This window comes from Centrocercus urophasianus, unplaced genomic scaffold (genome assembly GCF_019232065.1).
Source record: "Centrocercus urophasianus isolate 14NV4802_14NV808 unplaced genomic scaffold, USGS_Curo_1.0 seq_12, whole genome shotgun sequence".
Classification (NCBI taxonomy): Eukaryota; Metazoa; Chordata; class Aves; order Galliformes; family Phasianidae; genus Centrocercus; species Centrocercus urophasianus.
In genome coordinates, this window is record NW_024884364.1 from 46,034,780 (window position 1) to 46,106,443 (window position 71,664).

The 71,664-nt window shown below is 42.1% G+C and overlaps 2 protein-coding genes across 6 annotated transcripts in view; both read left to right on the top strand.

Annotated features, from left to right (window-relative positions):
• Nucleotides 1-28,966: 28,966 nt before the first annotated feature.
• Nucleotides 28,967-55,579, top strand: GEMIN8 (gem nuclear organelle associated protein 8). Of its 5 annotated transcripts, none has more exons than XM_042810180.1 (4): nt 28,967-29,039; nt 33,184-33,219; nt 35,950-36,373; nt 53,867-55,579. In XM_042810180.1, the coding sequence occupies exons 2-4, from the start codon at nt 33,196-33,198 to the stop codon at nt 54,121-54,123; spliced, it is 705 nt and encodes a 234-aa protein (XP_042666114.1). In that variant the 5' UTR covers nt 28,967-29,039; nt 33,184-33,195; the 3' UTR covers nt 54,124-55,579. The 5 variants fall into 5 exon arrangements, with proteins under 5 accessions (XP_042666114.1, XP_042666118.1, XP_042666119.1 ...); XM_042810184.1 differs by having other exon boundaries at nt 33,184-33,216; XM_042810185.1 differs by lacking the exon at nt 28,967-29,039 and adding an exon at nt 30,242-30,261 and having other exon boundaries at nt 33,184-33,216.
• Nucleotides 55,580-68,705: 13,126 nt separating this feature from the next.
• GPM6B (glycoprotein M6B) overlaps nt 68,706-71,664 on the top strand; it is a 109,910-nt gene continuing 106,951 nt past the window's right edge. The window contains exon 1 of the mRNA XM_042810931.1: nt 68,706-68,767. Coding sequence (XP_042666865.1) covers nt 68,764-68,767 — 4 coding nt within the window. The 5' untranslated portion in view covers nt 68,706-68,763. The remainder of the gene's footprint in view (nt 68,768-71,664) is intronic.

Genomic DNA, 71,664 nt, shown 5'->3' on the forward strand with positions numbered 1-71,664 from the left:
TAATCTATCAGTCTAACTTTCTTTATCATTTTCTCATTTCCAATAAACTTCAGTTATAATTTTTTTTTCACTATATTTTTCCTATGAGATAATTTAACGCCATGGATTTATATTTGTTATCAAGTAAAAGGAGGCTATGCTCTTGATTACAAAGAAAGATAACATTCTGAAATATCATACATTAGGTAGAAAAAGATTTCTCTTTCCCATTGCTAAAAGGTTGAATTAGATTTTTACTGTGAACTTTAATTTTCACTGTGCTCAAATGAAGCTAATTGATTGCAGCTAAACTAAAAAGGTTCTATGGGCCATGGAATCAAAACTTTGTTAAATTATGAAACTTTTCACCCTGTTGTCAGCTGAGACAATAACTAGTAGATAGTAGTAGATAGCTTTCAAAAATGAAGTTTTTCAGACCACCTAAAGATAACGTGGAATTTCCTCAGTGATTTGACCTCACTGGTTTCAGTTGATCATGACTTCTTCCTAACACTCTGCTCTGCCTTCTGCCTTTTTTCCTTTCCCTTTGTCAATAGAAACACAACTTGTTTCCTCAGTCTGAATTAAAATTTGCAAATTAAAATTTGCTCCTGATGGTTTTTTGTTGTTGTTTGTTTTTGTTTTTTTTTCCCATGACTCCATTCTGTATCCAGCTGCTTGTTAAAATATAAACTGCCTTGTTTCCTTACATACTTTTTGTCCTTCTCTGGTGCACTATCAAGGAGAATCACATCTTTGTTTTTCTCTTGCAAGCTGCATGGAGCCTGATTCTTAGGCTCAACACTGCTGGCAAAATCTCTCATCTTTCCCTTCATCTGTCCCTCCACCACTACCACTGCCAAGAGCAGCTGCACTTTGAGAAAAGTCCATGTCTCCAGGGCTGAGTAGTTGCTGGAGGTTTCAGTGTCATCATGAAAGTAAGATATGTAACATTCTTCATGACAAAGGAAGTTGGAAACCCTTACTGCTAGCTGCTAGTGAACTCAAAGAGCAAAAGTGTAGGTTCAAAAGCTTCTCCCTTCTCATCTGAACCCAGGTAAAACACAAGCAAATAACAGAATGGCCTTTTCCATCCTGTAATTGTTATTTAGACCCATCTTTCTTCTCTGGGAATGCAGCAAAGTGGAACTAAGCTTGTCATTTGCTGGTTCCACTAGTGCTTTGATAGAAAGCATTTTGGGCGGTCAAGGCGTAAGAAGGAAGACAGGAGTACCTGCAGCATGGTATGATATGGTTGGAGTCTCCTGTTGCTGAATGTTTTTTAGGTGAAAGCCTAAAATAAGGATAAATTCCCATCAAAATGTTCACTGCTATAAAATTTGTGCTTTTGGGACTCCAGCTGGGAGTAGGCATACAAACAGAGCAGCTTTCTCTTGCTTTGTAGTCCCTGGATCAGAATAGGGGAAGATAATAAGTTGGTCCAAGAAACAGCAGGTGTTAAGTCTTCTGTTTTCACAGCTAATATTACACTTGAAACGGTAACCAAAAAAGCAAAGCTTGGATATTTGGGTTGTTTCCACCGAGAATAAATTAAATTTAATGTTTATTAAAAAGTCTGTGCTGCACAGAAATCTTTAATCCACTGGAAAAAGAAATTAACAGTTAAAAAAAAATAACGGGAGGAAATCCAAGACAAACTTAGAGCTGTGACAATTTGTAAGAACATTAAGGTGCTACTGCAATTCTAATATCATTAGATGTTTTTCATCTTTAAAGGAAAATAAGTTACTGAATGCTATGTGGCGTGCTCATATATCTCATGTGGATGTACAGATACATCACGTGTTTGGAGTAGGCTATGAGATTTTATGCCAAACTGGGTAAAGATGCATAAAATCTTTTTTTCAGCTTTAGCACTTCCTTTTCTCTCCAAGAAGAGGTCCTCTAAAATACTGAGATTAAAATCTAAGGCCTCCGTGTGACTCTTAGAAAAAGCATGATAGTGTGAACAGCTAGAGAAGAAAAAAAGATTGTGTTCAAACAAAGTGGGTAGAACACATTTTTGTGCAACAAACAGAGCAGAAGACAAAAAATGCAATTATTTGCACGAGATGGATCTCTTTTTCAGGCCTGGATTTTTAATCTCATGCCACTCTGATAGCGTGAAGGCTTGGACCCAAAAGTTGTGCCTGAATGAAGCATTCTCAAAGCTGCTCCCTGACACCAGGGCCAAGTGGCATGGAGTGGTTTGTGCTCATTCTATTAAACTCCCTTACCATATAACATAGGGTGACTGTAGCTACACCGCACTCGGGAACAGTCCCTGGCCTAGCCTAACTTCTGAGCTGTGACTGGGAATCGTTTGGGAGAGTACTATTTGGCCAAAAGCAAGCTGGGGGGCATTTCAATAATTAAACAATATAAATAATCAAGTCCGGTGATGTGCCCTGGCACCGCTTCATTTATTAGAGCATGCACAGCTGACACGGCCAGCTGCTGAACCCTTAACAGTACAGAGACAGCACAGATGGCCTTGGACCGCTTTCCTCTCCAAGCAGAGGTGCCGGGCGCGTGCCCAAGCATATGCAGCGCTCCGCCAGGGGCCAGAGGAAACCCGTTTGTTGCAGAGTGAGCCAGAGCTCGTGCTGGTAGAGAAGCTGCTGCCTTCCAGCATCGCTGCCTCCTTCCCTGTGGGCCTGCGCAGGAACACAAGCCACCGTTCTCTTGATCCCAGAGCCAGGGAGGGATGGAAGATGCTGACATAGCCTGCCAGCACACAGGAGCAGAAACAGAGGCCGGTGGTGGTCCTCTCCACAGCAGCCAGCAGGGCCCGCATGCAGGAGTCGAACGGCTGCAGAAGCCACAAGCAGGCTTACAGGATGAATGCACTATGCACTGTGACTTAAATCAGTGCAGTTCTCAATACCAGTGCCCTCTTTGTCTCTGAGTAGTACTGTAAGCATCTTTAGTCTGCCCTTTTCAGAATTTATCATTTTCTTTCTTATGAAATGTTTTCATTATTGGCCTGTTCTAATCATTAATTTCACAAACAAAATGTCTTGGAAGGCAGCAAATACCTTTTGTATGTCACTGAAAAAAGAAAAGCTTTTTTTTTTTTTTTGTAAGCCATTTTTTAAGAATTGTGACGAACTAAAACACAAACATTTAAATGACATAAAAAATTAAAAGAAAACCACGTAAGGCAGTCATGCACAAATGAGCTCCCAGTGTGAGATTCAAAAAGCAACTAGTTTGTGTCTGCCTCTGTGTTTATGCCTAGAATAAAAATAGGCAGCTCTGAGGAATTCAATACTTGTTTTTATTTTCCTCTCACTGCTCAGCTGTAAAGAGCTCATGAATATGCCATGGGTCTCAGCTGCTTCTCAATTGTCCAGTTAAAACTGTCCTTCAAAACACCTGGTTGCCACTGAGGACTGTTTGGATAGTTTGACCCAGTCCTCCCATTAGAAATCTTTGTACTCCAGCAGCGTCCCTTGCCAGCCACTGGCTGACAGAAGCAGCATGGATGCGGAGTTTGGCTACTGTACTGCACCTATGTAGCAAGATTTTGGTAGTGGAGGGCTGCAGGGCAGCTGCAGGGATGGGCTCACGTCAGGTCAGAGCCAGCTCTATCTAATCCAAAAGGGTCCTTCCACTTGTGCCTCTGGGAGAGCAGATTTAAGGAAGGGAAAAACTGCTGTGCAACAGCAGCTGGGAGGGAGGTGGTGAGAGAAGCAACTCCGCAGGCACTGACCGAGGTGAGTGCAGCAGGAGGGCAGGCGTTGCTCCAGGCACAGAGCAGCAGCTCCCTGCAGCCCAGGAGATGCCCATGGAGGAGCAGGCTGTTCCCCTGCAGCCCACTGCAGGCACGGCGTGGAGCAGACCTCCACATGCAGCCACAGAGGAGCTCACAGAGCAGTGATGAATGAGTCCTGCTGGAGGCACAGCCTGTAGAGGAGCTGTGGAGATGAAGTGTTATGGGCTGACTGCAGCCCCCATTCCCCATTCCCCTGCACAATAAGTTATATGAATCTCTCTATGCTGAGTCCATTTTGCTGCTAATTGGAAAGTGGTCTCCCTGCCCTTATCTCAACCCATGAGTTTTTTTCATTGCATTTTCTTTGTCCTTCTGAGAAGGGGGAGTGAGACAGCAGTGTGGTAGTGCTATGTTGGTGCGCGTTTGTGTCTTCAGCCACTTGTCTCAGAGGCAGTCTTCAGCTTCCTCCAAAACTGATGGTGAGAGGACTTCTGTGTGAGCTGTTTCCTTGTTCTTATGCATTTACTTTTGCGAGCTATGACAGTACAAGTTGTACCTTACCATTCAGAGTTTGCCTCGCTTCCACAGAAGGACTGAGTGGTTTGAGTGGGAAGGGGTTGGTACAAATTGGAAAGTATTTCTGAATTCACTGACACAAGCATCAACTTAGTCTGTCTGCATAGTGTGCAGCTGGTCTCAGTCCGCTGGTGTCCGTGGATGAGCTGGCTCATCACAGCAGAATTAAAAAGCTGATGAAACAATGTCAGTGGTAGCAAGTGAGTAAAATACAGCAATAGCTGTTTGATCCAGGTTGCATTCAAAACTATAGAAGCTATTAAGGCAGTGCTTACACATATTACGTGAGCCCTGAACAGTCAGCAGAGCATCCACAGCCATTCCTTTGCTTAAAAAGAGCTGGACTGTTAAATTTCCCTCACGTTCTACTCACTGCTTGAGATGCAGCACTGGGATTGCTCAGGTTCCGTCATTCATTCTCTTTTCCCTTCCTTCCTTCACAAGTAATGAGTGGTTTGCTGTCACATAAACACCTAGAAGCTCGTTTTATTGAATGTTGCTGTTCAAGTATCAACCAATCCATTATTCAGTGCATACATTTCAATTTCTTCACCCATTTCCTCAGCTTTGTCCTTTCCTGTGCCTACAGTAGAAAGCTTACAGTACGGGTGTCCAACCTTTTGCCTTTCCTGGGCCATACTGAGTGAACAGGAATTGTTTTGGGCTGCACACACAAGGTTGATCTGAAAGTAATGCCTCCTATTTATTTCCATGGAAACTACCATTGTATGAATTGAGCATCATAATGCCATTTGATTGAGCAAATTATCAGCTACGAAACACTATTTTTCAATGTAGTCACCACCACAAGCTATGCATTTTCACCAGTAATGAACAAGAGCCTGAATGTCACGCTTGGAAAAATCTGCACCAGCGAAGGTGACTCATTGTCACTGTCACCACTGCTAACATGTGCCACTCACTCACCACCTACTGTGCTCACATACACTGTTTGGTCTCCATCAACATTCAGCAACTATCTACGAGTGTCACTGGGTGCCATTTTCTCCACAAGGAGGAATTCACCTACACCCCTTCATTTCATCCACACTTCCATGTCGGGCATCATTGTGTCAGACTGCCCCTCTGCTGCCATCTGTCACACTGCGACAACATGTAACAGGATACTGGTGGGAAGGTTCAACCTCTACTGCCATAACACTGACAGCCGCCTCTGATGTTATGGATCAAAATAATAAAACAGGAGGCAATACTTTCAGGCAGCTCTCTTAAAATATATGTAACATGGTTAATGTATACTAGGAAAAAAAATATTTTAATCTTTGATATTTTTGTTAAGACAAGAAAGTAGAGGGACAAAACCACAAAACTGGTGGGATATGTGACCCTGTTTTTGTGAAATTAACACGTCACCCTGATTTGATGGCAGTAGTTGCAATTTTTACTGTGTTCTCAAGGTATTCATCAGAGATCTTTGATGAAATGTTACTCTTCCCATTCTTCATCCTAGAAAACAGTTGTTCATGAATGTATGTACTGCTAAATAGTGAGGACATGAATAAGGTGTGACTGTGATGTGAGGAATGTTTTTCTCTGGTAAGAGAGGTCTTATAAAAGTAAAGAAACATGGTCAGATTTTTGAGCTGAATGTCTGATTGCAACTCTACACATTCCATTTGAAAATATGCAGGTCGTGTATTTATGCTGACTAAAAATGGAGATGCAAATGTGCCAGGCCCCAAGGAAATGGCATGGAGCTGTGTCAGGGGAAAGGCAGCAATGGGTAAGGGAAAGATTCTGCACCAGAGGGAGGTGGGAATGGAACAGCCTGCCCAGGGCCGTGGGCACGGCCCTGAGTGCAGGAGTTCAAGGAGTATTTTGACAACACTCTCAGATAGAGGATTTTAATTTTGAGTGGGGCTGTGTGGAGCCAGGAGCTGGACTCAGTGAACCTGGTAGATGCCTTCCAAATCAGCATGTTCTATGATTCTGTGATTCCAGTGTCATTTCAAGTTCTTGATCCTTGTATTGTAACAGGAAAAGGTCAACTAGCACATGTTCACCTTATCCATGACATTCAGATGTCACAGACTTCATCTTCTCTCTGAAGATTACAGGCTTCTCTTTTTCAGACTGAATATTCTCCTCTGTGTAGCCAAGCAGAAGTTTCATGCATCTGATAATTCTAGTTAACTTTCTCCGTAACCTTTGTGGGTGAGACATCCAGTCCACCCACAAATCCTTGAAAAGAGATCCTGAATATTCCCCATGCTTTCGGCTGACACTGCACTTCTCTGCAGCGTTACCAGACCCTGGCACACCGTACAGTCTTCTGCCTTTTCAGAGGCTTCATACGGCCAATGTCAAGCAGAAGAGAAGACCTCCATACAAAGGCTCAGAGGTCACCTGTCCTAGGACAGACTAAACTTGCAGACAGCCAGGCATTATAGTACATTGTGGATGTCAGGTGCTAGGTTTAAAGAGTATGCTGGGTTTTCAGGATTAGATCCTTGCCAAAATGTAAAAATAGATACAGAGTTAGAGAACTGCAGAAGTGTTGACTCAAAGAGACCTGGAAGTCATCCCATGCACCTCCTGCTTGACACTCATTCAAGTCATCCAGAACTTTGTCCAACCCTTTTTTGAAAACAAGGATCAATACTGGAAAATCTACTTCTTCAGTGCTGCTCCGCCCTCCAGGTGGAACAGCTCTTCCTAATGTCCAACCTGAATATCCAGTGTCACACGTTGTGTGTAGCAATGCTTATAGCACTGTACACTGCCAAAAATAAATTGATTCCATCACCCTTATACCTGCCCTTCAAGCAGCTGCAGGGCACTATCAGGTACCCGCTCAGTTTCACCTCATGTAGCATGTGGTTCAGCTCCCAGCCATGTTGGTGATTTTTTCATTCGACTATGCCCATCTTGAACTAGACAGGTCTGAAACTAAATACAATATCCTAGTGGCAGCATCACCAATGCTGAGTATAAGTGGATAACAACTTCTGGCCATATTCATCTTAAAAGTGGCTCAGAGTGTAGATCACCTTTGCAATAAGATGTAAAGATAGTTTTTGTTTTACTCCAGAGTAAAGAGTTCACCATAAAGCCCCAGTCTTTTTCAGCTGCATTCAAGATGATTCATCTCCCCGTTTTCTTAAGGTATGACAACAGATTTATAATCGTATGACAATTTAAAAATCCTGTTAAGTAGGAGAAGTAAAACCTTCATGCACATAATGAAACAACATGGTCCTTGCTTCAAGAAAAGAAACCTAGGTAACAGAAGGTGTTGCATGGAAAAAAGATAAATAAATAACCACACGTGAGTTGACAGTGACATACTGATACCTACTATAAAAAGCAGCAGTTTCAGCATCAGCTGCCCAAGCCAGCATATTTTATTGATGTCTTCCATATTTGATTAAAAGAACTGCGGCTACAACGACACCCTGAAGAAACTCCTTCAGATTGCCAGTCCCATATATGACGCCATTTTTCACACAGGTGTCTCACTCCAATTTATAGGAGGGAGAGGAGGTTCTTTTAATCTGTATACCTGCCGTGAGATTAAGAAACAATGGTTCAAATGTTGGTCCAACCAGTTTATTACAAATCCTAATCAGGGAGATGGGGAAGGGAAGGAGGGTGAATATCATGAATTATGGTGACGGGGAAGGGAAGGAGGGCAATAGAAAAGATAGGAAAGCAGCAAGAATTGCGTAAAGTGGGGATAATCACCACCAGGATCCAGCAGCGTCCTGTTGTACAGCGTTTGAAGGTCCGAGGCAAAAGCAGCAGGGGGAGAGCAGCAGCAGTGCGGCCGGCCTTGGGCAGCAAGCAGGTAGCAGGAAGAAGCCACAGAGCCAGTCCAGGAGGAAGCAGCAGGACTCAGGTAGCAGGCCCAGGAGAGTCTATCAGCATGCAGGAATTCCATAGTGAGGAATCTGATAGCAGACACCTTCGTTCTTTTTCAGCATGCTGGTAAAGTGCAGAGCAAGTCCAGGAGGGAGAGAGGGAGGTCATGAGGCTTCTCATGGCAGAAACCTCTTCTTCATGAGCAATCAGTTGCCAGAAAACCTAACCTCATGGTTGCAGGTCCCCTTTTTATCCTTCTGCATCTGCCATCGTGGCATTCCTGGGTGCTTGGGTAAGACATGTGCAGCACTTCCTGAGATGGCCATCTTCCTCCAGATAAGCCCACACAAAAGACTGCTTCCTGGCCATTAACCTGCACCTTGTCTCTCTCTCGTTGCCCCTGGCCTTGTCCCTCTGTGTCCCTCAGACAAAGGATTTCTCAACCCTTGCCCAGGACTTGCTTGGACTTGTTCACCTGTGTCCCCAGCAAGCTTTGAGACAATGATGTAAAAGAATAATCTATTACAAGAGGCTAATGGTAAATAGCATGGCTTCACAACAGGGAATTACACACCACAGCAGGAAGCCATGAAGCCAGCTGGAAAGAAGGAAATTCCCATATATCCACAGTGCTGAATATGTTCTCTGAAATTCCAGGATGATTCCTTAGACAGCTCCTGGGAAAATCTCCTAAGTGGGCAACCTGTGCTCCTATGAGGTGAGAAGGCTGCTACCTTTCATCTTGGGGCTGCATTCCTAGGAGTTCTTTACCAGGAAGCACAAGGCTGTGCTACCTTTTTAACCAAGATCATAGATGATCCCAGCAGCAACACAGCAGCTACAGTTCCAGTGTGATAGATACAGTTAAAACTCTTGTTGATTTGACTTCAGAGGTAGGGATGACTGAGGTAAAGAAGGCAAAAAGCTGTAAGAATGTTTGTGAAATATCCATGAAAACCCATTATGAATATTTGAAGTTTGGACGCTTAATATTACTGAGCAATAAAGAGGAGTGAATCTGGGAGTTGGTCTGTGAAAAGCACAATTTTCCTTAGAAAAATGCTATATTCCTACAAATCTGAATAAATTCAGGTCCATAAATACGTTATACACTCACTGAAAAAGGAACAGAAGGAGCAGCCTAATCTGATAAAATTTCCAACACAAAGTGTCTCGTCATTCGCGAAACAGGAAGAGGTGAACTCTACGCATCTCCCATTTGCTAACCCAGTTTGCTTTCAGCAGTGGTAGAAAGCAAAACTATCAAAGAGTAGCTTTTTTTAAAAAACGTTAACACAAACAGCTGCTTACTCCACATGGGTCCAAAAAGCACATCAACATTTTTTTTCTCTCCGTGGACAGAAATTCTGTTATGGTTCTACTCATAATTAAAAATCCCAGTGGCTATAGCAACAGGACCATTGATTGTCCAAGGCTGGCCCCATAAAGGCCTGAGAAACACCCTCAAAGCACGGACCAGAGGTGGTTTAAAAGGGAAACATTCTCCCTCGCTCTTTGACTACCATCTTCTTGTTGCTGAGGAAAGAGGGAAGACTCCTAACTCCCAGTATGATATCTCTGTGCATTAACTGGTTAGAATAAAGGCTAAATTCAAAACTAAATCTCCCGAGTAGAATTTCAGTACCTAATTTACTCTAATATTAGGCCCCTGGCTCCTATTCTCTTCAGTTCATAAATGCAGATAGGCTGGAGGGACTGCAAAACACAAAGCAATAACATAAAATAAACTATTAAAGCTAAGGACACCATGTTCCTTCTATTCTCTCACCCACCCACACACACACGCCTACACATAGGCAAAAGCTCCTCGGGAGTAGGAATCTTGAAATGTGAAAAGTCCAGTATGCAATAAAGCTGCAAAATAGACTTAGTCCTTTCTTATGTACATGTCCTGTGTCATTAAGCAGCCTTTCTAGAAGAAAGGACATGGTATATACACGCCTCTTTGTTTTTTTTTTTTTTTGCTGCAGGAGTGGTAATTGCTTTTTCAACACAAGTAATTTCGAGCTACTTGTTATACGGTGAGTGACACACTGGACAAGCAATTTTGTGTTCCCACAACAGCAAATTAGAAAGGCAGCCAAGCCAAGTAACCACATGACAATCCTTCTCTCCCCTCAAGTTTCAAATTATTGCATAGAAAGCACTAGAACCAATATAAAGCCCGGCCATTGATTTCACCATGAACCAAGTTTCACCCCAAATTCTTTTGCAGTAGTTCATGTGTAAATTTTAAGTGTCTAGAAACTTCAGCAAGAACGTTGTTAAAGGTGGGTTTTGGCAGAGATCTCTTCAAACAACCGTATGACAGTTTTTCAATTTGGAAATAATTTCCTCATTATCTCGAAGACCTGGTTTGTCCTTCAAAGGTTTTCTGCCTGAACACTAGTCCTTCATTCAGACTTCCAAATTCAGTTGTCAGTTCCATGTGCCAAACCTTCAGCTCAAGCTGGCAGAGTCTCCTGGAGAGCATGCATCTTTTAACAGCACATTTCAGTGATACCAGGCCCGTGTAAATGGAGAATTGCCTGTCAGTGTGATTCTTGCAATTTTTGTTGGTTTGTATTAAAATGAAATCTCAAGTATCTAGAAACTGCATCCTCATCCGGCCCAGCTTTGCAAGCATGTGGCTGTGTGCTCATGCTGCAACTCTGAATTACCCTCAAGCCACTGCTGCTTTCTCTAAGAAAAGAAAACGCTGACTTTTCTGACCTGCAAAGTGAAAGGACATCATTTGCACAAGGATAAACAGCTGTTGTACATAGGAACCAAAACTGAGTCTTTGCTCTGGAACTGTTCTGAACAGGAGAGAGAGTACCACAGTGCTCCTATACTGAATGGCAGAGGGAAAAAGAAATGTAAAAGTCTGAAGCTGTCACCTTCTTACGGGTTGCAACTGTGTGGAATTGGATTCAGTGCCGAGATCAGATTGCATCATTCCCCACATTCCATAAAAGATTCTTTATAACACTGAGAGTGTCAGTTTTATCCAAAAGCACGTGGCCTTTCCCAAAGGTTATCTGGTATCAGGCTAAATGGGATTCAGAAGGCAAAAAGGAGTTCAAGTAAGTTTATTATTGTATGCTCCGCCTTACTTTCCTTCCTAGCCTATGTCCTGTTTCCCAAAAGAGTCAAGCACATGCAGGCAGAAAGATTCGTCATATCATAGAATCATAGAATTGCTCAGGTTGGAAAAGACCTTAAAGATCATCCAGACCAACCACAACCTAACCACCCTACCCTAACTTACAACCCTTCGCTAAACCATGTCCCTGAGCACCACATCCAAGTGGTTTTTAAACACATCCAGGGATGGTGACTCAACCATCTCCCTGGGGAGCCTATTCCAGTGCTTAACAACCCTTTCTGTAAAGAAGCTTTCCCTGATATCCAACCTAAACCTCCCCTGGCTCAACTTGAGGCCACTTCCCCTCATCCTGTCACCTGTCACCAGTGAGAAGAGACCAGCCCCTCTCTTGCTGTAAGCGCCTTCAGATAGTGGAAGAGAGCAGCCTCCTCCTGAGAGTCTCCTCTCAGCCTCCTCTACCCCAGACTAAACAGCCCCAGTTCCTTCAGTCACTCCTCGTAGGCCATATTCTGCAAGCCCATAACAAGCCTTGTTGCCCTTCAAGTCAATTCAATTTTGAAGGAACTAGTTTGTTTCCACAGGCTGCACTGGCAGTCAGAAGTACACAAATAAGAAAACAAAAGGTTAGCACCAAAAGACTCACAAATCAATTTCAAATGCACAGTTTAACAGGACAGGCAAACAGAACTTCTTGCAGAATAACTCAAAGCAAGGTGAACAGAAAAAGGAACATTCTGAAACCCATACTCAGAGTCATACAAAATTTAAAGCAAGATTGGCAAACAGCTGGTTTTGCAGACGCCATGACTTTCCATAAATAAAATGAGAAATATGCAAGTTAAACATCCAGACGAAGTACACTGGTTTTCCCATCTACAGTTCCAAGTCCAAAACAAATTACTTGCCTTCTGTGCTTGGACTCAGAAATAAGTAGAGCCAGTTCACTTTTGGCTCAAGGGATTGGCTCTGAATTGGCTTGCTGAGCTAGAAGCATTCTGGGTGTATAATATAGTCTTAAGTTTGGCACTTGCTCTCTCTGCAGTCCTCTGGCACAATGACATCTATTCAAGTTGCCTACTTTATTTGCCTAACACAAGTGCTGAAATCTCAAAATCAGATGCCTGACCAGAGCAGGCATGATTATAATAAAATAATGCAGAGCATCCAGCTCACGGTGCCAAAAGGAGAAGACTGTGAAATCGTAGCCCTTTTCTTCAAGGTGAACATCATGCAAAATATGACCTTACACTATCAGTCCTCTTATATTTACTTTCCAGTGCATTATTTCTAGAACTTGTCTCCTCTTGGGAGGAGAAGGACTGCTGTCCCCAGGACTTGCATATCCGGTGAGACAGACAGACAGACAGACAGACAGACAGACAAAAGATATGATTGTTATTTCTGTATTAAATGCATTTCACAGGTATTCACACAATGCCTTGCTGTGAACAAAACACTGACATACAGATAGGAAGGGAATTAACATAAATGGTTTCACTGAACAGTGTTATGACAATGCACGATCCATGACCAAAATATCTTCTAAATTTTCCACTATTTTGGAATTGTTTTTTACTCACTGTAAAATGCAAATTCAGAACTGATGTTAACAAATGTACACTTCTCAAGAAAATTAAGCTATTCATATTCATATTCAAACTGGGATATGGGGGAGTTATTTTGGGCATTCTAACAAAAATAGAGTGGGTTTCCACCAGCTCTTGAGGTCAATAAAAGCTAACTACCAAAAGGCCAGGCAGAACTGTGCCAAAGCTTCTAATATTTAAAATATTTTTCTAAGGTGAGGGATGAATGTTTTACCCTCAAAAACTAACAAGCGCACTTTAGGGAAAAGACTACAACTTGTAGTAACAAAACCATGAAATTCAAATTATGAGCTTGTGGAAAGAGAAAATTACTGATGAATATTAAGTCACAACTGTAAGATGACTGACTTTAGTATTTATTCCTGTGTCAATTATATTGCACTTCTGCTGTCTGAAGGAGTACAAAACAGCTGAGTTGGGTAAAATGAAAAACTGGTCATTATGCAGAACCAGTCAAAATGCATGGGCTGATGCTCCAAATTACAAAGCAAAGTGGATGTATTCTGGCTACACGTTTTAACCTTACTTATTTACTTCTTCAGCCATGCCCACTTCCTCATCAATGCCTATTTTGTGCCCAGCCATACACACCTCAGGATCAGTATCCTGCGCCTGTGATCGCTGCTTGCTCAGAATGGGTTTATCATGCAAAAACATTGCCCAGACTAAAATTAATCTGCAGTACTACAGAGGCCTGCGATGTGATTGTTGTGGGAATTCCACAGGCTTTACAGCATTTAAATTCTCAGCCACATCCTTGTGTTAATGCAGAAGAGCTATTGTGTCTTGAATAGGTTTGTGCCTATACAGAACAGTGTTAGATGAGAGCTTAACACTTCCACATTGCCCAGATTCTAGACAATTCTTGTCTTTTTTTTTTTTTTTTTTTTTTTTTAAAAATTAAATTCAGCTTTACCTAGTACATGGTAATTAATACATACTCCTCCCATTTACATAAAAGGAGGTTCCTAAGACTTATGTCGCAGGTTGGGAAGTCTACTGTGTATTCCATTTAAATGAGAAGAAAAAAAAAAAAAAAAGGAAAACAAGGAGTTGAAAATTAAGTTCTTAAGCAAGAAGACAAAACTAAGAAAATTCCCCAGTCCTCTAATTAAGAGCTTTCTCATTCAGGCCTTGTGCATTGCCAGCAGACTACACACTGATAACGACAATTTTGGATTACTTAGACTTGAGCAAAAACTTGAGCTGTGAGTTTAGAAAGCCAGCATGAAAATCATTGGCACAATGACAAGCTCCAGCAATAAGAAAATTCAATTAAATCATTACACAGAAACATAGCACTGATGGAATTTTCACAGCTCTAATGAGGCCAGTATGGAGTTCATGACCTGCCATAAAGAATAGTTAACAATGATGGGCCACTGAGTGCCATTGTTTATTTAAAGTTCTAAGAGGGAAGTCTTTGAGCACTCTGGATGGGCCTCATCAGGGGTAACAAACAGCCTAAATAAAGGAAGTTTCTAACAAATGATAGCATAAACAAAAACCTTTTCTTTAAGCCTTCTCATTACCAGAGAAGAAAAAGAAAAAGTGAGTTTTGCAGCATTCTCATAAATTGTGTACTAAGACACCATTTGTGAATCTCCATCTCCATTTGTGATACTCTATCAGTATGTCACGAAGATGCTTTAAAAGATGTAGAATTACTATTTTCTTGTTTCAACAATCTCTAAGAAAGTTACCAAAGTAACAGGGATTTGGAGTACAGAAGAAAGAGCCTTGCACAGGGCAGGAGATTCCAGGAATTGCTGAGGTTCGTAGACCCATGCTGTCAGCCGACAGCCAAAGACACTGGCTGCATTTGGTGCTGGGCCCAAGTCATGGAGTTCCAGCAGTGCAGGCAGACCTACTACAAGAAATGAAGTAAAAACAAACAAACAAGAAAAGATGAGCAGGAATATTTGTACAGCCATTTTTTATTTCATTTAGCTGACTTGGATTTCAGATCAGCTCTTGAGAACGCAAAGTATTTTGGGCTCTATATGAAGTCCTCCAGTCAGAATGTGATTAAGACAAAATTTAACTCCCCCTTGTAGACAAAATGAAATCCAACACTAGGAAGAATCATTTACTTCAGTACTCATGGGAGAAGTAAAACACCATTAAAATAAACGCACAGTGGGTAAGCACAGCTCCTCGCATTCCCTCTCAAATTGCATTTTTAGAGAAATGCTTTATTAAGGTTAATACTATTCTCAAAGTTCTTGTAGAGAGCTGGGGACAAAATAATTCTTGACTTTCAAAAACTGCTTTAAGGCCTTCAGAGAGGTTTTCTATTTTTGAAGTTTTAGTTACTCTACCTACATCCCTCTGGCACATGGAGCCGGGACCTGTGGTTAAGTGTTTATTGAACAGGTATGTGTTACCCTGCCACATGAATACTGTTATATTGATATTTCCCATGCTAAATGTGCCTTTCCTTGGGTGTTTAACATTCACCATGTAGTACGCTGTATTTGCAGAAATGTGCTGAATAAAGTGAAGGAGAAAAAGAGAGGGAGAAAAACACTTCTGGCAAATCTTCCCACCGTCTTCATCTAACTGTAATTAACACAAAACATAGCCAAAAAAAAAAAAAAAAAAGGCCCAGACAAAAATGATTTATCTGATATGTTAACATAATAAAGAATAATAAAGATCTGACTGATTTCTACATCTCCACCAGTGATGGTAAGAAGAAAGTCAGTACCCTGAAGTATTATACATCCTTCTCTTGGCAACACAAGATTCAAAAGTGGGGACTTAATTACTTGTGGGCATTAGCTTTATTCCCTCCTAGAGCACGAACTTGACTCTTTTCAGTGTTTCTACTCCCATGTGAGCTCTCAGTTGTTCTCTTCTCATCAGCATCTCTGTTCTCAAGCGTCACAATACTGCAGGGGACAGTTTGTGCTCAAGACAGGCTGCTCAGGAGGATGCTATATATTGTGCTGGACTGTGCTCTTTCTTCCCCTCTCCTCCCTCTTTAATGAGCGGGGCGAAGCATCTACAGAATTGGCCTGATTTTCTGGGGAGCCAGCAATTATTACTAAGAGAAGCAAGGCAGGAACAGAGAAAAAAGTGGGATAGATCCAGAAGGGGACATAAGAGAAAAATGAGCCCGGAGTTGCTGCGCTTTTTATCGATGCTGTAGATGTAGAAGGATTGCCATTTAAATGTTTGCCAAAGTAAATCAAATATTTATGAAGAAGATTGTCACCTTAGATAGAAAAATTCAGCTTTTCATGAGCTGTGGTATGCTTATGTAGAGTCAACCTGCTTTTAAACAATCACCCATTATAAACAAAAGTAAAAGACAGACCTTGACACAACATAGCCAGAGGAATTAGTCTGCACTGCAATACTTGGGAATAACACAGGTTTTTCAGCATTTGATATCTGTTGTAGCTCCTCTTCCAGACTGCATTTCTAAATGGGCTGCAGCCATTACCATAGGTAATACCAGTAAAATGGGTTGTGTTGCTCAGAATTCTGACGGGGGGATTCCTGCCTCGTCTTACTGCTCTAGAACAGACTATCTTGCAAATGTTTGCTGCAGTGACTGATTATACCTGACTGAAATATGAAAACAAACAAACAAACAAAAAAAAAACCACAGTATCTCTTTGCTAGGAACCATAATCATCTAAAAAAATCTAATTGCTACAGGTTTTTATCTACGAAAAGGAATCATGCAATTTTAATCTGAGTACCATTACTGAAAAAGAAAAAACACTTTTATGGGAGAAATTCCCAGTGTTTGTTCTGAAACAGATAGACTTTATTGATTCTCAGTAACATCCTTACTGCAGAAAAAAACCCTTCAGAAGCCAGAAGGCATGATACATGAGGAATAAAATGAAATTGCATAAATGCCTTCCTCCCATTAACCAGACTGAAAGTTGTTCCCACAGATATTTTATGAAACTTTCCCCCTAACTAGCTAGGTGCAAAATTGCTTTGATTCTTTTCTTTGTGAGAGAATTTGCCACTGAAAGGCATGCTGTGGCACTTCCTAGAAAAGGCTCAGGTGAAGGGCACTGCAATGTTAGCTACACATCACAAAGTTTTCGAACAGTTTAGTAGAAGGTTAAATGTTATTAGGCTTTAGAAAAGAAAGAATTTTCCACAGTTGTCCTTCTCTGATGTCATTATTCCTTGTAGTTCCAGTTCAGCTCATTTGTCATGTTGTAGAGCATGGTAATGAAAATTCTGTTGCTCTTGTGAAAGCTCTCCAAACAGCTGAAATATCTTATGACTATTCTTACTTCAGGGTCGTACAATAATTTGTGTGAATTACCATCAAAGCTGAAAATTTTGTCTTGTCCCTGTGAGTTGTCAGATGTTTTGCCTTCCACATATAATAGCCTATAATATATATTTTTAGAATAGTACAAAGAATCAGTGGTGAGAAGACAAGCCTAAAGAGTTGAAACCACCGTATAAGTTCAGTTGTTAAAATTTTGGGTAAAATGTTGTTAAAATCTGTATGAAGAAAAGATTTGATGAGCACTTAGAAAGCTATTATTTCTATAGCCGTAACAAGAGCATTAAGTAGCTGGTGACAATTCCAAAGTTATCTGATATTTTAAATCAGGATCACGTTCCTCTTCTCTTGTAGAAGTTTGTCTACCCTTCTGCTCCCACCTCCCTTGTAAATGTGGTTACCTTTAGCCCCTGACTTCTGTTTTTCTAGATACATCCTTGCAACCTAAGCCACGCCAGCCCTATCCATTCCAGCTCTGCATCCCAGCCAGCGCTTCAGACTTCCTGCACCTTGCCTTGCCAAACCACAATATCTGCTTCCCTGCATGTCTGCCCAGGTCGTCCCAAAAATTACTCTTTCCCAGGTATTACTGAGTGAGTAACGCTCCAATCTCTGGTGATGAGAGAAGTGAGGGAAAGGATGCAGAGACCACATTTTACCAATGTCTTTTATACATGGGATATCATTCTGCACAGTATCCCACCTCAGCATGTCAATAACTGTTAGGCTGGATCTCTTGACTAAACATACAGCATTATCCAGTAATTTCCAACATAAATCCATCCTGATCTATCTCAGTGGAATAACTATTTATGAAAAGATTGTTCCATTTTCTTTTAAAATAAATGTGGTATTCACAATAATCTCAAAATGCTCAGTGATTTAAAATACTTCATAATGTTATCTTTCAATCTGTCATAAAAATTCCTAAAGCAGTGGGGAAAATCCTAAGCTAAAGTTCTGACTCTGCACTAATTCAGGCCAGAGAGTTTTGTGTTCCATTTTCCTTGTTTAATGAAAGTTGAGAGATGAGGCCCAGTAGTATACATGTGAAAACCACATCTCATTAGTTGACAACCTTTTAAATGTGTCAAAGGCTTTAACTTGTATAAATGTGCTAAGGAAAGACTCCTATAATCATTAAGAGATAATGAAAGCATTGAGATCTCTGCTAAATCTATTCTAGGAAGTTAAAATGAGCCAAAATTAATCTAAACTAAAGTATTTGAGAGCTATGAGCCTTGAGAGTTTGAAAAATGTAATATTCTATGAGCAATGCCCAGACAATCTAACACAATGAATTTTGAATAGTATTTTGATGCCAAGAAATGGCAAGGAGCTCCACATCAAAATGAAAAATATGCAATTACAGATTTCTGCAAATTCTTGAGCAATGAGGATGGCAATGAGATAAATGACAGGGAAGGAATGAAAGGGATAGGAGTTGGGCTTTTAGATCTTTACAATACAAAGCTTTGCCTGCAGCTTTTTGTTGTTGTTTTCACAAGCATTTTTTTTCTGGGATTTGTACATTTTTATTTCTCCCATTGGCTCCCTCACCATGACTGCTTTGATTGCTTACTTTCTCTTTAAGTAACTGTGAAGATGTTGCTGTGTGCCACACTTTTTTGCTTCTAAAAAGCAAGCCACAACAACAGGGAAGGGGAGGAAGAAAACACCTAGTAAGCAGTCAGGGCAGCACTCCTGAACCCCTGGTCACAGTGTGGAAGTGCACCAAGTGGCAATCTTTCTCTAGGCAACAAAGTGATTAGAGGTACCCTGAGGATGCACAGCTCCTGAAAGCTCTGGATGCAAAGTTAATCAAAGTATGTAGAGCAAACAATATTCCCTTAACAACCCACAGGGCTGGCGCTAACGTGATGCATCAAAAATGATTTAAGCTCAAGCCAGCAACTGCACGTGGTAAAGCAAACTGCTCTAGCAATTATCCCCAAACTCAGATAACTCAGACCATTGACACACAGTCGAGGTCTTGGTGCCACACGCACCAAGTGTAGCTATCTCCCTACCAACACTTCTGACACACCGCTGCTTCCTCCTGCAATTCTCTTGCAAGTAATGTGTCTCTCCTCTTGCTGTCTCGTGCCTGAACCTCAGTGCTAGCTTGAACAGACACTTTCTGAAGCTAGGGTGTTTCCACTGAAGTAATTGCTCTAAGTTCAGGGTACCTAGCTGCTATCTCAGCCAGAGCCAAACACAGTGCCACGGTGACTCTGTGGAAACTATAATAATCTCAGATAAGGACCGTTTTCTCATTAAGTAATCAGTAATGACAGGCCATTCAGAAGAGAGGATAAAAACTATCAAATAGTTCATGAGAATCTCTTCTGCAAATCTAACACCATTAAATAAATAGTAACATTACAAGTCTTGGTAAATCTGTACAAGCTTGGCCATCCAGAAGGATTCTGAGAAGGATTTTCAGTGTTTATTCTCGTAAATTAATTGTTGCTTCCTAGGAGCAGTATTCCAAATATTGCAAAAAGATCTCTACTAAAGCATTTTACAGTGTCCTCATAAACTCCTAAAATAACAATGGAGACGTACAAGCTTTTTTGTCGTTGTTAAGCATGTCACAGAATACAGATGTATAAGAAAGGAATTATGCTCTCAGGAATAAATCTCTGCAACCACCTCTGTATCTATCCAGTTATGTCTCCCTGTATTCATACAAGAGCATTTGAACGCCTTCCAGCTACTTACAATGCAAACAACAATCTTCGTCTCCTTTCCCACAGTAGGACTGCGTTCATATTCAGTTCTATGCTAGCAAACTGGTTGATTTGTGTATCTGCATGTACCCATACAGTGAATATCACAGCTTGTCCTGTGTCTCAAAGAACAACGCATAGTAAGTATGATACAAAATAACAGAAGCAATTTCTGGTTTGTCTGGCCACGTTGTGTGTATACACATGCCTGGGAAATTCATTAAGGAAATATTACATTTGATTTTGCAAGTGAATATTATTTATCACACCAGAATTTCTCTCATGTTGTGAAGGCAGATTATCATCTCTGCTCCTGAAGACTTCCTGCCATTCTGGTTCAACTCCACATGCATCTCCCTGTAAGATAAACCCTCCAGGAAACAGCAGTAGTGAGATTTTGCTTTTCGGAATCATTTAATAAAAAGTCCTTCATTATTCATTCTGTGGGAGTCTCCCTGGAAATGGCAAGCTCTCATTGAACAGGGAGATGCTTTGGTTGTAAATCATAGGATACCAAACTGGGAAGATGAAAACCACAAAGAGCATTTAAATGAACAGAGAATGGATGAACAATTCATAATTAATGATTTGGGAATGAATGCCACCTCAATTTATCATCAAGTATGTGTGAAGGCAGCACATGCACTTGTAATGCCTTTTGCTGTCTTTTCAGGGTCATTACTGAATGCTGGCCCAGTCCATTCCAGTATGACCAATAAGGTTGGGTGTTTAATCCTGCACTGACATCTCAGCTAAAAACTATGCAAAGAACGACATCAGTAATAAACTAAATCTTATTGATTATCTTATTGAGGAAAAAACAAACAGAACTGTCAAAGCTTGTGCCTATGAATCTAGTGTGACTGGCTGAAAGGGACTGAGCGACGCTTCGTGGAATCTCTCCATGTACTGTTTAAAAACAGATCCATGCTACGAATATGTGTTTAATTTATAAAGACTGCACCTTCAATTCACATACAGAGCATGTCTATTTTCTCTGCTGATTGTGTTCTCTCCTTGTTTTCTGTTGGATGAAATTCTTAATCCCAGTGGTGATTCAGGGCTGACAATTGTGCAGGGATGCCATCTTTCTGACAGTACGTGCCATATAACCTGTTACAGAGACATTCAGCAGCTACTCACCACTACCTTTCTCACTCACATAATTACACACATGCAGCACTTCAGAACACAACAAGGGCTTCCCTCTCTGATGGTCACTGTGTGCACATCACATCTGGCCATGTGGTAGAACTGTGCACACACACACCAAGTCTCCCAAAGGACTTCACATGCACATCTCCAACCACAGCAAAAAGGTCCTGAGCATGCCAGCTGGAATAAATACTGTGGCCTTGTGATGAAAAAAAACAGCTGACTCTTCAGGACAGAATTAGCAAGGAATAGGCTGTGAGACACCAGAACGTTTTGCCCAGCTCACTTCAGGCTGTCTCACCATCTCCAGGCTACCTTTAGGAAAGAGGGAGTCAGGATGCACCAGAGGCTGGCCTCTTCCAGTCATTATTTTTTTGTCTTCCATCGCATTGAAACGTCATGGGACAAAGAGTTCATTATCACACTGGACAGCTGCTTCCCAAAACCTAAATTTCAAGAGGAAGTAACTGAGCAGGGGATCATCTAATGGGAACTTGGATCATCTGTCAAGGATGATGAAATGTTTAATATACACAGAGCACTTTTATCTAAGGGGAAAGCAAAGTATTGCTCCAGAAGGAGAGCCCTGGGTACCTCAGCCTCAAGGACAGGTCCAGAGTAAGGAGAAAACTGGATCATTGGTGTATGTGAATTCACACTGCTTCCAGTTTCTGTAACACCAAATCTGCATCTGCCTGTTTCGTCTTCCACATACCTCTTTTAAAGCCATTGTAGCTTCACAGTCTGAGCTCTGAGAAAGAGTGAGAATTGGCATTCAAAGAATGCTCAGGATCAGCATCGCTCCAGCATCGTCAAGGCTTCTGGGCACTGAAGCCCTGTTCCTGAGAGAGGCCCAGCCTCTGCGTAAGAAATTTATCAAAGACAGCAAGGAAACAACACCAAAATTATTCAGGTGGCAAAAAGCTTAAAAGCACACAGGATCCAAAGCAGCCAACTCAGCAGGACATGTGCCCAGCTTTTTTAAAAACCTTGCTTCAAAGCTCTACTTTCAGGATTCTCAGAATTTATCTGGGACTTTCAGCTAGAAAATCTCAGTCAAGTATAACCTAGCAATAAAAAGATCCAGAAGCAACATTTTCAAACACTTTCAAAGGAAAATATTTACTTTCAATGATGCAAAAACAGTTTCTGTACAAATATTGATTCATTTAAATTCAATTCCATTTGTTAATTTAAATTTACCAAAAACATTTTGAGAGTTTCCAGTACTAGTATCTATTGATGTTTGCCATATCCTAATGTTCTTATTCAACTTATATCTGGTTGTTATTCAGGACTGAGAAAATAGTGAAGTTTTCACAATTTGATGTTCTGTAAGGATTCCCATCTCCTACACCAGCAGTAAGTACATGTTGTATGCAGTCCATTTCTCTGGGTTTGCATGCTGCTGGGCTCTTCTGAAGAACTCGTTTTTTTCTGATTTGAGTAATCTGTGTGAAGGAAATCTTAGCAGTATGTCTGTTTGTGTGGGATTTCTAGACTGACATATGGCAGAATGTTCCAGAGGTTTGTTGTCTGTGCATAACTCAACACAACAGTACCTGTTCTTCAAGCTCCAGAACCAAAGGGCTGCTGGAGAAGTAGTATATATGGCGTAGTATAAAAACTCCCATCTCCAAGATGTATTGGTTTTTCTCTACATGAGGAAATCCTCACTAGCAGTAGGTTGTACTTTTTCCAGCAGCACAGACCTAGCCCTGTATTTACCATACAATGCACAAACACATCTGTCTGACATTTCCAAGGCTCAAATTTTACCTCACACCCAGGAAGCAGAAAGCAGCTTCTGATTTAACAGCCAGATCCCATTGGTGAGAGCTGAGAATACACTAAAGGCAAAGGCTACTTGACCCCTCCCTCAGTCTTCACACAAACATTATTGAGGAAAGTTGCTTCCTTTCTTCTGCCCCCATAGGAACAAACTACACTGAGAACAATAGCAAATATTTCCATGAAAACTTCTGTTCCAAAGAGCATTCTCATTGAATTAACATGATGGTGGTAATGAAACAGAGAAACTGGGACCGTGATCAGACAAATAAAATAAAACAAGCTGTTGATGCTCAAAATACTCAAAATTTCTGGACCCACCTAATACTTTTTCATGATTACTCATTCCTACTGCAACAGATATGGTATTTGTCTCTCTACATTTCAAGTCATTCTGACTGCCTGTTTTTTTTTTTTTTTTCTTCTCTTTAGATTGGCCAAAATATTTGTGTGCTGAAACTGCAATATTTCCAACAAAGCCAGCTGAACAGCTTGCCAAGTTATGTCTGTGGAAACACAAAAACACTGCAATGAAAAAGAAAATGTTGATGGTGGCCTATAAACAGAGGTCAGGCTTTCAAGGTCAGCAAGAAGTAAGTGGTTTGTTTGTTCTCCTGGAGGTAAAGTATTAAGCCTCTGAGGTTTAGAAGAGTTTAACCCAATCTCTCATTTTCCAAGTGATGTACTCAGCAGGCTATTCTGTAATCAAAGGGAGCACATTCATCATGACTAATCATTCCCACCTAAATCAGGAATACATGCATTGTTTTCTGACAGAATAGCTACAGGGGAAGATGTCTTCGCATTTGGATTTCTCTGTCCTTTTGCCTACCCTCTAATACATAGCAGAAATACCTAACATTGTATCTGGTATCTAATGTCAGTGGAGGCAGCCATTTTCATAGAGCATGCATGTTCTCAATGGAAGTATGGGCTCTTCAGCTGGAAACATAAAGTTGGTAATACAATCACAGGTGCCAATACAGATATTCTCAGATAACTATTCTGGAGCACCCAAATGTCCTCCTGAGTTGAACAGAAAACCCCAGACACAGCTTTCTGCTTCAGATCCTACCTTGTGGATTAAGCACCTACGAGTCACGAATTTACATCCTTTCCCACCACCTTTTTTTCCTCTTCTCCCTATTAGTCCAGCCCTGAGTCAGTCATGAGTTTCACAGACTTATTTTAACCCCTAAGGAACTTAAAAGGCATGTGTAGCTCCTGAACAGTTAGAGACTTGTGAATGGTCCAGATGTGGCCCTGCCACCAAAGCCAGACCTCTGAAAGCAGGTTTGTACCAGCCCCACAGCTGGAGGGGTGTCTAAATCCTCAGCTGCAGGAAGAAGCAACTGAGAATGACTTTGCAGCTTTGTTGTGGTCAGTCCATTTGTGCACCTACTTCAGCTCTGACCCAGAGTGGAGCCATTGCCGTCTCTTGTCTTTACACAAGAACTTTCTGCAGCTCTTCTCTCATAATTCTCTGTCATATGGAGACAAAGCATTGCATTTGAAGGATCGGGCAGACTCCTCTTGTTTGGGACAGGTCAAGATAACTACACACCTGTTCTACATTCTGCACTGCTCCTCAATGCACTTCTAGCCTCAGTTCAAAGAAATTGTGACTAAAGCTTTTGTACGTTCTTCCACAGAGGACAGAGAGAACACAGAGGAAGACTTTTGCTTCCTCAAAGCCCTCTTTTAGCAGAAAGGTGAGCCAGTATTTTCTATGGCCTGCCTCAGGCTATAGGCGCTGCTCTGGGCTTTATTATTTTCACCTACTGTACTGGGCATAACAGCCATCTGTAGTTGCGGAAATTCAAAAGGTCAGGGAAACATCATCAGTGAGACAGCCTGCATTAACAGCTGAAAGACAGCTATGGCTTACAAACAGCCGGCTTTAAGAGTCATGGACACAACAGGTAGGTCCAAGACATAACAGAATTCAGAAAGAAAAGAAGAAAGATTATGTAGGGCAATGATAATAAATAAAGCAGCTACATGGCCTGACAAAGCATGTAACAGTGTTTTTAACTGAATTTCAAGTGTTGTTCAACACTTCTATCACTAATCTATAGTCAGCTAAAGGTGGACTATTCAAAAGTTGATTATTAAGTTTAGGCAGAAGTTAAAATATGTAAATAAATCTGATCCCAAGCCACGAGATTTGCACAACTCTTTCCAAACCTAAAACCTATTAATTTTGGTGGAATTCTTCTACCCATACCTCTTAGGCAGTTCATCATATTTCAGTGAAGGAATTCAACGCACAAATAAAAGCAACTAAAACATAAAATGTATTTTTAAAAGTTAGCTGTGTCTCTAATAAGCAATATTTGTCAAAGCAAGAAAAAAAAAAAAAAAAAACCTACATTAAAATGCTGAGTGTTATTCAGTCATTGTTTCATAAAATCATAGAAATGCTAGGGTTGTGAAGACTGCTAAGATCATCTAGTCCAACAGACCAGGCCCTGAGCACTTGCAGTGATGCAGCATTCACAGCTTGTCTGGGCAGACTGTTCCAGTGTTTCATTGTCCTCACCATAAACAATGTCTTCCTTATATCCAATCTAAATCTACCCTCTTTCAGTTTAAAGCCATACAGCAGACTCAGTACCCTCCCTCACCACTGTAGTCACAGCCATACAGCTGCACAACTTTCCCCTGATCTAATCAAGGCACTGATTGGACATTTAAAACATCTGACACTACCAGAAGGTTTTCTGAATGAAAAGTAACTGATGATATGTGAAATAACACCTTTTTTTTTTTTTCTGTATAGAAGAAACAGTACAATGTCATCTGCTCCTCCTAATTAAAATCTTTATATGCTGCTGCTGTATAATAATAATGGCAAGATTAACAAAGACACACACAGAAGAGACCCAGTAACCAAAGGCCATCAGAATAAAAATTAAATCAACAATAAAATGTATCATTACAATGTTTTATCGTGTGCATAAAATTAACAAATAACATTCTGATCTAAATCATCAGAAGCTGCTATGCCAAATGTTCCAGTGTTAAGCCTCCAGAAATAGAAATTTAAGAACTAAGTGCTCTGTTCTTTTTTGGTTTCAGGCTCTGAAATCTGGATGGCACAGGTCTCTTTGCAAGCCTGCAAGGAAAAGAAGGACCCTGTGCCATCTGAGAGCTAAGAGAGGACAGCATATTTTAGCAAGACGGAGCTAAACACCTGCCTACTTGGCAAATGTTTTACTCCATCAGAGAAAACAGTTGAGATACCAGCACTGCTGCTTGAAGCAGAAGGCTGTGTATTACCATTTTACAATGCTGCCATCTTTTGGCTTAGGGGGAGTTTCATGCTTAATAATCACAACTGCTACATTTAAATTTTTTGCACTTCTGTAGTTTTTCTCAAAGGTGGCTAAACATAAACAGCTGCAATAACAGAACCTCATGAGAATTGCCTCAGGCTTCCTAGAAAGTCAGTGGAAGAAATAAGCACTTTTGAGGAGTGATTCAGTTCATCCCAAGGTAGATAGCCAACAGACATCAGATATGAGCACTACTTTAAAAGTATTAGTGCCCTATTCCAGTGGCTAAAACAGCAACTGAAGAGTGATCACTCAGCTGTATACATCGCTGGTGCAGTCTAAGTGTACAGAACTTGCAAAAGGAATACTACTCCATAATCCAGTGGGGAAGTCTTCAGAGGTGCTGCTAACTATTAATTCATTAACTTGTATTCACACACAGTGAGGCAACAGGCACTAAGGAAGGTGATTAACTGCATCTAAATATGGATGAGGAATGACATTTGTTCCAGAAGTCCAGCTCCAGTATACATTTTCCTTGACAGTTTAAGATGCTTCTAGCTCTCTCCCTGCTTTGCTTTCATAGCCTGTCATTTCCCATCTCAGAAAGCTTAAGAAATATCAGGTGTTGTTTCCTGCACACACACAAATATCAGAAAGGGGCATCAGATTTTCCTAGAAATGTTACAAAAATTTTGATTCAGATTATGCAAGAGCTAAACCAAAGTAGGATTTGTTTTAATCCAAAGATAGATCTTGAATTATAATTGAAAATCTACAAATTAAACAATGTTTAATATGATTATGTCCTATCAGAGGGAAAACAGATAATAAATTAAATGCTTTAGATGGTTAATAATTAGCCAAGAGCTTTAGGGCTGATTTATTTTGGATTATCTCACAATCAGTAAAGCAACACAAAAATAACACAATTGCAAAATAATTTTCTACATACAGTTTTGCATCAGTTTAACAGAACAACACATTTAGATGTTACAGGTATATAGTTCTTGAGTAGTAATGCAAGAAATAGAGGTCAATATCTAATTTCCTACTTTCTATTAGAATCACCATGTGATGGAAACAACTATCCTGTCAATGCCATGTCAACAGTATTCTTGCTACTCACATTTTTACAAATCCCCAGTGACTGTATTTCTTGATTCTTAAAGTATAAGCTAATTAACTGGTCAATTAATGAGTCTGAGTAGCTGATAAATGCTCTGTGAGATGTCAAGACTTGACAACTGCTTATAAGGAAATTTCTCTGCTCTCACAGCTGTTCTACTCCACCATTTCAATCTCTGCTCAGGCAACAGGTATCCTAATCTTCTGCCTGGCTCTTGACTAGTGTTCAGTCATTGGAACAGCCTTGAAAATTGAAAGGAATACAGCCATAGAGGAAAGTTCAAGAGGGCCCTGCTGCGTTATGGGCCACCATTCATAAAACTGGTAACAGCAAACCTTCCCTGTAATGCTTTCAAACCCAGTCCACCTAGCTAGAAAAGGATCTGGTAGTCCTGGTGGGCACCAAGCTGAATACGAGCCAAGAAATGTACCCTTACCATGAAGAAGGCTAAGAACTTGTGGATGCTCCATCCCCAGATGCACCCAAGGCCAGACTGAACGGGGACCTGGGCAGGTTGATCAACTGGTTGGCAACCCTGCCCATGGCAGAGAATTGGAATTGGCTGGGCTTTGAAGTCCCTTCCAACCTAAGCCATTCTATGATTCTTTGATTCTGTGATCCTAGGCTGCATTGGGCAAAGCATCAACATCATCAGCAGCAGTGAGGCCACACCTGGACTAGAGTCTAATTCTAGAAATGTAGTACAAGTGAGACATGGACATACAGGAAAGACTCCAATAGAAGGTGTATGGGAACTGCTGAGTCACGGCCTGAACCTCTGATTGATCACCTGAGGCGAGCCATGATTCAGCCAGAGGAGCACAGGTGAAAGCAATTCACCTGTGCTGCCGGAAGGGATGGAGCCTGGCTGCACCCCTCCTAGGCCTATTTAAGAGCTGGCTACCAGGGGGAAGGATCTCATCTGCAGATTCCTCCTTCTGGTGTTTTGTGGTGAGCCCAGCATAAGGGTAAGCCTTCCATTTATTCTCTCTTGTTATCATCCTTGTTATCATGGTCTGCTTTGCCTAACTCTCTTGTTTATTTTGTGATTGTAACATCTTGATATCCATTGATTATACGGAAGGTCACAAAGATGATGAAGGAACTGGAACATCTTTTCTATGAAGTGCTGTGGCAGCTAAAGCTTAAAAAGTGAAGCTCGAGGAGGTTCTCAAGAATGCATGCAAATACCTGGAGGGAGAATGTAATGAAGACAGAGCTGCTCTATTTTCAGCAGTGCTTGGAGACAAGAAAGGAGGCAATGGGCACAAACTGGAGTGCAGGAGGTTGCCTATGAAGCAGCTCTGAAGGCAGCACTTCTGCGCTGTGCAGGTGACAGAGCACCGGGCCAGGCTGCCCAGAGGCCGTGTAGTCTGCTCTTCGGAGATGTCCAAGAGCCGCCTGGCCGTGGACCCGGCACCCTGCTCTGGGTGCGCTGCTGGGGCAGGGGCCGGGCCAGCTGGACGCGGAGCCGTGCGCCAGCACGTCATTCTGCGATCCCGATTCTTAGCGCGCCCTCTGAGCACCTGGTGTTCACTCGTGGAATTCCTCAGCCGGGACCGTATCTTCGTGACAGACATCCGCCGTGTAACGTTCCTCGAATCTGTTTTTTTAACACAGCGACTCTCCGAGTTAGACCCCGCGCTCCGCTTTCCCCAGCTCCCAGCCGCCAGACCGCCGCTCGCACAAGGACGCACCGCCTGCCGCGGCCCGGCCTCCCACAAGATGGCGCCGCGGCTCCGCTGATGGTCGGGCGGAAGCGGCGGAGGAAGCCCCGCTCGTGGTGCCGCGCTGCGTGCGTGCCGGAAGGGAGCGACGGAGCGCCGGGGCCGGTTCCTCTCGGTTCCCCGCGCGGCCGGCTGCTCGGGCTGCCCGGGTGGGTACGCAGGCTGCGGCTGAGTCCTCTCCCTTACGCCGGGAACGCTGCGGGAGGGCCGGGCCGGGGAAAGCGGCGTTAGCGGGAGAGCGAGTAGTTCGTGGGGAGTCAGCTATGCTTTCGGAGCTTGGGCGCCCGGTGGGGGCGGACAGACGGCGTTTATCGCACGCGAATCGGCTTAAGGGGTCGAGGCTTTCGTGTTTCCTCCACAAAACGCTGGTGCTTCGGGGGTACGGCCCCGTGTGTGCTGCAGACAGACCGCTACGGGAGCGCGTTCCTGTCAGCCCGTGGCCTTCGCGCTTAGCGGGGCAGCGGCCTGTCGGTCTTTCTTGTGCTGGCGATGAGCTTTCTTGTGCTGGCGATGGCGCCCCTCACTGCGAGAAAGATATTAAGGCCCTGGAACGTGTTCAAAGGAGGGCAACAAAGCTGGTGAGGGGTCTGGAACACAGGCCATATGAGGAGAGGCTGAAGGAGCTGGGAATGTTCAGCCTGGAGAAGAGGAGGCTCTTTGCTCTCTATAACTTCCTGAAGGGAGGTTGTAGTGAGCTGGGGGTCGGCCTCTTCTCTCGTGTCATTAGTGATAGGACCAGAGGGAATGGTTTCAAGCTACGGCAGGGGAGATTCAGGCTGGACATGAGGAAGTATTACTTTTCAGAAAGGGTGGTCAGGCACTGGAATGGACTGCCCAGGGAGGTGGTGGAGTCACCGAGCCTGGGGGTGTTCAAGGAAAGGCTGGATGTTGTGTTGAGGGACATGGTTTAGTGGGAGCTATTGGGAATAGGTGAACAGTTGGACTGGGTGATCTTGAAGGTCTTTTCCAACCTTGGTGATTCTATGATCTTGTGTTCTTATCTCAGTACCACAGACTGGTTAATTTTCCAATCATCAGTGTTCTAAATAAAGTCAGTTGTCTTTGATCCTAAATTGATGGGCCTTTTGAGCAGTACCTGTAGCCTCCAATATGGCAGCCATGTGACACACTGTATCTGACACACCAGAAGATGGTTTGGCTTCCATACTGTGCTACCAAGTCTTAAAATACAACAATTGGTCTCAACTTCATTTGACTCCAAACAAATTGAGTGCTGTCTCTACTTTGATCAGGTATATTTTGCATTTGGGCCGGAAGAACCCCAGGCACCCGTACAGGCTGGGAGGAGTGGTCCTTGAGAGCAGCTCGGCAGAGAAGGACCTGGGGGTCCTGGTGGACGAGAGACTGAACATGAGCCAGCAGTGCGCTCTGGCAGCTCGAAAGGCAAATGGGATCCTGGGCTCCATCAGGAGAGGGGTGGTCAGCAGGGACAGGGAGGTGATTGTCCCTCTCTACTCGGCTCTTGTGAGGCCCCATCTGGAGTACTGTGTCCAGGTGTGGAGCCCTCAGTACAAGAAAGACATTGAGATTTTGGAAAGGGTCCAGAGGAGGGCGACTAAGATGATCAGGGGGCTGGAGCACCTACCCTATGAGGACAGGCTGAGGGAGTTGGGCTTGTTCAGCCTGGAGAAGAGAAGGCTGCGTGGTGACCTCATTGCAGCCTATCAATACCTGAAGGGAGCCTACACCCACGAGGGGAGTAAACTCTTCAAAAGGGCTGACAACAGCAGGACTAGGGGAAATGGATCCAAGTTGAAGGAGGGAAGATTTAGGTTGGATGTTAGGGGGAAGTTCTATACAAGGAGAGTGGCTAGGCCCTGGAACGGGCTGCCCAGGGAGGTTGTGGATGCCCCGTCCTTGGATGTGTTTAAGGCCAGGTTGGACGGGGTCCTGGGCAACCTGATCTGAATGTGTATGTTTGGTGGCCCTGCTAGGCAGGGGGGTTGGAACTACATGATCCTTGAGGTCCCTTCCAACCCGGGTGATTCTGTGATTCTGTGTATATTTATTTTCATTAATGTCTACTTGTCTGATGCTGATAAAGAAACAATCCTGTTTTGATTAAGCGCATTGGCTCTGTACTTAATTATCTGTGAAGAAATATTCTAAAACTGAGAAAAGGAAGCAGTAAAACTTATCAAAGACAAAACTTTCTTCCGTTAATTTCTTTCATATTTGGTGAACTGAATAGAGTTGAATAGTTTCTCCAGGTTTTTTTCCCTCCTTTCTCCGTTCCCCATTAGAGAGCACACGTACAAGTCGTGTATTAGTAATAAAGTATCAAACTTCACCGGTTACTGCTTTAAAAAATACATTTACATTAAGCTCTGAATCTGATTTCTGTTTATGCTGAAGCTAGTTCGAAGAACCTTCTGTCATGTAGGAGGAATTAGGGGGATAATGAATGTGAAATGTACCTAATTTTTTTTCTGGAAATTGAAGAGTTGGCTGCCATGAGCTTAGATTTTTAAGTATAAGGAAAAGACAAAGTGACCTTGACAGTGTCCAGATGTGTATGGGAAAGGGACAGAAAGTGCACATTTAAGTCATGAGAGCGGAGCTAGAAGTTTTGATGAGAGGTAGCATGGAAATGAGATGTTTGAAGTACACAGAGGATAGCCCATGAGTCTTCTGTGTAGGTGAGGATGGCACTTGTTAGAAGTCACTGCAGTGTTTTTCAGTGATCTCAGTTCTGGGTTTTATCCTTCCTGCTTTAAGTAGGCAGGGGGGAATACAATGAATTCATGCACTTTGTTTGCCTAATGATGTAGTCCTTTCACTTATTTATGTGTCAACCCATTGGTTGCAGTGGACTGCTTGTGTACAGAGGGCTCCTTGGTGGTCTGACTGAGGATTTATGGGTTTGAGCTTGGTATGTGCCATACTAAGGGCAATAATCTGCCCTTGTGGTAGCTTCACGATTTGCATTTTCTTTGAATGTGGCTCATCCTTATTCTTTCACTCAGTACGTTTTGTCTTAAGAGGCAAAAAATTGCTGTTTAATTAGGAGTATTAAATGGGAGACAGAGCACAAGTGGTTTTTGTCCTGTATTCACTGCGTTGTGAAGAATCCCAGTTTTATGTTGATATAAATCTACAACGGTTGTAAGTAAGTGCTGTCCTGGCTATATTCCAGTATTGCTGGGAAGAGTCTTTGACTATGTTTTATGGGTAGCAGTGGTGGTTTAGCATGCTGGGTCCTGTTACCTTTCACAGGCATCATGTACATCAAGTTTTGAATGGCAGTCCTGGGAGGAGGTATGCGGATGAAGTAGCTAATGTTGCAATAAAATAATTGTCAGGTAGGGAGGCAAGTTGAACTATTTCTTAGTGTTCCATGCTGGTAGATCACACTGAAAATGATGACAAATACAAATCTGGCCTTAAAATCATAGAATTACTTGAGTTGGAAGGGCCCTTGAAGATCATCAAGCTCCAACCCACTGCCATGAGCAGGGTTACCAACCATTTGATTGGGTTGCCCAGGCCTGCATCCAACCTGGCCTTGAATGTCTTCAGGGATGGGGCATCCGCAGCTTCTCTGGGCAGAAAACCTTGTGGTTACAGTGATCTTGTTCATGCTTTTGCTCTTTCCCTTCCTCCCCTTCCCCTCTTTGTTTTTTTTCTTCTCTTCCATTGCCCATATTCCTCTTTCTTTATCCTCACATTCAAAAATATCATTGCAGCCTGTGTCAGTCTGTTTCCTTTGCAGGAGATGGGGTTGGTTGTCTGGAGAAAAAGATCAGTAAATCAAAAGAAAGGGTTTTATGCAGTTATAAGTGTGCTCTAAATTAATCAGAAGATTTACAGAAGTAGAATTAAGAGGAGTTTAAGCGTTTTGTGGTACTTGAAACTTTTATGGATGCCCCTGTGCAGATTCTGCTAAAAAGCAAGGACACTGTTTGATTTGTTTGATTTTTTTTGTTTGTTTGTTTGTTTTGTATTTTCTTTAGAAAATAAAGGTTGTGCAAGTATAATGTGTGGGATAAAACAGAAGATAGTGACGTGGAAAATCATTCAGTCTCAGCGTTTTAGGCCATATAGAAGTAGGTGGCTCCCTGTTCACCTTAGTATTGTAGGGGAGGATTTTAAGGACTAGGTTTTGTACTGACTACTAAAAAACTACCAGTAAGAGACGTCACTAGCTGCCACAGAGAAAAAGGTATTCAATACCTATAGGCCATAGTACTCAAGTTTAATGAAAAATGTTGATTACTTGTGACCATCATAATGCATATTTTTATGAATTAAACTCTGCTTTTTGTTTTCTAGTTCACTGTGATCATGGAACAAACTCCACAAGAGGTGGTAAGCAGTCTTTATGGTTGTCAATGCAATTGCTTAGTCATATTTTATACACAAAATGCATATAAACACTTTTATTGAATTGTCAACGCAGACTTATAAAAATTAGATGTGAAAATATCTAAATGGCTGTGAAATAGAATTCAGATTACAACAGTGAGTGATTTGTCTACTCCTGGGGAGGCTCCAGAGTCATAACAGGAAAATAACAGAGGACTCTGATCATTTGCCTTAAATTTATAGCTTTTGTTTTCTTGAGGAAATCTCTTATTTCCATTTATTCTGCAGCTGAAAAAGCACAGACATAGAACTAAGATAGACTTTAAAGTGTTCCCTTCCTCTTTCCACACCAGTGTAAAACATTTCTGTAATTTATTTTTTAACAGATGGATTTTTAAAATTCAAATGTAAAAGGGGGGTTTTAAGGGTCGCTTTCAACAGAAAAGCCATAAAAAGTACTTGGACAGGCACCAGCATCCCAGTCCTGTCTCCATGAACTGGGTTTTTGTCTTCCTTTCTCCTAAATTAGCAACTGGAGCCAGTCAACCAGCTGGATTCCAGAGCTTAGAGTAAAGTCATCAAGGGCTCTTTGGAAGCATTTAAGAAGATATTTTCTGAGCTTTGAAAGAACATGTTGTCATTCTTGGAAATATATAGAATGTCGGAGATCTCTGCTTTTGTCAAGCTGCATGATGTTTCAAAACTGGATTTTTAAGTAGTGGGAAAAATAAAATGTTCTGTAAGTAACCCGTGAATGTATCAAATTCGACAACAGAACGTTCTCATCTGTTGAAGGATGAGGAGTCACTGTGACATTCTTTAGCAAAGTAAGAATGATAAATAAATGAAGAAAACATTGTATATCATAGCTTTTAGGTCCCTGGATGATGAAGAATGAAGAAACTCCATATGGAAGGCAGATGCTTCTCTTGCACCCACTCGTTTTAGGAATAAATCTTCTCTCATGATAGGTCTTGTAGCAACACAGTACTGGACTAAAATGAGAATCAATGGCCATGAAGCTTAACATCCATGAATTGTTACTTTATGGGAGGGATCACTTATCTGATCTTTTAATTTGGATTGCTGAGCCTTGTAGGCCTTCACGACTAGGGTGCTGTTTTAATCAGAAGTTATTAAGGAATGCAAGTTTGTTTTATTGTGTGAGGTTTTTTTTTTTTTTTTTTTTTTTAATGGACTCTCATGGCTGGGGATCTTTTAATTCTGAAAGCACTTAGCAGTTACCTAGAAAGAGAGCAAGCATTTGTAGACCTCTTTTGGAGTAATGGGCTCAGCTTAGCAGAAAGAAGGGAAACATAATAGTTGAGGGGTTTTTTGGTATGACTAATAATTACTCCAAGCTCTACAGTATTTGCATTATTACCTGACAAAAAGAAAATGAAAACATATAGAAATAAATGAAATTAACCTAGTTTGCTTCGTTAGCATTAAATGGAAAGTGCTTCTTTTTTTGTTTTGTTTGGGGATTTAATTTTTTTTTCCAGAGGGCCATTCTTTTAAAGCTGTGGAATTTGTGCCAGTGCAGATCAAGAAAACACACAAAGATATTTTTTTTTCTTGAATGCCTCTAAAAAAGAATAAAATGAAAAAACTAATGAAGAGCTGTAAATGTCACATTTATCTCCGAAAACTTTGGCTAATCTTGCCATGGATTGAGTGTTCGCCATGAGGTGGTTTAATTAGAAGTCTTCTCATTTAACAGGCATTCTGTTTTGCCTAGGTAAAAGATCTATAGAAATCAAGATGGGTCAGGAAGAAGAATGGCTGTGTTTTATTTGTTCTGGATTTCAGGTTACTACTCTGTGGCTTTCTTTTAAGATCCTCTGTTATCTGCTGATCTCTGTGAGTAGAGTGAGGAGAGAGGTGAAATGGTCTGTATGACAGGGCTCAGGGCTAGAAGGACTGCAGGGCTTTTCAGTTGTTAGTGGAACATGGGCAGAGTGAAACTGAGCTTTTTCAGGGAAACTAAGATCAGGCACAGGGCAAGAAACAGTGGTGTTGCAATACATTTCCCTCTGTAGAATCATTTTTCCCTGTGCTTTATCAGTGGTACTTTGTTACCCTTTTTCACATGTTGGTTGCTGACGAGTACAAAAGGGGGATTTGCTGGCAACTGGAAGTTGGCTAAATACAGACTTGTTTTTGATCAAGGCCGCAATGGCTATATGAACTTGGCTGAATTGCCATTTGACCTTTCCTGAGAAACTTACTTTGGCAGACAGATGGAGGAAATATGTTACTGGATAAAATGAATGCCTTTGTTTAGTATGGAGGAATTTTAATCTCTTGTTTTCTGCCTGCGGATTTGGAAATCAGGTGTTGGTTGTAATGCATACACCTTGGAATGACTCCGTTCTTAAAAGTCATGTGAGTAGTTAAAGGAAACATGGAATACATCTGCACAGTGTTTTCCCTGAAAACCACTGACTGCCACCATTATTGTACAAACGCTTGTGTGGAAGAAACCTCCTGGACTCTACAACTCTCTGTTGTGAATTCTTCCTTGGTAGATACGATGATGAAAAAACAACTTCTTGTAAGAGTAACAAAGTGTAATGCATTTGTACTGTTAACAGTTGGCCTTTTCTTTCAGATTTTTTTTTCCTTAGGAAAAGAGCGATCGATGATTAAAGTACAAACATAGGGCTTATTCTTCCAGTGTTTTATCTCTCAATTACTGCTTGTTTTCTCATTCCCCCCATTTGGATGCAGGAGGAAGCTGAGCCATGGTATTTTCAGAAAATGTATGCAAGATACTGGAAGCACTATGATTTGTCTGTGCGCTGGATGCGCAGACACCAGGAGGCCTACAGAAAAGCCATGGAGTGCTTTTATCATGTACCATGGCCTCCTTATGCAGCTTCTCCAAGTAGCCGCTACTCAGATTGGGATGGGGATGACCCCCCGTGTACCCACAACCATTTTTCCAACTATAGCCCACGTGGCAGAGCTCAGCAGAACATGGATGCCCGGCCAGGGAAGGAGGATGATGACAGGGAGGAGGAAGAGGAAGACTCTGAAGTGGAGGAAGACTCGGAGTCCGAAGGGGAGTTTGAATATGACCTGAGTAACATGGAGATCACAGAGGAACTTCGCCAGTTTTTTGCCCAAACAGAGAGGCATCGGGAAGAACTACGTAAGTCTGTGCTTGTTTGGTGTTTTCTTGTGCTTTGTAGCCATGCCAATGAGTCGTGGACAGCTGCAGAGTTTACAGGTTGTGTAACAGTTATAGAAACTGGCACTGCAGGTGGACAAGCCAAGCAGATTGAATCAGGCAAAACCACTGGGTACAGTTGAGTACAATTCATTAGAAATAACTGTTTGAAAAATCTTGAAACACTTTCTGTGAGAAAGAGAAAGAATTATGACTGCAAAGAGGAGACTAACTTACTTGTCTAGGAGACAGTATTCTTAAAAATTCTGGGGTTCTTGAAACTGAAGGCTAAATATAGTTAACGTGCTGGATGTTTGAGAGGGGAACCCAGAGGAGGCGCTTCGCTGCATGAACCCTACTGAGCCCTGGGGTAAACCTCTGTGTGTTCTGTATTATGGAGCAGCCATTTTCTTTGTTCTTTTTTTGGCTAACTCAACAGTAAAATTCCAAGACCTTTCTCTTGTCTCTGCATCCCTGAGGTACTCTTCATTCTATACTATACCAGAAGTTTCTCTTTATTTTGCATCTTGATCTGGAGCCAAGTCATTAGGCAGGGGATGTAAGCCAAAGACTTAGTATTTATCTCAGATCTTGATCATCTTTTTTTCTGTGAAATTCCTTTAAAAAAAAAAAGTTTATTGGTATTTATTTCATATACAAATACTGCAGAGAGATTAATGATGTGTTTTTAAAAAGTAGTATGATGAGAACAACTTTTCCCCTTAACTCAAATAGGAAGTACTCAGAATAAATGTTTAATAGGGCTTTCTATGCATACCAAAAGAGGGAAATATTCTAAAAGAAAGAAGAGGATAATAAAGGCAGTGATTGGAAGGGAGAAATAAAAATCTTGTTATTCTAAGGCCTTTGATCTGAGGTATCCAATGAGCTGAGACTCCTCAGCTTTAACTTCATGCTTCTTATCAGTATGGTGCACCATTCCTGTAGTTAGGAAAGGAACGTGAGCCAAAGAGCTCAAGTGGTAGTGTGTGATGTGCTAGCCCTTTCTCTCTGATTTTTCAGCATCAGCTTGGCGTCTTCTTCTGAAACATTCCTTTAGTGAGGGACAGGGTACTTTAAGATGCTTGGCTAATTCTAGAAAATGCAGTACTTTCTTTGATTATTTTTTTTTTTTTAATCTTTATGATTAATGGTGTTTAAAGGTGTGTGAGTGATTAAAGTGGTGTCCTGGAAATGGGGAAATCTGGGCTTACAGATGCTGTTTGTCATGGAAATCCTATGTGACCTTGGTATAGCTGTTCAGTCTATTCCTGACCCCTCACTGCCTGCTCTTGCTAAAAATATGAAAAATATGAAAAATATCCTTTATGATGAGCAGGTGAATCAGGAAAAGGCTTGTGGCTCAGAATGCAGGTTTGACTTCTGTTCCTTCCACCATAGAGGTACTTGGAGCCTTTTGGAATACTTAGGTTTCTGCTCTGTGCCATATACTAGCCTATTTATGGGTAAGTGTGACTTCACTTTCTTTGGGGACAGTGTTCCATATCTTAGTCCAAAGTTAAGCAGAATCTGGCCTTGAGCTACTGCAAGTCTCAGTTTCTTGTCATTTGAAGTTTCTTTGTGGTATGATAAAGCGAGGGTAATACTTGTATGTAATTATTCAAGGCATGAAAAAGTAAACAAGCACTAGATTTAATTAAAGTATAAAAGTGTTACAGAACTCTTGGGTGACTGCTGCTATCTAAATGCTAATTTTACGAATAATTAAAAATATAGTATAAGCTTGTTAAGAAATATTTTTTTCTTGCAGGAGGGAGAAAAAAGTAAAATGGTGTTGTTGTTTTTTTTTGTTGTTGTTGTTCTGTTGAAGTTTCTTGTGTAGCAGAAGTAGCAGGAGGAGGAGAGAATCTTTGTTTCCCTCACTGTATGGTAATGAGCTGATGTGAGATTGTTCAAGGCAGTATCACACAGTGAAGTAGTGTTATTTGTTTTCCTGGGTGTCTTTTCAGAACAAAAAGAAATGAAATTTAGAAGCTCATTAAGGTGCAGTCCGTTACACTGCCATGTTCTATCTTTCATACTGTGCCGAGGAATCCCTGTAGTTCTGTATTGATACTCAAGAAAACTGAGACAATACAAATGCACAAAGGAAACCCATGCTTACTTCTTTCCCCTCTGATAGCTTTTCATTTTAATCCCAAACTGTATGTAGTGGGCTGTCTCACTACCTTAGGAACAGATCTTTAGAGGAACATAGGCATTATAAAGCTCAGCTACACCTGAAGTTTAGGCATCCATCCCTGGGAGAGCCACTGGTAGTGTTAGGTGAGAATTTTAAATTTTCCCTAAACTGGGCATGTCAAAGGAGAATATCAGTAGAGACCTTGGCAATCAGGTGAAGGATAAGCCAGCTGTCAGAGAATGTTAAGGGAAGGCTGTGTCTCGAGTTTCCTTTCTCTGATGTGAATAAGTGGCTGCAGGTGGAGTTCACAGCCTTTGAACCCTCCACCTCGATATGCATTTGCAAACAAACATCTGGCTCGCTCTTCTTTTGAAATGAGTGCTGTGCATGAGTTTGATATGTGGTTATGGGCGGCTTGCTGAAGTGTGAGACATATGGGAGAGGAGCAATGGGCCAAATAGGGAATTTGCGCTTCTACAGGAGACTTGTACAGGTATAGAACTTGGAGAATTGGTTTATTTTTGTAGTGGATGACCACCATTATTCTGTTTTTCAAGACCTGCAAAATTAGGAAGTAGTACACAGACTTAACGCAGCTATTTGGACGTGTGAGTGATGAGAGTTTTGATTTACCAAGCTAATACAGCTGGTTCTCAGCCGTGACCCATGTCTCATCGACATGAGAAACAGTTGTCAAATAGACTGAAATTATCAGACTCTCACTTCTAGTGCCTGTTGAAGAGTCCACTGAAGGTAACAAGGGTCACAGACATTAGAAAAGAGTCTTGCAAACTTTATTTGAAAGATTTAAATAGGCCTGAGATTTAGGTGGGAAAGGCATATGTCTGGGAGGTAAAATATAAGTCTCAATACTAATTGCAAAAAGAAGAGTTTCAAAGAGAAGGAAGCTATTGTTTTAAACCAGCCACAGAAAAGAACTTCAGGTTGAGTTCAGTTTTCAGTACCCATCACAGGCTTACAGGAGTGTGCCTATTCTTCGCAATTTTTGTTCAGTTTCTGGCTGACTTGTACGGTAAAGCCTTCAAAACTGGCAAGCTCTAAGTCTTGCTGCATGATTTAACGCTTAGCAGGGATACAGTTGTTCACAAACAACCTTTTTTTTGTCTTTGAATTCATATCAAATTCCTCATAGTTTTTATATTCTCATCACGTGTTGCAGTCAAGTTATGTGTTCCTGGAATGCCCCAAAGTAATTGTGAGCAGGGTTCTGCTGAGTCTGTATGAGCTCAGACACATTAATGCACCACAAATTTATTCCATATTCTAGATATCCTGTGCACTTGGTTAAAATTCCTTACAGGCAGTTTTGATTTCTTTTCAGTTGTTTACCTGCAATCACAATTATTTAGTGTATCTGTTCTAAGGGGTTTTGTTCTTCATTTTAACTGATGATTCCAGTTCCCTGTGCTTCCGGGGGATGTATTTTAGTAGCACTTAAGTCTTCACTGAGGCTGTTAAAAAGCATGAAATCATTGTTCTGAGTTATGACACCTGTCAGAGGTAGGTGGTGTACTTCATTCTCCAGGTGTCCTAGATATGAGGGGCTGAATGCATTGTCTTATGTTTGCAAGACTTAAAGGGGCAAAAGCAAGAAAGTAAGATTCACGAACCTAACAATTCAGTGAATTGTCTAATTAATGTATTTTATTTATTGCACTTCCAAATTTAGCCTTTGAAATGTGGTTTGTTGTTACGCACTTTTTCTTTGTTCCCTTTTTACATACAAGATGGCTGCCGTAATTGAGCAAATATGACATTGCAAATACATTGAGAACCATTCTGTAGCAGCCAGCAGGCAATGAAAGTGTCTTTTATTTAAAAACAAAAGCAAAGGAAAGTGCTGTCATGTCAGTTCATTACTGTAGGATAATGGTCTGTCAGTTGTTAATGCTGCAGCTCTTTTTTCCATTAAAGCCTGTTTGTATTGCCCACATAGACCCTCCAGCTGTTCCCAAAATAATGTTGTCTCAACTTAAAATTTTTTGTGCCAGATGGAAAACCCTTTTAAAAAAAAAAAAAAAGAAAGAAAACAGATTGCAAGGAAATGCTGAATGAAGATGTTTGTTTCAAATCTGCAATTTGTAGCTTTTTTTCCTTTGGGTTTCAGAAAAAGATGACAGTGGCCATTGCCTCTTCCGTGACAAGGGACTAATGGAATTTTCCATGTGTTATAAACTTGTCTGAATAATACCAGATCCATGAAGTTTTTGGTTTTGTTTAAAGTCTTTGTACTGTGGAAAATAAAGGCTTTTATGCTCATGTTTGTTACCATGCTTTACCAAAAATGAAAGAAATAGATTTTCTCTCTGTTACTCATTTTGCTCTGATAGACTCTAGTAGTTCTCTAGATGACCAGAATCTTTTTGCTTCTTTTTCCCTGCCCTGGACTGTTAAAACAGTGCGCATGGTGATAAACGTCTGCTTGACTCCTTGGCTTGTCAGCCTTGCCATCATACAAATTTTTGCCACTGTGTTTGTAAGCTGCATTGCTGAAGTTTCTGAGAAGAACCTGTGAAATAGTTTCTCCACAATATATGTGGTTGCTTGAGATACGTTTTTGAAGCATGGTGTGTTTTTTATTTAATGGAAGAAGGAATATCTCTTAATGGTGGAACCTTTTATCATGTAGCAGCAGGGTCTTCTCAAGTGCAAGAGCTGGTGCAGCCAACAGAGAGGTTGTTATTATTGGTGTTTGGTAATCTGTGGCAGAAGAATGCCTCCTTGCTGCAGAAACAGAGCAAAGTTCCACCGTTTTTCATCACCTTAGCATTGAAAGGTAATCTGTACTTGCAAAGAAACAAAAAAAGGTTCTGAATTGCATTTGCAGAACAACAGAGTTGGGCACAGTTTTATATCCATTTCATAAAAGAAAAGATGAATACTGTAGTAAGAGTATCAGCTCGGGAACACAGTTATTCCTAGAGAATGTCATTCCTAGAGATAGTCAAGAAAATGGCCTTGGGTCTTGTTGTGTGGACCTATGATTTTTCCCACTAATCCAGCATGTTTTTTGCAACTGGTGGCTGTTATGCTGCTAAAACTTTTAATGGAACAGAGAGACAAGGTGGCTGTGTGCTTCCTGCATCACTGGACCAGATACAGTCAGAAATGAATTTCCTCTGTTGCACGGTCAGGAGGATTTTGTGAGATTCATATATGGAGCTAGGAGTTAGAATATCTGAAGTTGCTCTTATTTGTTTTGTGCCTCAGGCTGAGACTTTTTGGCAATGTTGGCATCTGCTTAAAGTGTGCAAGCAGAGGCCAAGCGTGCAGTGGTTTTGCTGCTGGGATGCTCTAGCTATCACGACCAGGAGTGCTGTAAACCATGCTTCAAGCATGCAGCCTGGGCACTCAGGGGAGCTGGGGCTGGAGCCTGCAGCTTTGTCTGCCCATGGCTGCGCTGCGCTCGTTCTGCCCAAGCACGCTGTGGGTTACAGGTTTTGAGGTGCAGCAGGCTATTTCTAGGGGCATGAGGGAAGCAGCTTGTCTGGTTCAGTGTATTTGCAATGTAGGCATTGCTTTAAGAGGACTGTTGAGGTGTCCGGTGTCTCCATTTTTTTTTTTTTCTTTTGTTTGATGGAAGTGAAGAATGCTTCAAAAGCTGTCTCAGAGTGAAAATATACATTAAACTTTGGAAACCTATGGTTAAGATCTCACCCTTTATTTTTCTGTCTCCATTAGTACAGGGGAGATAACACATACCTCAGGTGGCTTGTTGAGAGGCTCAATATGTTCGCGTTTATGAGAGATATTGAGTACCTTAGCAAGAAGTGAAAGCCTTAAGTGACAGAAGAATAAACAGTGTGGTCTGAGAAGAGTTGTTCATTCCAGGCCTTTTATTTAGTACTGAAGTTAGATGTCACCCCTGCATACATCCTATTGACAACTTCACTGAATGAGTGCAAAATTCCAACTCCTTTTCTCCCAGAGAGCTCTTATTCTTAATAAAATGTCTTATTTTTGAATCGGTGAAGTCTGGCAACTTTGTATTGTTGCTGCTCTTTGTAAATCGCTGCTGTAGTAAAATTCCTCCTGAATGGGGCTTTTTCTTGAGGTTGTGAGGATAAGATGCATGGGACAGACATCATTGCTTCTCTCAGCTGCCTTGCCCCTTACCATCTGCATGCTAGGTCTGCTGTTGGTAAATATTGGTTGTTGGTGGTCTCAGAAAGATGCAGTGAAAACTACTCAATAGTTTGCAGTTGTGTACGTGGGTCTCTTCTGTAGCTCTGATAGGTCAGCTATTAAACTTTCTCTTTACAAGAAATTGGCAATTCATTTTTTAGACAAGCAGAGTGTCATCTCCTGTTTTGTGTCCATGCAGTTTCCGAAGCATGAAGGTATACTGCAGTGATGTACCTGAGCTCCATGAAGCTCAGGTGAAGAGCCACCCTGCAGTCCCCAAGGAATCCCTTCCCAGTCTTCTTGTTAGAGCAAGAACAACTTTCAGAAGGTTTGCTGGGTGAATGCACAAAATCTACTTAAACTGGGAACTGGTCTTGGGTAATTTTCTGAAGTCATGTCTGTCTGCTTGCTTATGCCATAAGCATCTGCAGCTGCTCTGTGGGGTTCCCCCTAGTCTTCTCTTCATTCTCTGTCCCTGTAGGGGAGCCTGCGAGAGCAGCTGCAGCTGCTGTGGAAAAGAGCAGGTGAGATCATGCTGATAGCTCTAGGGAGGTGGTGTAAAAGCCATTCGCTGCTGATCACTGGACTCAGGCAGTCTGTTATGCACTTCTCTATTGCCCTTAAAATTCCTGGATTAGTGATTCTGTCTGAGTGCCACATGTGGCATTTGTAGACCTCTAAATGCATTCAAGTAGGAAAGAGCTCTGACTCAGTTTTGTGATGATAAATCTGAATTCATCCATCTTTAATGTAGGGCTCACAACCCTGTAATTGGGCAGTGGCTATGAATTAAGTATTTTCCAACCCAGTCTTTTTTGTGTCTGCTTAGGGGAGCTGCTGTAGCATGAACAATTAAAGTTTTAAGGTTTATGGTACTTGAGTGAATGCGTTTTAAAGGAGACCAAGGTAGAAATGAATGTAACCACGGTGTGCATTTTTTATGCTCTTTATTTCCAAAATCTGCTCAGAGTCTACAACAGTATGGTGCAACAATACTTCTCAAGCCATTAAAATTTTAGATCACTCTCTTAGAAAGCAAACGTCTTGTATGGATTTGCTTGGAGACATAACTTAGCTCTGCAAGTTTTAATGTGATGTTGCTAAAGCCAAAACTTCAGAGGACCCATTTGCTTTTCAACACCTTTCATGGTTCCTCAGTTTTATCAGAAGCTTCCAGATGAAATTCTTTCCCACTGTAATTAGGGGCTGTGGGTGCTGCATGGACAGAAACTGAGAGTTGAAGGACTTCCTACTGCATGACTCTTGTAGAAACTTACCTCCTTGCATGCTCAAAATTGAGAGATACAGAGGCTTTTGGGCTACTGGTTTTAGAGTTGGGTGCCCTTTATAGAATTCCACCATGGCCTTGGACATGATGTCATTTGGGACTGGATACACAAGAGCTATCAAAATGGATGGAATTTAGCATCATATCCAAAGTAATAATCTTTCCTTCTCAGCCATATGGGGCACAGTGGCACTTACCTGTCTCTCAGGAACACAGAAGTTTGTTGATGTGTCAACACACTAAAAAGTTGTACTGCTAACATATGAAGTGCTCAGCATGGATTGATCCAGCTGTTCATCAGTTACAGCTGTTGTTTTGCTTCCAAATACAAAAACCTGTTTATCTGGATGTCAGAGCTTTCCCTTGATATTTTCGAAGACATTCTAAGCTGTCAAAACACTGTTCTGCTATACATTGAAATCACAGAGACAGTGTAAAATGAAGAATAAATTCTAAGTGGGTATTTTTACTGAAATCATGTATGAAATAAACACCATAGGTGGTATACTGGTGATTGTTACTGTTCACATTTAGCTGAGTAAGAGTCTCTTGGGTTTAATTTCATTTGTAGCTGCTGAAGCCGCGGTTGTTGCTTTAAAAATCAACTCTATATTCACGTGTAAATTTGGGAAACATTGCAAAGGAACGTAGGTTTCCTGAGAGCATGTTAGACCTTGCCTGATCCAGGTCCAGAGGATGTCATTGTGGTAATGTGTTGGAGGAGGAAGTGCTGAGGTGGCAGTTAGCAAATTATCTGGCTGGTTTTGGTGGAGTGTGAGGAGAAGTATCTGCTTTTTCTGATCTTTCTGTTTCTCAGTAGGTAAAGCTGGTGAGCACTGATCTTCTCTCAGTCTGTATACATATTTGGGATGACTCCAACCCACGTGCAAAACCTTGCACTTTGCTATGCTGATCACATTAGGTTCACATGGGCCCACCTTTGGATTTGTCAGTGTTCCGCTGGATGGCATCTCTTCCTTCTACTATGTCAACTGCACCACTCAGTTTGGTGTCATCAGCAAAGTTGTTGAGGGTGCGCTCGAGCCCGTCATCGATGTCATTGATGAAGCTGTGGAAGAGCACCAGTCCCAAGACAGACCCCTGGCTCATTACTGGCCTCCACCTGGATGTAGTGATATAATGCCATTCACCACAGCCCTCGCTCTGTGGCCTTCCAACCAATTCATTATCCACTGAATATTCCACCTTTCAAGTCTCTCTAATGTAAAGATAAGAGTGTGGTAAGGGACCATGTCAAAGGCCTTGCACAAGTCCAGGTAGATGACATCAATTGCCTTCTCTTTGTCCACCACTGACATCACTCCATCACAGAAAGCCACCAGATTGGTCAGGCACAACCTTCCCTTGGTGAAGCCATGCTGGAGGTCTTGGGTCACCTGCTCATCCCTCATGTGCCTTAACATATCTTCTAGGAAGATCTGTTCCATGGTCCTCCCACAAGCACAGAAGTGAGGCTCACCGGACGGTAGTTCCCTGGGTCTTTCTTTCTCCCTTAGGATTTTACTGATGGCTCTCCTCATGTGAAATCTTCCCTTCTTCAAGTCTCTTCAGTGCTTCTTTCATGTGGGAATTGTACCACTGAAGTCATAGAATCAGAATGGCCTGGGTTGAAAAGGACCACAATGGTCATCTAGTTGCAACCCCTCTGCTATGTGCAGGGCAGAGTCACCAACCATGAGACCAGACTGCTCAGAGAAGTCACAGAAGGGAGACATGAAGCTCCTACTTGATGAGTGTTAATAACTTTGTAGAAGCCAGGATGCTGAAAGCTGCCTTTTTGAAAGGAGACAGTACTGAGACCTCTGCTCCAGCAAGGGGCTCTTGAACTACTTGTAGTTTCAAACATTTCCCTTTTGCAAAAGGTATGATAGGTACACATCTGCAGGTTTTCTCTGGCACATTTTCATCTTGTTATTGCTGTTGTGTTTTTCCATGCTAGGCACAACAATTTAACCTTGTGCATTTAAGTAAATCTAATTTAATTTGCTAGAGCAATGATACGATGCTAGGTGAAAGGCAAGTTTAGAAACTGAACTAAGCATTTATTTTGTGTTTTGTTTGTATGCATCCTGGCATTGCTCTTAAACTATTGTGGTGGCTTTGAAGTCCTAATTTGTTAGGTGTTTTTTTAGCATGGTAGCAATGAGAAACTCAGACCGAAAGTTAATTTCCAAAGTAACCCCTCGGCCCTTTCTTTTGTAAGTTTTATGTGCTGATTTCTTTAGTTCCAGATGTTTCTTACAGAATTATTGGTCAGGCAACACGCTGTAGGGATTTGTGTTTTTTATACTAGCAGCATGGAAAAAAATGTACATTTCCTTCTGAGATTAATTTTATCTGGATTGGTGACTGTTAGTTCCTCATGGCTGCAGTGACACTAACTTCTGGACCTGCTGGTTAACTGAAAGTTCTGTTCATAGTCTGACCGTGCTTTCTTTCAAAAAGTTGGTGATGTGGGCACAGGTTGCTTTCAAAAGTCTTTGCTTTGGTAGCTTAGCAGATTTCCCTGCGTATCTTACTGAGTTGCTTTGCCGTATCATAGCACAGAACAAGCTTGAATTTAGCAGTATAGTCTGTGGCTAGAATCAAGGAGGAAATTTAATTGAAATTCTAATGTACATGTTTATTTTAAAAGACTCGTACAGGCTACTCCTTTTTGTTCCCATGGAAGCCCCAAACATTCAGTTTTATTTGGCTGTTGAGCACTATACATCACAAAATACTGTCTTCCCATGCGTGTGCCTACTTTCTATTCAGGACACATACAAAGCCATTAGTGAAACTCACGTTCCCTCACTGTTTTGGTTTGCTTTTAAAGAAGCACTTCTAATTTTGTGTATTTCTTTGTTCAATCTACTCTGGCTGTGCCATGTATGGCTGTGTGTATATATGGATACAGTTATATATAGATTTAAGTAATCCTTCTGTTTACTCTAGCACTGGTGTCTTTGTCTGGCGTCAGCACTGTTGCCATCAACGACAGATTGGAGTTGTTTGGGGGATGGGAGTGCAGAGTCAGCTGGTCTGTATTTAATCTTATTTCTCTAGGCTTGATCCGTACTGGAAGCAGCTGCCAGTGCCTGGTCCTGTATTAATTTCTGCATGGTGGTCAGCAACCTCCCAGCTTTTTTATTCTTTCAGATGGTGCAAACGTACAGTTGGGATGCTTTAGTATCTCTGGTTTGTGTGATACAGTGCTCTGGTTGGTTGCCTTGGGTGTGCCTGTGTGTTTTGTGCTCTCTGTGGCTATCAGATGCACACATATCTGATGCAGAACTGCATTCAGAGCATTCATTCTAGAGAGGGCTTCCTCTTGGGGCTCCATGGAGCCGGCTGGTTGATTCATGTTCATGGGTTTTGCTTCATTTTCTGGTGGAGTATAAAAATATCCCTTCTTAAGGGTTTTGTTGTGGAAGGTGGTAGGAGGAAATAAAAGTTAATGGTCGTTTAGAAGGATGGTAACCGGTGTAGCCTACTGCTAGTGTAAACGTGGACGTGAAGGCTTGTATTGTTTCTGTCTAGGAGCTTGGGCAGTTTGTTCTGGAGACTACAAGACAGCCCTTCTTAGTTTTTAATCCTATTTGTGGAACAGAAATCAGCTTTTTTCATCTCCAGTTAACTGTGCAGCTTTCATCCAGTTACCACAAAAAATTCAAACTTATGTGAGATAATTAATTCTTCATAATTATCAGGTAGGAGAGCATTAGGCTCCTTTTGTAGAGTAATTACACTGAAGCATGATGTGGATAATTATCAGGAGTGGTAAGTACTATTCAGTAGCAAACCAGGGAGTAGAACGCCGTGATTCTAACCTTGCTTCCTGGCTACGTTTTCGTCTTGGTTTCAAAGATAACATCTAGTCGCTTGTTGTCTTAGTAAGTGATCTTGCCCTGTTTCTACAGGAGTTTCATCTTTGAAATTTGTAAAAGTCTGTTATAATAAAGAAACAATCAAACTGAGTACTTCAGATTTGCAAAATCTGTTTCCTGTCTGCTCTGACAGCCTGTTGCTACTGCATCTTTCTTAGACACTCATGTTTCTCAAACTATTTCCTGCTTTTACCACTAAGTTTTCAGTCAGACTGTGGTTCGGCGAACATTTCTTAGTACCAAAGCCAGGTTAGGTTGTTTTTCTTCCCAGCCCATTCACTTCTGCTTCCATGCTGCCATTTTAGTTCAGCTCATGGTGCCAAGACACTAAAGTGTACCAAGATTAAATATAACTGTTTTTTTGTGGGATGCAATGTAGTGCCCCTGGGACGGTTATACCAGCGTCTTTGAGGGGCTTGGGAGCTGGAACACGCAGATAAGGGGAGGAAGATAGAAGAAGGAGCTGCATAAGCTGGTTTTGTAGCCGAGAAAAGAAGAATGTCTGTGGAACCACAGTTCCAGCCTGCCAAGGAGTCACATCTGCTCTTACTTCAAAGCCTGTAACAGAACATTTTCTTTCCTTTTTCTTTTTTTTTCTGGAGAATATTGCATTGCTTGTAGATATACAGGGTGAAATATTCAATTTCTTTTGACTCCTTCCCTTCTCAACTAGCGGATGGAAAAGATGTCAGTATAGGTGTGTGGGTTTTTAACACCTTTGGCATTTGTGGTAACTCTCTTCCACAGTGGTTGTCATTGTGGTGATGGAGAGCTTATCATTGCAGGCAGTTACTTACCCCAAAAAGTCACCTTTATTCCAGAATGGTGTTTTCAAGCCAACAACATGATTTAACTGTGTAGGTTACACTGCTGGTGTAGTAAGATTGTGATTACTTGGATCTTTAATGTTCCCACCTATAGAAACTCTTGCTCCATAAAGCCTTGCACCTGATAAAGAGTGATAATGATTGAGATGTCAGCTTTCATGATAGCTCTGGAAAAATTAAGATCCTTGAGTATCCTGTTGGCAAATTCTTAAATTGAAATCCTTGTTTTGTTAGAATTCCTTTAGGTACAGATTGGGGTTTTCTATATGGTGTGCCTGGTTTATACAAGTACTGGCATAATAAAATGGTCTGATGCTATCACTTCAGAGAAACCGTGTAACTTCACTGTAGAGCTGTTTAGTTTTCTGGAGGAGCTGAAGAATCTGGCATTTTGCATTGAGAAGCCTGTGTGGGCAGAATATTTAACACAGCAGATAGGCTTGTGGGAAGTGGCATTCAAAGGCAGGGAACTAGGAGTCTTTAATCAGTAGGAAAGGGAAGCGTTTTAAATGCTGTTAGCGTGGGCTGCTCAACCTCAGCTCAGGTAGCATTTAAGACAGGATGAGAAAGCTCAGAAAGTGCCCATGCAGCAGTAACAAAATCATTAATCACTTGAAGTAAGCAGACGAATATGTGAACAGGGGTACAGGGGTATAGGTCGATCTGAAAGCATGGAAAAGAAAAAGCAGAACAGAGACTGGGAAAAGTGAAATAATTCCTTCAAGAGTAATGTGCTAGATAGGCAAGAAACCAAAAGTCACTGGAGGCTGTGTGCCGTATAGGGCAAGCAAGGCCTTGGTGTCGTGGTGTAGCTGCCATGGTGCAGGTCAGCATCCTGTAGCACAGCCAGCTGCAGGTGATGTGCACCCAGAGAAGTGGAGACAGGGAGAGCTGCCTTGTGAGAAGTGCTGTCAGCTTGTGTGTGATCACTGGGCTACAGCAAGCAAAGGGCTGAGCGTATCAATACGAGGAGCTAAAAATGGTACAAGATGCCATAGGATGCTGGGTGTGAATTTTTCACTGCCTTCAATGAAAATTCAGCATAGATAGTTACTGGCCCTGCTTTCATCTTCTCTTTGTGTGGAAAAATCTCTTCATGAAGACTTGTCTCCAAATAAGGGAATTTTCTTGCATTTTGGTTTTGAGATTTTTGTTTTGTCCTTTTTTCTGTTTTCCTGTTGTTTTTTTTTTTTTTTTTTTTTTTTTTTTTCTAATAAGAAAAGGATGAATCCCATAGTTGTTTTTTTGATTGCTTCTTAATCTTCTCACAGAATACTAAGAGCAAAGAAGAAAACAACGTGGATCAGACTTAACAGTGTATGACCTTCTTATAAAATAGGAGGAACAAGATCTCTGAGTTTCTGAGAGCCTATAGGGGAAACTGCTTACATCTTGAAGAGCTTTGGTCCCAGTTCCACAGAAAGCATGCAAAATTGTGTGCATATGAAGCCACAAATGCAGTGAATAGCCAAGATGTTTTTACTGTTTATCCTGCTTTTGGCAGCCTCTGAGTATGAAGGTCATTGCCTGCATTCATTCACATTTCTTTCACCTAGTATATCCAAAATTAAAAGCGGATATCCATAGCAGGAAAGAAAAAGTGGGAGGAAAAAAAACTTCTTTTAAAAGGAGGCCTAGAATAATTGATGATGTCCCAGAATGCAGTATGACTTGGGTAGAGATCTTGGTGTTCCTGAAAGGTGAAGAAAAAACTACTTCATGCGCTTGGAAAAAGGTGTCTGAACTGCTTTTGGCCAGTTATTAGCTATGGCTTCGCAGAAGTGGACTTAGAAAGGATAAGTTACTTCTGAAAATTGCTTCGAGGGAGAGGAGAATGTTTGGGAACAAACAGAACTGCCAGTCAAGAAAACGTCAGCAGTTCTTATCCTTGGTATAGCAACCAAACACTGCTGCTGTGCTGTGCCTGCCTTTTGACCGTTTGCAAAATGCTTTTTCACAACAGGGGGAAGTAAAGCTTGCCAGAAGTTGCAACTGAATGCTATAAAGGAAAGCTCTGGTTTTTGGGGGTTTTTGATTTTTTTTTTTTTTGTTTGTTTGTTTTTTGTTTTTTTGTTTTTTGTTTTTTCAGCATGTGTGAAGTGAAGGAGAAACTGCTCAGAATTGTTTTTTTTAAAAAAAAAAAAAAAGAAAAAATTGTTTCACATTTATTGCTTGACAGCACAGTGACAAATTTGGAGTGTGGAGCTAGGATTTGAAAATGAGCTGGGAACTTCATTGCTGTGGGCTGAGAACTAGCTTTTTAATAAACCTTGCTGTCTAATTTGTAGACGAATGTTTGGTGCTTTCTTCACAGAGATTCTTCCCTATTATTGCTATAAACAGCTTACAGTTATATTGTTTTGAGTTGGTTTTTTTTTTTCCATTATCAGAGGCTTATTGTCATCTTTTTGATGAGACAGTAGCTGCAGATGTAGCACAAGTTGTATTGTTTTTAAAGTAATTTTGGAGGTAACAGAACCCAGACTGACTGGAAGTAAGGGGAGTTCTGTTTCCCTGTCCACCAGATGTAATTAGTATGCTTCTCACCAGGACAAAACTTCTTTCTTATCTCAATATTTGGCTGGAAATAACTGCTTTGGTAAAAGCAGTAGCCTACGTCCCCATTTTATTCCATGGCTTCTCTTTACACGATTACCGTGGTACCAAATGGTGCCGGTGCTGACACTTCTCACAGTGGTACCACTCCACAAATAAGCGATGGGAAACTACATCTTCCATGCAACTGCAGTGGCATTACTGGCAACAGCTACCATATTCTGTGCTCAAATTCAGCCTATGCAGTTAAAAGCTGTGGGGAGCAGACTTCTGTCCACTGCCCATGCCCAGACTCTCTTTCTTAGATCTAGGACTGTGTAATATTGTTGCTCAGGGAGTTTTCTGGCCAGTTGCTGTGGAATAGTTAGTTAGGGTGGGAAGTTAATGGCATTATGTACAACTAGTAAAGCATAATGTAAAATGTATGCTTCAGAGGTTCATTAGGTAATTCAGAGAATAGAATTATAATTTATATTATTATTTTGATTGTTAATGTCGGGATCTGTGGGTTTATGAGCCATTCTGTGCTTCGAATAGAGATTGATGCACACTAAACTGTAATCTACTCATCCATCATAAAGCTTCTGCTAGAAACATATTTAATTTCTAAAGAGAAGGATTCATTATATATCTCCAGAGAAATTAACTGTTAAGTGTTACTGTGTGCAGCAAGCTATCAGAGATATTCTCAGGCATGTGAAGAAGCAGCTGTTTCTAGCATGCAGCTATAGAAGTAATGAGTAATTCCCATGGACAGTACAGAAGTAGAAGGGATTGTCTTTGTGACCCAGGAGTCAACAAATGCGGGTTCAGTTCATTGCCCTGCCAGAGTTTTGCTTTATAACCTGTGGCAGGAGATGTTTTTTCAGCATAGATTGTTGGGGTTTGTCAAGGAATATGTAGTATGAGTTGCATAATTTGCAGCAGGTTTGTCCTCTAAGCATGTTACCTAGTTGTGGGCAGCCGGGTGTCCCACGAAGTTTGCTTCCATGCAATCTAAGTAACCTGTGCCACCTGAGCTCTAAGCTGCTCTCATGATGCTGGGCCCTCTGTGGGTGGTGTAAGTAGTTTTAATTAAGACCTCTGGTTGAAATGGCCTCACACCAAGTAAATCTGACTCTTCCAGAAATGCACATGGACCCCTAATGTATATTTCCTCTTGAGTTCTGGCAATACAGCACACTCTGGGGATGTACCCTTAAAGAAGAAGCACTGAAATTGAAGCATCTCTTTGGAGTAGATTGCAGGGGGGTTAGCTCAGTGGTTTGCAGAGGTCCCTTCCAACCTCTATGATTCTATGATTCCAATAGCCCCTCAAGCTCTGCTGTCCTTCCTCTATCAACAGAGAATGGTGGAAATGGCAGGACAGAAGCTTTCCCTGTCCCTCTCTTGACGAGCAGATGCCAGCATTGAAGTTTCTTCTTACACTGTTGAAAATACCTATTTTCTGTGAATGAGGTACAGAGGATAATTCTTTCATTAAGTCTGACAGTTGGCTGCTGCATACAGGGCTTTGCAGTGTAACAATAAACTGCAGATGTTTGACAAGGATATGTCAGGATACTTAGCTTTGGGTTAGGGTTTGCAGATGTCGTGTGTTTGGTAGAAGCTAAATTCATTCTCTGAGGAAGGAGAGAAGGGGTCCATAGCACCGAACATGAGAAGTATGTCCTGTATGTGATTAATGCATCCTGACCAGTGAACTCAGTCCCTCTCATCTGCTTGTTTTAAAAAAAGTGTTCACATTAACAGTGAATAACCATTCCTGTGATGCAGTTTTAGGAACCATCATTTGTTATTGGTAGGTGAAGAAGTTCAGTCCCTCCCAAGTGATTTTTTTCATCGTGTATGAATGTCTCCCATGAGAGAGGAGTCCTGCACATGCTGTGTTTTAACTGCCTAGAGCATTGTTTATTCCTTCAGAGAAGCACTCATGAAGTGAGGGTATCCTTATGTGTGCAAACCAATTTCTTGCTTCAAAATTGGGCTTACTAAAGAGGATTTTTGGCAGATTGGTCCAAGCGTTTCACCTCTCTGAACTGTTCTGAATCCTCTTTAAAAGATGTGGTGCGGGGATATACGTTAGCTGTTGTTTTGTCTTGTCTTTAAAGCAATGACAGTAAAGCTGTCAGTTTTGAACTTTGCAGGTCGTGCAAAATGGATGAGGTTGGCTAGTTTGTCTGAACACAGTGCTTACAGCTGCGTTCCATCGGATACATTTGATGGCTGACACTGGCATGACAGACTGGTTTGTTCATTTTCAGAGAGTAGTAACTGATTACATTTTCTCTTGGCTGTGGTTCAGCTAAAGTTGCACTGTCCTATGCATTGTTTTGTTATCTCAGCTGCTAAGTAATTACTTTGGAAACCAACTCTTACAGGTTTTTTTTTCTTTTCAGGACTTGTGTACATCAGGGAAGAACTGAAGCAACACTAGTTACTACTTTTTATTACTAATAGAGAAGTTTTCTGTGTTTTCCAGGATCATCTTCCCTTGAAGAAGTTAGCAGCAACCTAAATGAGTGGATCTGGGCTGTCTAGACTCACCACAGATTTGAATGTGTAATATTTTAGAAGTCAAAATAAAATATGATTGGATGACTTACTTGTGTTTCTGTTGTCTAGGGAGACAGCAGCAACTGGAAGCTGAGCAACAAGAAATGTACGTGGAGGCTGATCAAGACCTTTACAGAAACATGAAGCGTTCTGTGGAGCCACCTGCAGAAAGACCTGGGGCGAGAAGAATGGCAGAAATGGAGAAATTGTACGGTGATGAAGCTGCCAAAATCCTAGCTATGGAGACTGCCATGCAGCTTATCTTTGATAGAAATTGTGACAAAAAACAGCCCAAATACTGGCCTATTATTCCCCTCAAGCTGTGAGTACCTGGACTGTGCTCTGACTTGGCACAGAGCTGTAGGGACAGTTGCCTCAAGCTGTACTGCTGGAAGCATCAACTGTTCATGTCATTTTTGGATGGGTTTTAGGGCAGGATCCAGCAAAGACAAAGTGATTTTTTTGCCCTATGTTCCTTTAACATCACCTGTTGTGATGGTCAGAATGGTCAGAATTCATTTACATACATATCATTGCCAATTAGTAAAAGGGGGAGACAGTAATTTAACTGTCTGAAGTCTGTTTCACTCATTTGATGTCAGCCTGCCTTGACCATGCAGGTGAGAAATATGACAACATCTATACCTAATGAACTGGAAAAAATTAATAGCAATTACAAAATGAAAAGGACTGTACAAATTGTCAGCTCTTTCCATTTAGGAAACTAAGTAGTCTTAGTTTCTAAGACTAGGTATTCTTTAGTCTTTATATCTTTTTTATATCTCTTTATATCTTTTTTTAATATAGCAGCGTTTGGATCCAGCTTAATGCAACACAGCTTGAAGTGTTGTGTCTCCTAATCTTTTGATTTTCTTCTTTTTTTTAATTTGAGAGCCAGGAGCCCACTGGCCAAGACACAACATATCAAATTACTGTAGCTTGGCCATTTGAATTCTTTTTTCAAATGCATATAATAAAGCAGGAAGTTCTTCTTCAAGACTGATACTTATCTGGCAGGAGTTCAACTCTGACATAAAATTAGATAGGAAGATGTTTTAATGAAGGAGATGGGGAGTTTGGGGGAGAAACTTGATGTGGCCCTGTCTATTATAGATCTGTCCAGCAAAAGAGATCCTTAAGAGGACAAAATGCTTTTTGGGCAAATGCCAACAATTATTTTTGTCATTCTAATGAAAACACCTTATTGGTTTGAAGCTTGAAGGAAGATATATCAGTCTTTAACTGCGAAGCACTGCTGTTACATACTGCTTTGTGCTGAAGATCTGTAGTTTGAGTTAAGCACTATTACCATGGCAGAGCAAGGGAACAGCACACTGTTTTAGATGTGACTGACATTTGTGTGCCTTTGTGCCTTTTATCACAGCAGAGAATGTCACAAATTAACTTCTCATGCCCATTGTGTCTGGTGTTCTCTGCTACAGTCAGCTGAACCAAACCAAATCTGAGGTGCAGTTTGGAGACTTTGTTTTTTCCTAGTAGTTACCATGTTTTTGTAAATCAGCATTTTGAGTTCAGTTCTACCTCCCTCACTCCTCATTAGATGTGAAGAGATGAGTTAAACACTGAAATTAAAATCCCCCAGTGTTCAAGACTTGTTATGGATATGATTGATATGAATAACTTAGGCTTGACACACGAGGGAGGCGTGTTCTGAATTACAGCCCTGCATTTGTCTTAGCTCTTGTTTTTTGTTGGATTTTGTCAGAAATCTGGTATTTTGTATGGAATTCTTTGTTGACCAAATAAATGTTCTTAATGATATATTGTAATTGGTTTAAAACAAAAACATACAGGCAAAACTCCCATACTTCTGCACTCCAGTTCTCAGATCTCAAGCCTTCTTTTTGCTGCTCTATTGGTTAGAGAGAGTTGCGTTAAAACTAGTTACAGTTTTAACACATAAGAAGCACAAAGAGTGTTGACAGGACTTTCACAGGAATGCTGATCAGTGCCATACCACAGAGTATATTACAAAATGAATAGGAGAGCTGTTGCATCTGCTGGGGGAAAACTGCGTCTCCAATCATATGCATAGATTTCTCTGTTTCTCTTGGAAATGTTTCCATTGTGGTGGTGATGAACTTCCTTGTGCAGTGCACTAAAGAAGAAAGAAGGGATGCCTAGGACTGGGCTGTTCTTGATTTCAACCCAGTTCTTACGATGGATGTTTCTGAATCCAACTGGTTCTGCTAGCAGAAGTCCTGATCTCCTAAAGTAGTTGTAGAGACCCCATACAAGACAAACATGGAATTCCTTTCTCACTTCAGATAAAATATACAGGAACTTTCCCTGCCTCTGTTTCTTGTAACTGTTTCTAAGAGGTTTTAACATACGCTGTGAGGTTGGAAATAGAGAGATCTGGATAAAATAAAAAAGTTCTCTAAGAACTATGCACTAAGATTGAGCGAGAGGAGTCCACTGTTGCAGACGGTGTTGCTGCCAAATAATCTTTTTGCTGCTCCCAGATTTCAGGACACAGGCAGTTGCTGGTGGGCTGTATTTTGCTGGTTATTCAGTAGAACCTGGAGATTTTGTGTTACAGCTTATTCCATCTCCTGTGTCATTTTGGAGTTCTAAGAAATATCTCAGAAAAGCATCATCATGGAAGCAAGGTAATTGCAACTCAAAAATGCACATGGAGTCAGAATGTCTGTAATACTTTTCAGTCCTGCATGCATGCTTTATGTTGAAATGCTCAAGTGACAGACCATGTACTCCTTTTTTTATTTTATTCCCCAGTGATGATGGTATGTCAACCTCATGAATAGAATGCAGCCATGATGCTGCAGACTTGATTTTTCCTTCTCCAGAACATCACAGTGTTACTTTCAGCTATACCAACTGCTTGTACAGTCCTGCTGAGAGGAAGTTCTTCATTGGTGGTAGTAGTTGAGCTATTCTCAGCTCTAACAGAAAAAAAGAAATGCATCTTGCAGTTACAAGCAAAGTTCTCATACAAGAAATTAGGGAAACCAGCTTCAGAAACTATGATGATGTGCTACATGCAAATATGCAAACTGCCTCATCTTCAGAAGCTTGTGGTTGGTTGAAGATGCTTTTGAAGACTGGAGAAAAGTGGGAATGGATCTCTTTTAGTGTACACATTCTTAAAAGAAAAGAAAAACTTTCAGAACTGGCACAGTATAAACATAAAAATGAAGCAATGGCCTCTTGTTTCCTATCAAAAGAAAAAATACTTACACTTACTTATACAGTGGTGACATTGTCAAGGATGCCTGTCCTTGTAGAATTATTTCCTCCTAAAGCAGCTGATGGTTCCCTGTGTATACAGGGAAACAGAGGAGATTAAACAATTTTGAGCAAAATAACTTTTCATCAAAATTATTGGTAAGTATTCATCTTTGTTATTAGTAGTCCTGTTTAATGGTTAGCTGCAAATATCATGGAAGGATCTACAATGTAGAGCAACTTAAATTTCTGTAACAGCTTTAAAGAATGATAAATACATAATGCACAGTGGATTTTTTCTTTCTTATGGCTTTTGGGAGAAGCTTCTCAGTCATTATATGAAATAATTTCAAATATTGACGTCTTCATCAGTTGTTACATTTGTCAGAGCACAACTCATTGAATAGAAATTGAGAAAAGCAAGACACTTTAATTCAGCTGCTTAATCTTGGGTTTTTAAGTGATATTTGGCAGGCTGGACTGAATATCTGTCTGAGAGAATTATGATGTGCCAAGATTACTGACCAAAATGTGAGATACAGTCTATCTAAAGGAAGCACCAAGAACTCTATTTTCCTTCTATTTTCATAAAAGTATGAATTAACTGGGAAACATACTGCTTAATAAATAATACAGTCTTGCTGTGAAGAAATTTTGTATAACCTGCTGTCTTGTCTCCTGCAGTCATGCTTGGAGGGTCCAAAGGAGAAAAAAAAAAAAATCATGGACTTTCTCTTATGTAGAATGGCAGCCTCCAAAGGACTCTCAGTCACTCCTGAAGGGTGATTGCACTTAAAGTATGAAGCTCCACTCCTCTCTGTATGTCCTTGTTCTTATGTGGCTGGAATTGCTGAGCATAGGTTGCATAGGCGATGTGCAGTGGAGCTTTGAGTAGGTGATGGACTGTGACTTTGGTATTCAGGTATTCTCTTGGGGACCTGGCTGTTGTAGAATTGGCTGGGCTCAGTCCATTCTTTGAAGTAGGTGAGTGTACGTGCCTCAGCTTCAGCTATCAGTTCCAGCAGGGCAGGATTTTCTGTTACTGTCCCCAAGACTGTTTACACCCATCCTAAAGAAATACTGCTGTGGGGAAGAAAGGATGGGGAAGGGTTGATGGAACTGCTTTCCAAACCGAGGTCCTGACACATCCTCCTTTTTGATTTTTAAACACTGTTTTGAATAAAGATAACAATTTACCAAAGTCTTGGTTCAAAAAAGCTGTGAGGCAAAAGTCTATGAAGGGCTGTTAAACATGGAGTTGAACCACTGTCCCCGGATCTCCCTAAGCTACACCCTACTGGATGTTGGGAAGGGATAAAAAACAGTTTTATTCGTGGACTTTTCTTATACTGTCATCTACACAGCTGCCATTGGATGATTATATAGGAGACCTCTGATCTGTTTATGGCAATTTACGGAATTTTTTATGTGCTGCTTACACTGAAGATCAGGAGTGAAATACCAGTCCTGAGATTCCTTTTTCAGCTGTCCCACGCATCCTTTTTTGTAGCTTCAGAAGTCACTCAGTGGCTCAGCTTCACCAAAGCATTCTGCCACCTGCATCTGCCAGCAGCTCTTAATTGTCTGATCACTCCCTAAGTAAAAAGCTCAGTTGTAAGAGCCCTTCTGCTAAGCTGTTTACAGCTTATCTGTAGGTTTACAGGAAACACTCGCTTGTGCAATCAGATGAGCAGACCTGTGGAGGTGACGAACTCCACAGATGCATGCATTTGTAGATTCTGCCATCACTAAAAGAATGTACACAAATACTTTCATAGTGCTCACAGCTTGCACAGACTTTTCCTGCTTGGTGCACTCCTCTTGCACTACTTTCATTAGGCATGTTGACCTAGCTTTCTCTGGTATAATTTTTCTCATATAGGAAAATGTGCTTTTTCTTCCACGCTGAACATAAAAGATTGGCAAAACCACAGGAAGCTTTATCCTAGGATTTCTAATTATTTTCTACATTGATACGTTATGTGTAATAGTTACAACTCTTCAGGCTTGCAGATGCTGTGCCGAAGGAGCATGTTTACATGGTTGAGGTTTATCCCCATTGGTTCAGTATAAATCACTGCAGGGATTAGAGGCCCAATGTTGGATCACATGACATATTTGGGCAAGCCACATACAAGCACCCAGCAAGAAAATGTCCATGCCCTAGTAGGGGAGGTTCTCTAGTCCTCTGCTCATCTTCCTGGCCCTCATCTGGACCTAAGAGAATCTTTGTGAAACAAAGGAAAGAGGAAGAGAACATAGGTGACCTGAAAATGACCTGAAAGTGAGAGAAACTCTGGAAACTGTTTAGCTGGGTGCTCAGAGATCCGAAGCATGATGGGCACTGGTAGGAAAATGCACTGCGGTGCACATCCATTTAATTCCAGGTAGCTTTGTGGGGATGGCAGCAGTAGGAGAGGCAGCGTAGGTGTTTTTCATAGACTGAGTCTGCATTCTAATGTTATTTCAAGCCCTGCAAAGTACGACTGCCTAAGTTGTTCTACAAAATTTAAAGGTTGCTCAGTTAAGAAGGATAAAGAAAATCCAATTTTATTTCTAGAAACCAAGAAATGAAAATAATACTGCAAAATCATTGAACACAATTTTTGACACTTTTTCTTCACAGTTATTTTTATAAGTTTGTGCACCCTATTAGAGAAAGAAAGATACATTGTTCTTGACATTCTGCTTTATCTTCTCTAACACTATGGTGGTTTTATATCATTTCCCACTTCAAAATCCTGGCATGAAGGAAGTTAAACTATCTAAATAAAATTGCTCCATTACCACTCTTCTATATGATTTAAAGTTTCAACACTATAAACTATTGGCATGTTTTATTCCAGTAGGATGTGATAGCTTCTTGGGCTGAAGGGAACAGTTCTTTTTCACTGGTGGGGACTATCAAACTGCAGTCTATGCCTGGAATAATTTCCACAGTGTTAACAAAAGCTACCAGTGCAGTTCATTGTTATCAATGTGTTTACCAAGAAAAAAGCTTTAGCCATAGGCATGCCATAGAGATGGATTTAAATTTGCTGGTCTTGCATAATGCAGGTAACATTGAGACTAAAAGAGCTATTGAAGGCACCAGACTGCTCCTAAGGCAGCCCATTTTCCCCTTCCAAACAAGATTTAACTGCTGTTGACAGGGGAAATATAGGACATTCTCCTAGTGAAAGTCTGCATAGTAAAAAAAAGCTTGTAAAGGGCAAATAACTGATCTCTTTAGAAGTACTCTATAGAAGAACCTCTGCACTCTGGAGATACTTGTTTTGGCTCTCACATTGGAGTTGTAGATGACATGAAGATGGATCTTCTCAACAGAACAAGCAAAGGAGTGAGCACTGAACCTTTATTTTGTCAGTAATTTTATTTATTGCCACTGGTGGTAGAGGAGATTGGTTCTGGAGTCTCTCTGTCACAGCACAGAGAGTGCTTCCAACCCAAACCATTCTATGATTCTTCTTGATCCCACCTCACTTGTCTCCCTTCACTCCAACACAGACTCTCAGCAGCCTCATTGTGCTTCCTCTTCTCTCAGCTCCTACGCTCCTATCTGTCTCCTACACTTAAGGGATGAAAGGTTACCCAGACACTTGCGAGCCAGAAGAGCAAATGAGGAGTCTAGATGCCTAGAAAAAAGCTGGTGCCTCCAGCAGCATCAGTGCTGCCAGAGGAAGGCACCTTCCAGGCCCCTTACCACAGCGTTGCCCTTGGTACCTCCTAGCAGCTCCAGCTCAGAGCTGGCCAAGGGAAGAAGGATCACTCTCTCTTCTTTTCCCAGTCAAACCACAAAACTCCCTTCCTGCTGAGCCAGTGGTGGGAAGAGGATCATTGCCAACTCCTCTCTGGGCAGGCTTCAGTCAACCACCTCCAGTAAATATCCCTGCTTGTTTTAACTACTGACCAAAGCCTTTCTAAAGTAGCAGTGCAATGAAGCCACCAAGATCCTGTTGAGCACTGGGGAAGCTTTTGAAAGGCTTTTCCCTTCGTGGGAGGAACGACTGGATACAGAGCCTGGGGTTCACAATCCATCTGTTCAATTTATAGTGTGTCTCAACAGTACATCTCTGTCAACTCCATCTCTGGTGGAAAGGCATAACTGTGATTTAAGAGCTCAGCCATTTGAAAGATCAGCCAGGCAACCGTGATCTATTCCCACCCCGCAAATGAGGATGTTGCTAAGGCAGTTTCTCAATTTGAGAATCATTTTATCTCTTTTCTTCCTTCTTTTCAGCCCTCTTTGCCAGCTGGCATCCTGTTTTCTACTTTTCCAGCAGGCACCACTTCAGCTCAGCATGATCCCAAGGAGGGGGAGCAGCAGCCTATTTAGAGCTTAAAACCCATGGGGATTTACTGGCTGGAACCCCAGAGAGCAACCGGGGAAGAGGCAAATGAGGGCACTTGGCCAGATCATCTCTGAAATGCTACTGTTAAAGGAACCTGACATGCATGCGAAGGAAACACCAAATATGCCAAAGGCAGCACATGTAACATGCAGATAATGGCATGAGGTAATGTGACCTATATCAGTACCACTCATAACCATGGGCAATTCCAGTATTTGCTGTTCAGGTATCTTCTGAAGAGGTCACATCTGTAATACAACAAAACTCCCACAAGCTGCAGCACAAGCAAGATTTAGTGTTAGCCCCAGCTAAAATGAGAAGTTTCTCTTGCACACAAAAAGGCATAAACTCAGGAATAAATGCAATCCAAAAAGTGATTAGGTAGAGACATCAAAGATTTTGCTTGTACAAAAAAAATAAATAATAACAGAAACGAAATTATCCCATATATACAGAAGCTCTGGGTGTTAGGGATTGGTTAGTCATTATTCTCTTGGCATGTTCATCCTGCAGCTGCATTTCTGTCTTACAAATCCAATTCAATCAAGAGAACTGAAACATCGTTAGTGAACCCACTGATTTATCCACCGGTGAAGTGCTGATATGGGCGTCTGTTCCTGCTGCTAATAAATTCTTTACATAGCAGCAGCGCTTGCTCTCTGGATATCTCACTGTATTCTAGTGAATGCACCTTTCTAGTTTTGCTGCTGGGATTTGTAAGCTCTGCAATATGGAGACCCAAGACTGCGGGACCGGTGGGGAAAGGGAAAGCCACCAGATCAGAGCTTGTCCCTAGTCAGAAGAGAGATGTGGTTACACTGTCTGCAAGTATAGAAGCAGCTGGTGCCATAGAACTGCTGCACTAAGACCTTTTCCTATCAATTTCTGCTGCCTCTGTTGTGAAAGGACAAGGTTGCCCAGAGAGGTGGTGGAAGCCATCCCTGGAGACACTAAAGATCAGGCTGGATGGGGCTCTAAGTACTCTGAGCTGTGGATGTCTCTTCATTTCAGGGGTGTTGGACCAGATGGCCTTTAAGGGTCCCTTCCAACTAAAAAAAATTCTATGATTCTGTGATTCTAAGTTATTACCTTAAAGTTTGAGAGGCCAGAGCTGATGTTGTAGACTGATGGTTTAGGAACTTTTCAGTTTAGCCTGAATTGAATTTAAAATACAATGTACAAGAAATAAGAATCCAAACCCCCATATGACAGTTGTCCAGTATTATATATAATATAATATATAATAATAATATTGTATTATATAATTATATAACCCTAATTAAAAGTTCTACTACATTCCTCTCTTGGAGTTGTGTTATTTTTCTTCTTGCTGTATGTGATATTCAAAATAATAGAATCAGATAGCAAGGGTCCTAAGACAGATCTATGTTTCAAAAATACAAACTCTACAACCTATCTTATTTATGCTACAAAAGAAGGGCAAAATGATAACTAGAGTAAGATACTTGACACGTTTATTTATTTTTTGGTGTCTCAAATTGGACAATGTGTACAAGTGACTAGTGAGTCCTACATTTTTATTTTTAATCCTATGCTCATACATTTGCAGAAAATGGGAAGAAAATGTTTATGTTTAAAACAGGTGTTTGGATAATTTCTAAAAAAATATTTATTAGTCTGGGGCATGAGATTTCAAACTAACTCTCCGAAACCAAGGTTTAACATCAAACTTGATCTCACTGTTATTTTTCAAGTTCTTCCATTGCACTCTCATCCTTGTTGGACTTTCCTGGAGGGCTGTCGTTCATCAGACCTGAATTGCACTTTTTTTCTTTTTTCTTTTTTTTTTTTTCTTTTCTGAATGTCACATTTCTGGCAATTTTAAGGTGTTTGGCTGGCTGTGAAGTCAGAAGGAGGTTAAATGTTTCCATTATGTCAGCAGACCTGAAACCACACTTTCATTCTAAAACCACACTTCTGGCATTGAAGGCCAGATTGGATGGGGCCCTGGGCAGCCTGATCTAGGTAGCAGGGGAATGGAACTGGATGGGCTTTAAGGTCCCTTCCAAACCAAGCCATTCTGTAATTCTATGGTTCTATGATTCTATGAGTTTGTATCTCATTCTCATTTGTTAACAACTGGTGAAGATTCTGCAGGACTGCAGCAGCCCAGGCCATCCATCTCCTGCAGTCCCTTTGCACTGTGCTGTTGGACACACTCAGTTGTACTGCTGCTGTTGAATCACTCCCATCTTTTTTCCTGCATTCACATCTTTGCCACAAACCACAGCTCTGAGGACAGCCATTTGCAGTGCAAGAACAGTAGTACAGAAGCAATAAAACAGTGGGTAAAAACAAAAACAATTACAAAAACCCAAACCAGCATTTTGAAATGTATTATAGTGAAAAACTAAAGCTGGGTAGCCCACTACGAGTGAATTTAACTCAGCTTTCTGATACCGTTTAGGTCTAAGGCACCAGTGATGTTTACAGAGAAGAATTAAAACCTTCTGTAGTAAGTTATGAGCTTTTCCCTATTGATAGAAGTGGAAAAAAAAAAGGAACTAAAATGAAATCAGCTGGCCGTTACCCAACCTTCACTGTCTAACTGGATCCAGGAGAAGTGTTAAAATGAGTTCTGCAATTTTCCTTCCATGCTCTTTGAGTCAGTTTGAAAAAAAAAAAAAACAAAAAGGCACCTGAGAACGTTCTTAAATGCTCTCTCTCTGTAAGTGCCATCAAAGGAGTTTTCTACTTTGGAAAAAGAGAGAGAGCCTTGTCTCAAAATGTGCTTTTGCCAGGAGTCCTGTCCTGATTAGGCTGCCTTAGAGCGATTTCTTGGGTGAGTGCCATGCTGAAGTTGTTGGATGGCAGCCATGTGTTCAACACTCCTGAAATAAAGTCCATTCCGTTAATTTGCGACTCAACATAAAACTTAGGTTAAGTCTATTGATAGTGCTGGAGGGTGTGGCTGCTGTACATATGTATGCAATTATTTTCAGGATATTGCAATGAGCACATATATGCTCACACAGAAGTTGCTCTGAAGTTGAATACTGATGTTGTATGGGTATGCATATTGCCCCCATCTGGTTTCTCCATTTGCAAACTATTCCACGTTCAGATCTCCCCTCTGGTCTAATCAAAGTGCTGGATAATTCATACATCTGAGTCAGCTCCTCCTAAAGACAGTAGAGTGGCCTCTCCAGCCCACAGGATCCTTCACAACACAGCAATAATGTGACAAAGCACTCCAATAAATGTTTACACCCAAGCCTGTTAGATCAAACCTGACATCTTTGGCCAAACTCAAATGCATTTTTGAACCCAAATGTTTTAAAATGAAGCCTGTGGAAGAATGCCTTTACTGGGATCATTCTACTGTGAGGAGGCCAGATTTTTCTCTCCTCCTTTGGAGGAGGGGTTGTCAAGGTTTTCCATCCACATTTCACAGATTCATAAAGGGAGGATGAAAGCAGGTGGGCTCCACTTTGGAGGAAATTCATACCAGCATGTGTTTGTTCTGTATAACAGACTTCAGTCTTCAGAGATCTTTTCACTCACAAGCTTCCCACTCCGTGTAATGCTTTACTGAAACCATCCACCCACTTTCAGACCTCACATTACCTCCTTCATGGCTCCCTACCAGCTAAAAAGCGTGGAGAGGTGAAGGTATAGAAGCAAGTGTGTGCATTCAGAATAAGAAACACCGTGCCTGATTCTTCTGTCCTCTTTCTGTTGCTCTCTCTAAACTCAGATCTTTCATAGAACCATAGAATCAATTAAAGTTGGAAAAGCTCTCTAAGATCACCTAGTCCAACCACCAATCCATCACACCATGCCCACTAATCATGTCCCTCAGTGTTACATCCACATGGTTCCTGAACAACTCCAGGGACGGTGACTCCACCACCTCACTGGGCAGCCTGTGCCACGGAACCCACGGACATAAGAGTAAAATACAGAGCAAGTAAGGCCCAGCATGCAGAGCTATTAAGTGAAAGATGACTCCTGAGTTGCCAGAAGTCCTGATCAAAGCGTTATCCTTCATTTACAATGCCTTCTACTTATTAAAATCACTAAGTGACACTAGCTATTTCACCATCAACTTGGGCTGTATGAAACAGAGAAGTCTATCTTTTAACACTAAGGATGTATTTAGCACTCTGTAATTAACACCAAAGTGGTAATCACTAATTTTCAGACAAAATTAACATCGGCTCATTGGGAAAAATTATGCATTCTGCTGAATATATAATTATATCTATTCTAAAGCAATCACTGCTGATATTTACATATTGAGGAACGGTTGCTGAAAATGTGACCTCTTGGTAATAAGAAACAGTTTTGATTTTGAAGAATATCTATTCCATGTGCTATTGTAAGTGAATGTTAATTTCCAGGAGAGGACTTGTACATGCTAGCTAAACTACCAAACCACTTCTCGCTTTTCATCTTTCCTTTTCCCTCTTTTTCCCCAAACTACACAGGGCCAATGATCTGAACCATTTTCCTCAGCATTTTGCTATATGAACTTTCCAAGCAGCTCTGTGTAGAAAGCACTGAGAAGGGGCTTTGGTAGCAGCAGTGGGAATCTAAAGCAGATCAACTTCACATAAAAGGTACAAAGGACACAGGAGAGCGTGAGTCATTCTCCTTAATCTACACCGAGATGCTGAGTTCAAAGCACGGAAAGGTCACTGCTCCATTGCACGCAGATGACAGTATGAAGAGATTCAATTGTCATCTTATTTCTCTTTAACATCCATGGCTTCTGTAGCGCCGCTGTGAGCAGGAGATCACATGGGAGAGAAGGGCCCCAGCAGGCCTTGGCTGCGAGGGAATCTCAGGAGCTCAGGACAGAGAGGAGTGCCAAATCCATAGAGGAAGGCCACAGAGAACACAGAGAACTAAAATCGGATGTTAGCACTTCTGCTTCCCTTAAACCCAAAACACATTGGTGATAGCATTAAAAGGGAGGCTGGCTCGTAAGCCTCTGGTTTTACATGGTTTTGGAGATTTACTGCGGTTTTGTAAAATCAAGCATAAGAGAGGCTCCCTATGTACTCCAACCCTCTGGAAATTGGAAATGATTGCTGCCCATTGGCACCACTGGTGCTGTAGTCAGAAGAAATATTCTTAAGTAACCACTGAGTCCACTGTTAGCAAACACAGAAATGTTTGCGGTTTGTTATCCAGGCTATGGAAAAGGTTTCAAGCACCCAGCATAGGCAATAACTTACATCAATCAGCACAGAATTGCAGCCTTCACTCTGCCCTTTACAGTTCCAGCTTGCAACAGAACTAGGTCCCGCTGTTACCCCTTGGTGCCTGGAGTGTGGGATTAATCTGGCTTCCAAAATGACTCCCCATGGAGGAGTTGCTTGGCCACCAGGGCTCGCTGAGAAGCCGCACACCTCTCTGCCTGTCTCTCTTTTCCTTTAAGCACTGGATAAAAGTGTGAGGGTGTGGAGCACAGACTGTGTAACCAGTAGCTATTTCTGCAGGCATCACAGTTCTGATGTGCTGTCCTGCAGAAGCCAAGTGTTCCTGCCCTCCGTGGTCCTGACTTCCTGGCCTCACTGAGTGCTGTCCCTTCCTTCAGGTTGAGGAGCTGCAAGCCTAGACCCCAGCCCCATACGCTCCTCTGCCCCCCAGACTTGGGATCTGCAAGTGGAAATCCCCACTGACTGCAGAGCTGTGGCCAATATTTGGACAGCTGCTCTCTGCTCTGCTCTGGAGGGAAAACGAACAGCAGTCCTGGGGATGGCTCATCAAGGAAGGCGGGCCTCTCTCCTTAGCACATCTTATAGGAATTCTTCCCCCCTGCTTTGCAGCAAGCCCACATACTCAGCAGCTGGCATTGGCTGTGTTGGTCAGCTTCTGGGATGCAAGATGGCCCTTGGCTTTCTGCAGGGCAAGGATGCCCATGAACACAAGCACAGCCAGAACCAGAATCAGCTGCTCCCGACACTAAACTGAACACAGCAGGGTGCTGTTACCACTTGCCTTCCGCTCCTTCTGGATTTTGTCCCTGCAGGTGTGCAAGAAATGTGTGGATGTGGCACTGAGGGACATAGCGGGCATGGGGGGGTGAGCTGGTGGTTGGACTAAGTGATCTTACATGCATTTTCCAACCTTAATGATTCAATGACTTCAGTGCTATTTAGTGCAAATCAGTGTCATTTCCGTCATGATCTCCTTATTCAATGCTGTGTAGCTCGTCTGCTTTGGATCCCGAGAAGACTGGGAACAGCTTGCCAGTGACAAGCTTGGGTAAGATATTTTCCTCTCTCTATAAAATGGCTTACTTCTGCTGGGAAAAGAGTTCAAAGTTTTGTGGAGACATTCAGTATTTAAAGAGGAGCTTTAAGAAAGAAGGGGACGGACTGTTTAGTAGAGTCTGTTGTAATAGGACAAGGGAAAACGGTTCCAAACTAAAAGAGGGAAGATTTAGATCGGACAAGGATAAGGAAAAGCTTTTTTAACAGTAAGGGTTGTAAGGCACTGGAACAAGTTGCCCAAAGAGATGCAGATGCCCCATCCTTGAACCTCTACGGGTCCCTTCCAACTCAAACCATTCTATGATTCAATGATTTCATATACAGGCCTACCTCTGGCATAGCTGTGCAGAATACAATGAAGAGGACATGACAAGGGTGCTTATTCACCAGATCACAGAATCATAGAACCATTAAGGTTAGAAAAGACCAGTAAGATCACCTAGTCCAACCCCCAACCCATCACACCGTGCCCACTAATCACGTCCATCAGTGCCACATCCACACGGTTCCTGAACACCTCCAGGGACAGTGACTCCACCACCTCCCTGGGCAGCCCGTGCCACTGCCTCACTGCTCTTTACGAGAAGAAACGTTTCCTGATATCCAAACTGAACCTCCTCTGAATTTAATGGCGGAATATGGTGGCCAAACCCAGAACGTCAGCATGGCTGGGAGGAGCTCTGACCTCGCTGCTCTGCCTCACACCTGTTGGCATGGGGCAGCACTGGGCAACACGACGACTTCTGCCTCCATCGCATCTGAACGTGGAAGGGTTCCATGCGCCCGCGGACACTTCCAGCCCACCCTGTTGTTTCTTGGGGCTGCCTTCCCATTTCCCCCAGAGGAACCAAGACCCCCCTCGAGCGGCCGAAGCGCTGTTCCAGCAGCAGTGCCCGACGCCGTCGCGGGGCGGCGCTCCGCCTCCCTGCCCCGGGCCGAGCCGGGCCGGGCCCCCGGGCGGTGCGGGCGGGGCCGTCTCCGCCCCTCCGGCCGCGCCGCAGCTGCCCGAGGCGAGCGGAGCCCGGCAGTGTGTGAGCTGCGGCCGCTGCTCTCCGCCGCGCCTCCCGCCCAGCCCAGCCCGGCTCAGCCCAGCCCGGCACGGCGAACGCCCGCCTGCTCCCCGCAGCGCCCCGCACGGCTCGGGAGACCGGAGCCAGCCATGGGTAAGCGAGCCGGGCTGGAGGAGGGGGCAGGTGCGGGGGGCTCGCCGGCCTCAGCGCCCTTGGGGTCCTGGGAAGCGGTGCCGTCCCCGGTTGAGCCCCGCGTGAAGGAGGAGAAGCTCGGGGTCGGGCGGGGGTTTGGAGGCTTCTTCGGGCGTGCGGCAGGAGCTGAGTGCGGGCGCTGCATCCCGCCTGGCCGTCCTCGGTCTCCCCCCGAGCGAGCGGCAGCGCACGGAATGAATCGGACCGCGGGGAAGTTGGGCGGGCGGGAAGCGTCGCGGTGCCCGCGCGGTGCGCAGCGCTCAGCGCGTCCCTGTGTAACAGCGCGCCTCTGTGGCGCTGCCTCCGGTATTAATTAAGAGGGAAGGAATAAAAGAGAATTTAATTGCCCAGCCAAGAGAAGCTGACAGAATTCCTACGGTTGCTACTTAGTTAAATTAATTCGCATCACCTCATTCCTTATTTTCTAACGGCTTATTAACCGGTTTGGGCTCTGGCTCCTGCGGCACTGTGGCCCCGTTACTGAGCTCTGCCGAAGTTTCCAACACCCTTTAGATATGTGTTACGGCACTGACTCTTCCCGCTGCTCAGCTGTGGTACAGCAAGCAGCTGAATTATTTGTATGTACTGACAAGCTTGGGTTTTGTGTGTGCATTCCCGTAGTCATTTCTTAGACTGTTCCACTGTGTCCACTTCTGAAATTGATATTAACTGAAGCTGTGAAGTTACAGCCAGTCCCGCATCTGTTGTCCTTCTCTTAACGTAGGCTTTTGCTTTGCTGTTGTGTTTTGTTGTCTGTGGTATCTCTGGGTGGGGTTGGGTGGGGAGGAGAGGGGGAGAAGAGTTTTGCAGTGTGTTGTTAGTGAAAGAGAAGCCTTCTCTGGATCACAGCATCTCATTTGAGGTGTGAGAGTATGCATTTTGTTAGATAGCTTTTTCTGTGCAGTAACTGGCTCAGCTTTCAAAACCAAAAAGCTGCTCCAGGTCTTCAAAGGTGGTTCATCTTGAAGAAGCCAATCTGTATTACTGTGCTGAAAACTCAGAACCCCAACACATCCTCACGAGTCACGGGCCTTTGGTGTGCAGGCATGGTACAGGTTGTCCCAGTGGGTGTGTTGTCCTTCATGGAACAGCTGAGAAAAGAGGACTGGAAAGAAAGAAGCACATATTGAACTCCTTGCTGGTGACAGTGGCCTAAGGACCTGTGTCTGCCAGCTTTTTGGCTTAGCAGCACTGAGCCCATGGGTGGCTGTGCTGTGACCCACCGAGTGCGGGGACATCCTTGGATGGGATGTTGCAAACAGAGCTCACAGCAATGGAGCCTTTGTAGCAGCAAACTGGTCCGTGGTGAATGCAGTGCGTTGTTGGTGTGTTGCGTAACAGCCTCACCACAGCCGGGGCTGTGGGACCAGGGCTGGTTTGTAGCCTCCCGTCTCAATCACGAGGATGTGTTTGGCTGTTTCTAATTAGGACCCTTTGAATTGTCCTTACTCGTGCAAAACTTTTGTGCTAGGCTGGCCTGCCGTGACTGATTTCTTTTCCATTTTGGAGTTGCTGCCATGGAGTGCGTTGGGCTATTGGCTCACTCAGTGCTTTGGAAAAGTTGGGCTTGTAGTTACCAACATTTATGGTTCACACTGACTCTAGGGTTGTCATTACTAACCACCGTGGTGCTTTGTGCATCCTGTGCTCCAACAGCCGCCTTGATATTGCAGTGCGCTTCACCTGGGAGATGTGGGCAATGCTTTACAAAATGAACTAAAACTGCAAAACAGCTTTGTTCTGAAACCTTGAAAAAGCAGTACGTGAATGACTGTAATCCTATAGCTTTATAACTTTTCTTCTTTCTTCTCCACCAAACTGCTGCTAGCAGAGGTGGAGCAGTGCCTGCCTTGTGTGCCTCCCTTTGGATGCTGTGCCCATGACCTCTCTGTGGCAGCAACCAGCCTGTGGGGTCCCAGAGCTCCAGCAGCTTGGAGTGATGCTCCTCTCTCCCAGCAGCGGCCCATGCCCAGTGTGGACCATCCCTGTCAACTTCAGGAGCACCTTACATACTCTTTCCACGCGTGGAACCAAGTCCTCACCTTGCTGTAAAGTGTCTTCACAGGAGGTTCAGATATTCCACGAGCTAGGCTTTCTTATTATAATCAGCTGGGGCAAATCCTGAGAGAAAATCAGGCCTCGTTCTTTCTGTCAGCTATTCACTTTGTCCAGGTGGGAGCTGAAGTCTTTTGTGTGTCTTGGTAATAGTAAAATCTGATTACTATTGGTCATTAAGGGTGGCTAGATTTCAATTACAAGGTCTTGTAGTCCATATTCTATTAAATCTTACACCTCTCAAATATATTTAACTGGAAAAGTGTAAAATGTTATACTGCCATCCTTTCCCTGTCTCCACGAGACCCGTTTAAGGCTACTGAAAAGTGCTGAAATTTGCCTTCTCGATGTAAACTTTCCTGTCTGAGGAAGAAATGGAGAAGAAGACGTTGTGAATTTCAGCTGTTTCCCAGTCTCCTAAATAATTTGAGGTTTCACCCTATTTACAGGTTCTCTCTTGCTCTTTTTCGAAGTGCGTGGTTCAGTGATACAGGACATCTGCTGTCCCCTCTGTGGATGATGATACATCAGGTGGATCTGGAAATGTTATATTTCCAAAATATACTCCTGGTTAAGGATTTCACCCACTGAAGCGCTGAGCAGTAGGAGTGCTTTGATTATCCACTGCCTTCAGTGTATCTAGACTTTCTTCAACCAGCTGAAACCTATGTGTCACATCCAGTATTTAAAGCACTTAAAGCATTGCATTATTTCTCTCCAGCCAGGTATTTTTTCTCAGGACTCCTTTGCTTTTCTGCCAGTAGTTGTGGTGTTGCAAGCATCATTTTTTCATGTGGTATTTG

What these genes read in the sequence shown, in the direction of transcription:
- GEMIN8 (XM_042810180.1), top strand. Translation starts at nt 33,196, where the DNA reads ATGGAACAAACTCCACAAGAGGTG. An exon ending in AACAAACTCCACAAGAGGTG is followed by an intron (nt 33,220 to 35,949) that starts GTAAGCAGTCTT and finishes ATTTGGATGCAG; the next exon opens with GAGGAAGCTGAGCCATGGTA. An exon ending in GAGGCATCGGGAAGAACTAC is followed by an intron (nt 36,374 to 53,866) that starts GTAAGTCTGTGC and finishes TCTGTTGTCTAG; the next exon opens with GGAGACAGCAGCAACTGGAA.